Here is a 71,837-nt window from a genome sequence, read left to right as displayed (position 1 = left end):
CCCTTCAACAACCTGCCCTCCCCAGTCCCAGATTTCCATTGGTTAACTAGGAATGTGGGTCACGTGTCCCAGTCTAGCTTCATAATTCTAACCATTTCCCTAAAGCAAACACTTCACAATCATTTATAAGTACTGCAGATATACTTCACACGGACATGCCAACTATCAAAGGGTACAAACCACTCTCTGATGATTATTTTTCATATTTGATGTTTCATTGCCAACTGGTATGGGAAAGACTGAGTTCTACCAAATGATAGGAAAGGCCTAAACAAACTATATATCACTCAGAGAAATCATCTGGAAAACACATTTTTATTACTTTACTGATCCTTTAGACTCAGTAAACTATGAGCTCCTGCAGAGCAAGTACCGAGTCTTAGTGTTAGATGCACAGTAGTGAGCATTGCAGAATCTTAATAACTGACCTGAACAGTATACTGACCTAGAGAAAAGCATGGGGAAGGAAACAGCTCATTGGCTGATGTGATCTGCAGTGACCAACCAGATGGCTCACTCCATGTCGGGGTCTCTCCTCGCACCCCGCCCCCAGAGGTCTGGTACACACTCTATTTTCAATCCTCAGTCCTCCAATGTTTTTCTGCCTGATCTCCTCAGCTCCCATAGGCACTTCCGTGTGGACTGGATATGCGCCCCTTCTTTCATTCAAGTTGAACTGGCCCTGGTCCCAGGCAGCTCAGACAGTTGCAAAATGGATCCCACCCTCATTCCCACACTAGAACTGTTACTCCTAGAGTAACTCTCTCTCTTCTTCTCCCCTTCCCCTCCTCTCTCTCTCCGGAATCGCTACGTTCTGTCTTGCAAACACATACTCTTTCAAATCAGTCATAGACATCTCCTTCAATCCGTCCCTCCCACCTTTTCCATAATACATAATTAGAACTCCTGAGTTCCAGTCACTGGAATGACAATCTGGGGATCATTCTTAATTTCTTTTTCTCTCTCAATCTGTAGAGAATCATTACACCCAGTGTTTGCCACCTGTACCCTCACTCTTCCAGCCTATGTGGTCTTCACCTGTCACATCGTTGGAGCAACGTCTTCCTAATTCCTTTTGTCCTTGCTTCCCTCATGAAAATTCTCAACACAGCACCAGGATGACATTATCATGTCAAATTAGGTCAGAACTCTGTAATCTTTTCTCATCTGACTCAAATGAAAAGATGAGAGAGAGAGAGAGAGAGAGAGAGAGAGAGAGAGAGAGAGAGAGAGAGAGAGAGAGAGAGAGAGAGAGAGAGATCCTCATTAAATTTATCAGGTCTCTTCCATCATCCCTGACCTATCCCTTTCTCCTCTGACATGTTCTCTCTGACCACAATCCCCTCCTTGCTCCGCTCTGAACTCTCCTGACACGCACTGGTCCAGATCTGTTTCTGGTTCCTACAATATTTCTCTCCCATGAAACTTGAGCCTTAAGAGCTGTCTCCAATGTCAGCCCGATGACCTCTTCCCCATTCTCCCTAGTTAATTTCCCCCTTCTTCACTGACTCTTGAAGTCTCTAATTGAAAGTTATTCTGCTCTGTAACACCATAAACTCTTAATTTATATTTATGTTAACAAGTGAAGTACCAGTCTAGCTCAGGAGGCTCATGCCTATAATCCTAGCTACTCAGAAGACTGAAATCTGAGGATCATGGTTCAAAGCCAGCCCTGCCAGGAATGTCCAAAAGACTCTTGGTCTCCAATTAACCACCAGAAAATCAGAAATGGCGCTATGGCTCAAAGCAACAGAGCCCTAGCCTTGAGTAAAAGAGCTCAAAGACAGATCCTAGGCCCTGAGTTCAAACCCCACAACCAGCTTTAAAAATAAAAAAGCTGGAAGTGGAGCTGTGACTCAAGTGGTAGAAGGGTAGCTTTGTGCACAAAAACTGGGATAGCAACAGGTCCTGAGTTCAAGCCCCAGGATATACACACACACACAGACACACACAGACACAGACACACACACACACACACACACACACACACACACACACACACACACACAATAGAGCTACCAAAGAAATGGACTAAGAATAACATTCTCCACTAAAGCCTTTTTATTACAAATGAAATTTATTGTCAAATCTCTTGGATTCATGAAGCTTTGTTTGAAAGACTCCTCCAAAAATGTTCCATAATTAGTTGACTTGATGCTTACAATTGGCATGTAATCCTTTCAGAAGCAAGAGGGTGTTATTAATATATTTTAAATAGTTTGAAAATTGTTCTCCCTGACAACAAGAGGTATTAATGGATGAAAGTTCTAGCATATCTATGGAATTTCTTTTTTGTAGAGTTAAAGTGGAATTTACCCTTTTTACCATGTGACTTCTCAGAACACAGAAAGTAATTCTGATTTAAGAGTTCCAAAAAGAAATCTAACAAGAGAAAATTGTCTATCATACCAAAGCATGGGATGCACCTCTAATCAATGGATATCTCCTTCTTCTGGTTTAATATCATTATTTTATAAAGAAGTTTTACAATTTATCATCTCAATGATATGTCATATTGTAATCGCAGCCATCTTCTAAGATACTTAAAATGTATTCTCAATTACATCACTTCAGCTAGAGAAGGATTTAGTCACCCAGTAGAATAAAATTGGCAATTTTTAAAATTACATTACAGAATTTTTAAGAGAGAATTATTACTTAGACACTGCTTTCCTGAATTATCTCATGTAATTACAGTTCCAAAATGCTTAATATCTCAAATGTGAAGTGTCAGAAAAGCAACCATCGTGAGCTATGTAGCAGTCGAGAAGTGAGAAGTATTAACGCCGAGAAGTGAGAGGTATTCATAACCTGGCTAGTAGTTTCTCATTGTAAAACATAAGGAAACGTTAAATAAAAGGAAATACACTACTATCTTTGGCCACCTTCCAGTGATTTCTTAGCCTGGAGGAAAGCTCTGGAATGACAGTGTAGAACTGAAGTTCAGCAAGGTCTGGAGAGATTTAGGCACAGAAAAGAAAGAAGGTTAAAAAAGAAGAAGAGGACTATAAAATTAGTTCTTAATCCAAAGGGTCAAACTCCCTTGGTTTCCAAGGAGCTCTTCCACTCAGGTTAGCTGCTCAAAAGGAGAGTTGCTGATGGAGATTTTGGAGAAGCAGAAAGGAACTGACTATTTCTCTTTCTTCTAGCGCTGTGCCCTTTTCCCGGACATTATATCACTTTCTTTCAAAGATGCTGAATCTATTGTTTAGTAGAATGTTTTTCATTTAACCATCAAAGTGCCTCCCCCTTCATTTCAGAGTATTATCTAGGGGTATGTACAGGTAGATGAAACAGGAATATAAGGTCCGTGGTCACAGGGAGAAATTAGTTACGGTTAGAAAAATGGGTAGTAGCTATCCAGTGGTTTTGACTTTGTGTGCTTTGAAAATCTCTCCAGAGGGAAAGGAAAGGAAGAAATATGTCCCTCTGGTTCCTATAGAGTTTTCCTCTCTAGTTTATCATAAACCTGAGGGACAGAGGAAGAATAATTCAAGGCCTCTACTGCTCCTAAAGGCATAAATCAGTATACGAGTACTTTCACGAAGCCTTGCACAAATACCAACATTCTAAGTTGGTATTCTTCTACCTCCTCCCCAAACCAACCTTCAGTTTAAGTGACAAAAATACCAGGAATCATAATAAAATCATATCTCTACAACAACCTCTTTTCAGACAGGAAGAGTATAAGTTCCCTTTTTCCCTTGACTACACATTTGTGTATTTGCAATGGAGGACATAATAAAGTCTTGAACTAACTCACCCACCTCCATCTGACAACTAAGGGCCAGATAATAGCTCTCAAACTCCACTTTACTTTTATTAAAGCTCAAATCCCTTCTTTATATTAAAAAAACATAAAAACATGTACGGTGTGTAGGCCTGTAGTACAAGCATGCAGGAGATTGCAGCAGGATGATTGCCGGAATCTGGGAGTTTGAGATCAACCTGGGCAACATATTTTTATAATGATAGAAATACAGAAGCAAAGCAAATTTGTGATTGTTCTAGAACATTCCATTGGCCAAATGAAGTCATGGCCAAGGCCAGCATTGGATAGGGCAGGAAAGTACACTCTAATCACTGGGAGCAGAGAGGGGTGAGTCTGTGTTGAGTGATACTCCGTTCACACCAACAGACACCATAGGTGAGCAGAATTGTGTCAGAATAAAGAGTACCGGGAGAAACAATGCATTGTGAGGAAGATGACCCACAGCATCCGTTTCTCAGTTTAAAATAAGCAGTCAAAATTGATAACATTCAGAAGCAACACATAATAGCAACATCAAGCTATTTTGAAGGAGATTCAACAGCCTCTAACAACTGGAATTTCAAAAGGGTAATGGCCTGGCCTCAAAGCACATGCTAGATTGACAGCCTGCAAGTGTCACCTTCTGAGTCAGCTAAGGGACATGTGTCATTTGACGGTGGGCTTCTATGCTTAATCATATTGAAGCAAGGATCCTTGCTCCTGGAGCAAGCATAGTGAGTCTAGAGAGCCACAGCAGGGGCTCCTTTGTATTTACTGAAAAATATCATCTAGAATTTATACGTCAACAACAATGCAAAATGGTCTTGGTCATCTCACATTGAAAAATGTTGGCTAAAAAAAAGCTCGCAGCTGGGTGCCAGTGGCTCATGCCTGTCATCCTAGCTTCTTAGGGGATTGAGATCTGAGGATCACAGTTCAAAGCCAACCTGGGCACGAAAGTCCGTGAGACTCTTATCTCCAATAAACCACTCAGAAAACCAAAAGTGGAGCTATGGCTCAAAGTGGTAGAGTGCTTGCCTTGAGCTGAAGAGCTGAGGCACAGCGCCCAGGCCCAGAGTTCAAGCTCCACGACTCACCAAAGACAAACAACAACAACAACAACAAAAACTAGCAGCCAAAATTTCCAAAAGCTAAAAAGGAACCCCATCTCCAGACTCAGATGCAGTGGGAAGGCTCTGGCCAATGGTGTCCATTACTTTGTAAATGAATTCCAAGTCCTGTTTCCACATGCAAGACTGGTTACCCTACCACCTGTGAGAAATCAGTTTTCATCATCTAAAAGAGGGTTTTTAAATGACATTTAAAGATGTCATTCAACAGGTCCTCTGTTGTACCTAGGCTGCAAAATGAATTTTCCCTACAAAATCCCTTTCTAGTTCACTTTCTTTCCACAGGACATTCTCAGGAATAATTTAAGACTAGACTCTGAAAATTATTCCAATCTTGACTAACATCCGTTTGAAGCATATTGTCCTTCCAACTTGCAAATCACTTCTGAAAGTCTATTCAAACAAGCAGAGGCCTGTGTTACGCCACATAAAAATTAAACATGAAGAGTTCCCAACGTATCATGTTCACATCTAAACCATTCTCTCTGTGTTTTGGTTGACTTCAAGTGAAATTTAAAATTTTAAGCATTGTCTACTAAAAAGAACATTTTCTTCTTGCATGACACAGACGAATTTTCAAGAAGCTAGAGAATATGAATCATTTCAGCTTCCTCATATAGTGAATTATACCAAAAAGAAAACACAGGTTTGAGACCCAATCCTAGTTTAAATCCTAAATTGTAGGAAAATTTACATCTTTATAAATTATTTTGAGTTGAAAAGAAAATGAAAATGATTTTTTTGCTACTGAAAAGTACGCGCTCTTTTAAAAAAAAATGCCACCCTGGTCAGAAAAGTCTAACAGACTCCATCTCCAAAATAGCCAGCAAAATGTTGGGGTGGGGATATGGTTCAAGTGGTAGAATGATAGCCTAGAAAGAAGGCTCAGCAAACTCAAGATCCTTAGCACTGACAAAATAAATAAATAAAAACAAATAAGTACCTTTAAATCCTATGTGATATACAATGTTACATCTGAAACAGTGTATATATACAGTTGGCCGCATCTATGATGTGAAGATGTAAAAATAAAGTGTGAAGGCTTTCTAAGAAAGTCTTGAAAGATGATTTCCATTGCTATATATAGACACTCATATACATGTTAAATTATTCTGCTCATCTTACATGAGCATTATTTTTATTTTTTACCCGTTCGGATTTTTAGGAAGGCATTATCTTACCACTGACTGACAGATCTTTGACAGTTACACTGTGAGAGCTGACTTTTGCCCTCGAGAACAGTTCTTCCACACATCTGGGCAGATGATAAATATACCCTGGATGGGAAGCAGGGTGACCAGCTGAGATTAATGTGTGACCCTCTGGATTTGGATCCTACTTCTGAATTCCTAGCCTTTTGTAAGTTCTTGGTACAAAGAAGAACCTGTCTTTCGCTGTTAGAGAAGGGAGATGGGGAACCTAAAATGTTAGCTAGCACTTTTCAGAGGCCTCACTTCAACTAGGGGTGGCTCATAAATGGGGCCCAGCAAATCAGATACAGCAGCCACAGGTTTGATTCAGGAAGGAGGAAGTAGAACAGGGTTCCTAGGGCATGCTTCCTGAGTAGCTGGGATGATAGTGGACTCCTTCACTGCATGGGACATCTCATGGGCTGAGATGGGGGTTTCAGAAACCTTTTGCCTGAGCTGACCTCTAACAGCAACCCTCCCAATTACTTAGCCTCCCAAGGAACTAGGATTATAGGCATGAGCCACCTGGCCTAGCTCAAACTGTCAAGACTTAAATGTTAGCTCCTCCACTGAAAATGCCGAATCAATTCTTATAAAATCACTCTACAATTTCACTTTCCCATATTATATTTTATAAATTTTATATATATAATATAAAAGCATACATGTGTGTAGGGATGTGTGTGGCTGTTGAAATGTGTAGCATAAACTATAACACAACTGGCATTTCAGAGCTGTGGGGATTTTTTTTCCCCTGCCCAGTAAGATTATAACTTGAAAACCCTTTTTGAAAGGTAATTTCTTTTTTTGGGGGGGGGGGGTCTGGTCGTGGGGCCTGAACTCTGGGCCTGGGCGCTGTCCCTCAGTTCTTCAGCTCAAGGCTAGCTCCTACCATTGAGCCACAGCGCCACTTCCAGCTTTTTTCTTTTTGCTTATGTGGTGCTGAGGAATCGAACCCAGGGCCTCATGCATGCAAGGCAAGCGCTCTACCACTAAGCCACCTTCCCAGCCTGAAAGGTAATTTCTTAAAAGGCAGTAAGAATAGAAAGGTAGCGATGTGCATGTCAAGATACCACGTGTTGAGTTGGTCTGTGGAAATGAGCCACAGGGAAGTATCACCATCAGCCTTGTCTTTACTCACTGTGATCGGGTAAACGAAAGACACAAGAAGACCCGTGTGTTACAGCACTCCATCTTTGCTGTGGACTGACATCAGGTGAGGATCAGGTGGCTGGCAGGAAACATGGGAGGATCTGCTCCTGTTGGTGGAGCCCACGCAGAAGAAGGACTTCTTGCCCTCGTGACATCTCTCTGTAGAAAACTAGGGTGCCCTGCCAGCCAGATGTGTGTGCAAAGCAGAGACATTTTCCTTCACAAAGCCTGCCAGGCACGCTGTTTGTCATTGGCCTTTGGTAGAGCCTGAAATCTCAGGTCCATTATTTTGTCCTGGACCTGAACTCTTCAATCCCTCTAGCAAAATTTGGGAAGAGGTACTCCAAAATCTGAAAAACCCTGTGGAAAAAAATAAGGTGTGCTACTAATATTCTTTGACTAAATCAGATACATCACCCTCAGTTTTAAAATATATTGACTGATTGCAATGTCTGCAATATTCACTCTCAATGTGTCGGCTTATTCATTCTCAGTCATGAAATTCAACTCGTTATAGGTGTAATTAGTCGTCCCAAATAAGATGTTTCTTTTTTTTTTAATTTAATTTATTTTATTTGTGAACATACTGTACAGAGGAGTTACAATTACATGGGCAGGATAATGCGTACATTTCTTACCAAGCATTGCAGCCTCCTCCTTTGTTTACCCTTCACATCCCTTCCCAGCCTCCCCCCTCCCCCCCAATCCCAATCCTTCTCCTTCCCTCGCCTTCCCCCCACCCCCCCCCCCCCGCACCGACGTTGTAAAGCTCGTTTTGGACATGACAACTTGTACTTCTCATTGTTGCAACAGGTCCACCTGTATCCTTAAACAAATGGTTTTTCCCCATCTCCTCCACAAGTTATACTCACATCAAATATAGTGAAAACAGGGGTTATACTGTGGGGGAGGGACATACAAAGCAACAAAGAGATAATCTTATAAATGCATTAGAAACACATGCATGAAAGAAAAAAAAACATTAAAATACACATCTAAGGGTTCATTTTCCTGACATCACATTATCTGACCTTTTCCGCTTGACTCATACATATACTAGATATTACAAATAAGGGAAACCGTGGGACCTATGTTTCTTTGGGCCTGGCTTACTTCACTTAATATAATTTTTTCCAAGTTTTTCCATTTCCTAACAAATGGTGCAATGTCATTCTTTCCAAATAAGATGTTTCTAATCTACCTTTTGGATCTCAATGCCACCTTTTAAGTTCTCCTTTCAAACTATGTTATACATTTTGACTATAATAGAATATTTTAGCAAGGGCACATGTATCGTAGAAGCAACTTTCTCAAAACAATAGTTAAAAATACAAGTCAGATGCAAATGCTGTGTATTTTTGTAAACAACAGATGATATTCAATCATCTTGCAGATACATTTTTTCCTGAACTCCCCCCTCTCCATGTTCAACAATTACCGGTGCACTGGACACACCAGGCTTAGGAACAAGCAGTATCTGCGGTCCACGTGCCAATTTAGGTCAGGCCAATCATGGTCATGCCTTCTCTTCCATCCAGTTCATTCTGGACCAAGCCTCTCTTTCTTCTGAGTCTGCTGTACATAGCCACCAATTCAAGTTGTTGTTCAGTGACGATCCTATTATTCTTTCTTAGGGAGCCCTGCGACTTGTCGGACTGACCCTAAGCACAGTCTACCACACTTGCTGGTACCCTCCCACTTCGGTTTGTTATGACCCCGTTTCTGCCCCAATGTAATTCTCTTATCCACTTCCCATCCACACCGCCTCGTGGGAAGTTCAGGTTTAGGCTTTGAATGTATGATTTTCTTTTTTATTGAGTGAAGAAAACATGAGAAGTGGCTGGGAAGAAAAGGGCTTTTTATAAAGGATGAAATGTTGGGCATGTTCTAATATGAAAGTGGAAGAAAAAAATTACTGATGCGGAAGACGTGCATATTTTATGATGCTTCTGTAACTTTGGGGCTGATGGACTCTCGGCCTCTGGCTGCGTGCTGACTGTGCGTTCTCTGCCCCCTCGGCCACGCCCCTCTCCCTGTCACTTTGGTTTTTTCCTGTCATGTGATTGTACTGTGTTGGGCTGATCCCCTCAACAGGACCCAGAATACTCTAATCTATACTGTTGCCTGTGCCTTTCCATGGAATCCTATCTTCTTACCACTTTGGCACTCATTATCATGTGTTTTGTGTCTATAATTTTTGTCTTATTTTTCCTCTTTACTCAACTGGAGGATTAAGTTCCTCAAATACCAAAAATAACATCTCATATACTTTATAATGCCCTCCTCACACTGGAAAATGGTACTTGGTATAATAAATGCTTAGTGGTTACTTAGCTGTTTTCACCTAATTTTTTCTTAAATTCCTGAGAATAGTACATTATACAAACATCTAACAAAGAATAAGCCAGGCACCATTAGCACTCGGCTGTAATCCTAGGTACTCAGGATGCTGAGATCTGAGGATCACAGGTCAAAGCCAACAGGGACAGGAAAGTCATGATACTCATATCTCCAATCAACACCAAAAAGTCAGAAATGGAGCTGTGGCTCAAGTGGTAAAGCATTAGCCTTGAGCACAAAAGCTCAGGGACAGTACCAGACCCTGAATTTATGTCCCAGAACTGGCACCAAATAGAGAAAATTTTTTTTAAAAAAAGAGGTTCAAATCCAGTCCATGCAGGAAAGTCTGTGAGACTCTTATCTCAAATGAACCACCAGAAAACTGGAAGTGGTGCTGTGGCTCAAGTGGTAGAACACTCACCTTGAGCTGAAGAGCTCAGGGACAGCGCCCAGGCCCAGAGTTCAAGACCCACAACTGTAAAAAAAAAAAAAAAAAAGAGTGAAAAAAAACCTAATATTGAATTTTAGAAGGTTTAATTTTGTAAAACTAGTTTCTTCAAGATGAAGCAATGGATCTCTCTTAAAAACATCAATTCATGGTTGAATATTTTGTGAAAGTAACAACAACATCTACGTTTGGGCAAATAATTATTGTTTAATTTTTATTGTTATTATAAAGGTAATCTACAGAGGAGTCACAGTTACATAAGTCAGGTCATGGGCGCATTTCTTTTTGGACAATGTCACCCCTTCCCTCTCTCTCTCCCAGTTTTCCCCTCCCATCCCTCCCACAAGTTGTATAGTTCATTTTCAACATTGTATTCAGTGAGTACGTTGCTGTACTTGTTAGTAATTAGTTCTTCCACACAATTAATTATTCTACAATAATGCAAGATAAAAGGGACTTGGGAGGAGTAAAAGTGTTAGATAAATCATTTTTTTTCAGTCATGGGTCTTGAACTTAGGGTCTGGGAACTGTCACTGAAGCTCTTTTGCTAAGGCTAGTACTCTACCACTTTGAGCCACAGCTCCACTTCTGGTTTTTGAGTAATTAATTGGAGATAAGAGTCTCACTGGGACTTTTTTCCCTGGACTGGCTTCAAACCACAATCCTCAGATCTCAGCCTCCTGAGTAGCCTCCTGAGCTGCCAGAACCTGGCTGTAATTATTTTTTAAAGAAATTGGATAAAAGCTGAAGTAATCCTAATGATTTCAGATTCATCTGTTGACTATAGTTCCACATTATTTGTCTCTGCATAGAAATAAACAAAACAAAGAAGATACTTTTTAAGATAATAATTTTTTACTTAAGTAAGAGTGATATGATTAAGATTCAGAATGAAATCCACAATGAGAGTCATAGGAGATCAGGGCACAAAGAATCTTTGTTTATTAGTTTTTGTGCTGGTAGTGGGGCTTGAACTCTGAGCCTCAGAGCTGTTCCTGAGCTTTTTGGCTCAGAGCTGGCACTCTACCACATGAGCCACAGCTCTATTTCTAGATTTTTTGGTATTTAATTGGACATAAAAGTCTGACAGACTTTCCTGCCCGGAATGGCTTTGAACCATGATGCTCAGATCTCAGCTTCCTGAGTAGGATTAAAGTCACGAGTCACTGGCGCCCAGCATAAAGAATCTTTGAAATAAGGAATACTCCTACCTATTGGAAGACTTAAGATATCTGAGACCATGAGGGCTTCGGAGATTTGCTATGCATAGGAAAAGCAATGACAAAACCAGGAATGGAAAAATATCCAAAATGCATCCTCCAGTGTGCTTTCCATTATAATACATAATTGTTGATCCATCTGTCATCAATAATTATATGCACTGACCCATTTGTAAATGCTGCTACTTTGAATTCTCTTAAAAGTGTTTTCTCTTCCAAGAGATGCTTTAAAATATCCATGTATTGTCTTTTCTACACACACACACACACACACACACACACACACACACAGTGAGTGTATCAGTAAGCTGCCTGGTTAGTAGAGAAAACCTAACTGCACAGGTCATACTGCACACTTGGACAAAGGAAAATCCAGAATTGGTATGGTCTGTACCTACCTAAGAGTACTGTCTTCTCTTTAAAAAAACTAATCTACTTAATGCAAACATTTTTTAAAGATATATTTTAAGGAATTCCTGGGTTTATAATTCCATGGTGTTCTGGGCTAAGAAGAGAAGAATTAATGACAGCTTCTTTCATTCATTTAGAATGCATTGAAAGTACAAAATCAACAAATGATTTCAGAAAACACACTAAGAGGCAAAAAAGCACACAGCAGAGTGTTTGCACTGGGTAGGTAATCAATAAACCTATCTTTAATGCATTAATCCATTTTTCTAGATAGTATTGAGAATGTGATCTCTTCTTGTGGGAGGGGAGGGGGAGAGAGGGGAGAGGAGGGAGGGAGATTGACTTTTCCACGGTTAACCAAACTACCTCTAAAAAATGTAAGTGGACCAAAAGTGAAGTAGATCCGGGCTAGATGCAGATGACCTAATGCAGAATCTCTGTGCTCCAGCTATGTGGAGCAGGGAGAAACGCTTCAAGACGAGGTGTGGCTCCTCACTGGGATGGAGCTACTGCTCCCACGATGCATCCTGGGAAGGAAAGAAGGATTCTGCCCCTAGATCCTTGCAAGCCTCAGCTTTGCTGTTACCTTACAGAAAGCTTCAGATGTGATACGCAGGCCAGCATATCCAACTGAAGCACACAGCTTTTTCAAAAAACAATAAAACATTTTCCTTATTACCTCAGGATCAAATTATTATTATTATTATTATTAATAGATGCAACTTGTGGAGGAAAAAACCCACTCCCATTTACTTTTCTGTGTGTGTGTGTGTGTGTGTGTGTGTGTGTGTGTGTGTGTGTTTCCCCCTAAAAGAAGCTTTGATAGTTTTATGCATCCAGCTTATTCCTGAGTGGGTGTGTGAACCTTTTCCCTCTGGATGCTTGGGATATTAATATTATCCCCTGCAACAATCAGCAGACGAAATAAAGCGTTTACGCAAATGCTGCAAATTAGATTGAACTGCACTTCTGATGTAACCCTGTGACACACAGTTTTCTCGCGCATTAAGCCAAATGTACAAGCATTTAATGACTAATCCTTTTAGGTATTTTAATGCCCACATGAAGATTTATTGAGGAGGAAAGGAAAGCATATGTGGTTTTCCGTTAGAGCCTGCCTGCGGGCGGAGGATTGAGCAGATTGGCTTTTTTTAATTAATATTTCAGTTCTTTGTGTTTTGGCGGGCAGGTTACACGTGGCTCTAGTCCTGAACGGACAGCTCCTTTCTCTTTAAGCTGTGCTGCTGGGGGCGAGCTGGCTTGGAGGGCTGGGGGTCCCTGGAGACAGGACAGGGTGGGAAAGTCAGATCAAGTGCACAAGCCCCTCCCCCACTCTCGTACCCCACGCAGCCACCGGCTCACTCCCTCCAGAAACTAACCTCCTGATCTATATTGGTAGAATTAGTCAGACTAGCAGCCTTCTCAGTTTAGCCACAAAAGGGGAGGGGAAAGCTTGTCAGACCCTCCTTCTTCCCCTGGGCTGACTACAAACAACTTTCCAGTTGCTAGAAGGAGAGCTTTGAAGATGAGAAAGGCCAAGTTTGCCAGGATTTTAGGAATCTTCCTGCAGATTGAAGGGTTTTTAACTAACGAATGCTCAGGGATCACAGTTTGTTGTTAATATAATAAAACCTTTGTTGAGTGAGATGGACAGACAGACAGACAGGGACATGGGAGAGAGATAGACAGGGAGAAGGATGGCCAAACATTTCAAAACGACCCATAACCCTTACAAACATCTCTCTTTTGTTGTATTTAATCTAATTAATGGACAACTTTCAAATGGACAACTTTGTTTTAAAGTTCATCTCAATATGAGTAAAACACATAAAATGCATTATCGATCAGCATGCGTCGCCTCTAAGCAGTTGGAAATATCCAAGTGTTGTCATAGAAACACTAAATGCAAACCGCTAAGAGTCCTGTGAGTGGTATCAGCAGCACCTGTGCTCACGTCCCTGGAGCTCGGCTCTCCTGAACAAAATGCCCTGGTCCTATACCAAATCCTCCACACATCTGTGTCAAGCTAGAAAGTCGGCCATGCAACTCCATCTGCTCGGCGGCTGTGACGATGGTAACTCACATTCAGCGCTCCTTCTCTGGGAATAGGGAAGATTCCACTCTCCCATCTTGGCCCCGTGGTTAAATCTGGCCAGGGTGTACCTGGAGGACCCTCTCCTCGCCTCCACTTTCAGATCGAGTGGAGATAAAATCCCACCGTGCTCTGCATCGCCAAACTGAGAGCAGGGGCCTGGTGCTGGAGATAAACAAACCTTTGTTGTATTAAGCCATGGAGATCAGGAGTTGTTTGTTGTCCACTGTGTGATGTTTGGCAATATGACTAATTAAAAACTCCTTCAAAAGAACAAAAAGTAAATTCTGCACAGTCAGAATTGTCAATGATTGGTCGTTTGATAGGGATTACAAACTAACACCCTTTAGTAGAAATGAGATGCCGCTATACGCTAAGTTTTCTAACATTTGCCTCTTGGAGAGGAATGGGGGAAAAGGTAAACTGGTTTCCACAAAAGGTTTTATCAGTATACATCTAAAATGTTATCCTTGCTGGGCTCTGGTGGCTCACACCTGTAATCCTACCTACTCAGGAGGCTGAGATCTGAGAATCAAGGTTTGAAGCCAACCCAGGCAGACAAGTTCCCATGAGACTCATCTCCAATTAACCACTCAAAAATCAGAAGTGGGAGGCTGGGAAGGTAGCTCAGTGGTAGAGTGCTTGCCTTGCATGCATGAGGCCCTGGTTTCGATTCCTCAGTACCATATAAGCAGAAAGAGCCGGAAGTGGCGCTGTGGCTCAAGTGGTAGAGCTCTAGCCTTGAGCTGAAGAGCTGAGGGACAGCGCCCAGGCCCTGAGTTCAGGCCCCAGGACTAGCAAAACAAAACAAAACAAAACTCAGAAGTGGAACTGTGGCTCAAAGTGGTAGAGTGCTAACCCTGAGCTCAGGGACAACACCCAGTTTTTTTTCCATGGCCCAAAGACTACAGGGACGCTATTGCTGTAATTGATGAGAAAGTATTTCCTGATCACTCACTCACATTAGCCAGAAGAGGGATACCACTGGTACTTTGTGGCTTAGAGGGTGTTCATACATTGTCCGTTCAGTGCTCTTTCTGTCTTGATCCTACATGCAGAGGGGCTTCAACAGGAAAACACGGCCACTGATGAGTGAAGGCCAGCTCAGCTTGCAGCCGTGCTGCGTCCTGGCTGAGGGCAGAGGGCTGATTGCTTCCTGTTTCAAAGGCCCTGGTTGTCCTTGCATTCCTCAAAGTGCTTATGTGAGTCTGTGAGAGCTGCTGCTTAAACAAGAAAAATACCCCAGATGGGAAAATGACCAAAATCAGTTTTTCCACAGTCCTGAAGACTGGAAGCCCAAAGTCAAGATGTCCTCCGGTCTGTGTTCTCAAGAAGTTTCTTTTCTTGACAGCCTGGTCCTAACTACCCATGCTGAGACCTCAGCTCACCTTGATTGTCTCCTTCCAGGTCCTCTCTCCAAGCAGGGGGTTAGAGAGATCACATTGACTGGGGACATAACTCCCTCCACAGCAGTTCTCTATGACCCCCTGTGCTACTCAGGGCTCTGTAAGACATCACAGTTATGGACACTCTGAGATCGAGTCTGTGTATTTGCTGGAGAAAATGCTGCGTAGAATCAAGAAGATTTTTCAAGTTTCATTACAGGTAAGCAAGCTGTAAATTTTCTTCAGTTCCTCTTTATGTTATCTTCTTTCACCACAATGTATTGACCTCCTAAAACAGTTCTGAATCGAGGCAGTAAGTGGCTCTGTGTTCTGTGTCAGGGTGAGTTTGAATGAAGAGATAAATAAAGCACATAAAACAACTCCATGCCATACCAAATTTCTTAATGTCCAGACAATGGATTACTTCCTAAGAATATATTTTATGGCACTGTAAAATGGTACTGCACTCCGCCATAACTACTTAAAACATTTGTTCCAATCTAGTCAGAGCAATAACAGCAATAAATCCGACATGTTAGATGGGAGAAACAAGAAAAACTTTTTTCATACTTATGATCTAATAGCATGATAGTTTTATCGATGGAACTATAAGTAGGTTCAATGTACTCTGGGAAAAAATAGTCTTTGAGGTGAACTTTCATTTAATGATTTTGAAGAGGAGTAAAAAATTCTCAGAGTGAACTATTTGAAGTTCCATATATGGCTCATTGGAGGGTGCCATATCATTTTTATATAGAAGATAGAATGTCTGTATAAAGTTGATAAGCAAGAATGTGGTCAAGGAATGTAACTTTATTTGTTGTTGTTTGTTTGTTGTATTTGGGGCTTGAATTTGGGGCCTGGGCACTATCACTGAGCTCTTTTGCTCAAGGTTAGCATTCTACCAATTTGAGGCACAGCACCACTTCTAATTTTCTAGTGATTTATTGGAGATCAAAGTCTCATGGACTTTCTTGCCTGGGCTGGTTTTGAACCACAATCCTCAGATCTCAGCCTCCTGGGTAGCTAGGATTATATGAACCACAAGCGTCTGGCTGAAATGTGACTTCTGAATTTCTAATTTTGCTGCCAACAGTATCATAGTTACACTTGGCCTTGTCACTTAAAAGTACACTTAAAGCTCCAGTGGCTGGGTGTGGTGGCTCACACCCATAATCCTAGCTACTCAGGAGGCTGAGATCTGAGAATCACGGTTCAAAGAGAGCTTAGAAAGGAACATCCATGAGACTCTTTTCTCCAATTAATCACCAAAAAGCCAGACATAGAGCTGTGGCTCAAGTTACAGAACATTAGTCTTGAGCACAAAAGCTCAGCAACAGGACCCAGGCCCTGAGTTCAAGTCCCTGGACTGGTATACACACAGGCAAACACATGACAATATACACTGAAGTGACGTTTATCTATCACTCTGAACTCCATCTCCTCCTTTGCTATTGGAATCTCTATAAGAAATGGAAAGGCTGCTTCCTCTAAGTCATATTTGAAATTGCCAGGCAGGATGCCTTCATGTAGTCTTGTCACCATCTAAATCTTAACATTCAGACAGTAATACATCCTAAAAGACTTAGGCTGTTTCAGGGTAGTTAACTAGGGAAGAAGACCTGTTCTCCCTGGCTGCTAGCCTATGAATATCTGAGGAGTAGATAGTGCTCAGCCATACAAAGAGCCTCATGCTGTATTATTTATCAGAACGTCAGCACTCATTACAGATATTTCTAATATATGGTGCATATTTAATTCATCACAGTCTATACGTGTTTGCAGAGAAAAGTCCTAATGTTAGAATAGTTTCTAATTTCTAATTTCTCGAAAAAGGATAAAGGTGGCATTTTTCATATCTGGAGGAAAAATAACAGTACCAACCTATTCCACCCACTTTGTGAGCTTCTTAAAATGGACTGTGTGATCGAATCTGGGCCAGATTGTTGGGATGCTCCAAAAAGATTCCAAGAATGACTGCAGAGCGAGCACTAATAGCTCGTGTTCATAATCCTCGCTTAGCAGGTGGAGACCTAGGGGACTGAAGTTTGAAGCAAGCCTGGACAGAAAAGTCAATTCTCTAGAAAAATGCCAGACAGGGGGTGTGACTCAGTGGTAGCTGTAAGCAAGAAAGCTGAGCAAGAACATAGGCTCTGGACAGGAGGCATAGATCGAATAGTAAGCACCAGTGTTGTAAGCATGAGTCCCTGAGTTCAAACCCTAGAATCACCACCAAAAAAAGAAAAAAAGGTCCTGAATCGAATCCCTGGTATTGGTACACACACATACATATATAAACACACATAATTCATACATACATACATACATACATACATGCATACATACATACATGCATGCATGCAAATACACACAAACACATATGCACACATACACAAATGTACATATATACACATATACATATACAAACATGTGTACACATACACATATATACAAACAGACACAGAGACACACATACCACACACACACACACACACATACACACGCACACACATACACACACACACACACACACACGACTAAAGTGAGCTGTTTCGCTTTAGGCAGTAATATCCTTAGAAAGAAGGCAAAAAAAAAGGGGGGGGGAACTCTTGGATAGCTCTGAGTCAAAGAGGATCACCTAATGGTAGGATTCCTAGGAAGCTGTTTCTGGGATTGCAGTTTTCATCTTTGGCAGAGAACTGTGACAGGCAGAGCACACTGACAGAAAGGTGACAATATTGTGCTCTTGAAGGGCTTTGTGACACACACACACAAAGGAGCACTTTTTGAATAGAAGCAATCCTCTTCTGAATGCAACCTCTTGGAACCCAGTCTTCTAACAAGGACATGAGGGGCAGTGCCTAGGACTAAGGCAGACCAGAATCCAAGGCTGGAAGGACCAGGACATAATGGACAGAGACGCAAGGCTCTTCACTCTCAGAGGTGATACCAATCCACTGAGGAGACTGCTAGAAGGAAAGTGGGTTGCAGAAAGAAATATAGTGTATGGTGTGTCTGTGTGTATCTGGAGATCAAGCCTAGTGCTTCAATCTGGCCTACATGCCTACCCATCTGGCTCTCAACTCATTTTAAAGCCTGTATAAATTGCAACATTATATATATATATATATGTATATATGTGTGTATATATATGTGTATGTGTGTGTATATATATGTGTATGTGTGTATGTATATATATATTATATACACACACATATATATGTATATATGTATATGTATAGACAAATAGATATACATTGTCCTTCCACTGTCCAGCTTGGCTGTGTGAGAGAGCAGTGATTTATGATGCATCTGGCTTCACAAAGCTGATTAGCAGCAGAGGGTAAATACTTCATCATCTTCCACTTGCTGAAAGGGAAATGAAAGGAGAGAACCCACCCCAGCAACTCTGATGACCATATGGTCTAGAGGTAAAACTGGCTGAAGAGCAAGGGCTGGTAGCTGGCCAGGCCATCAAAAGTAGCAGAGTCAAGGTAGAAAGAAAGAATACTTTAAAATGAATGGTCCTGTCGGGCAAGACATATCATCACGCAGAATCAAGCACCAATTTCCTGAGCGAATCCATGAACATTACTGAGCGTAGCAAACAAAGGACTCAGGTAAATATGGATGGGCCGGGAGTTTCAAAACAAAACTATTCAAGGGTAAGTCAAAGACAAGTGTGAGGTCTAAACAGCATGCACGGAGCGTGGAGATTCGGCAAGATTACATAATGAAGTCAAGAAAGTGTAAAGGCACGCACTAGCACAGCCAAGTTGGAGAATGAAAGGACCATTGCACCAGAGATTAAGATAAATAAAATAATAAGGCATTGTTCCGGTACATAAGGAAGGAAAGGTCAATGGAAAAATAAATGGGCCTCTGAGAGGCCACAAGGATAATTGACAGAAAGGGCAGACAAAGCTTTTTAAGGACAGAAGTGGAGCTGGAAGCCTTGGTTTCCTTAAAGCCCCCAAGCAGAGGGAGGTGCGACCAGGGCTGGTCACCAGCAACTAGGCAGACCCACAGGGGTTGGGGGGAGGAGGGGGCACTGCCCAGGACGCAGGAAGCCAAGCGCTGCCGATAGAAGCTTCCACACCTCCGCCAAACAAACCTTTGGAGATGAGGACGGGCTGTTAAGTCTGAGCAGATTCCTGGAAAACAGCAGGAGGGGACCTTGGGACACATTAATAGAGAGTGGGGGTGAAAGAGAGACTAGGGGTGCAGTGAGGAAGGGAAGGAAGAGGGAGGGAGTGGGGGGAATGAAGGAGGGAGGGGAGAGGCAGGGAAGGGAAAGGAAGAGAGAGGAGAAATAAGGAGGCCAGGAGGTGCGCAGAGCAGGGGGATTTGCTCTGGAGGGAGAAGAGGCCGGGTGGGCCTTGGTGGAGCTCTCCACTTCCCTGGTCCTGAATCAGGGCCCTGGGCCTGGATGATTCTCACCCCAGTTGGTTCTGGGGCTTCTCCCTCGGCACAGTGTGGGATCTGATCGCCTCTGAAGTCTCCTCCCACCAGGTTTCTTTTGGTGACATCTGCCCAAGAGTCTGAAAATTAGTGTGTGTGTGTGTGGGGGGGGGATCTTCCCTAAGCAAGCAAGGTACCTTCTAATAGAGCCTGGCTCCTGTAGCCCATTCAGCAAACCTCCCTCCGACCAGTAGAAGAGGCAACATTTAGGTCAGGTCGGTGCCCAACGCGGGGCCCCTGCCCGCGTTCACGGCTGGAGCCGGCTGGTGCTCCTCCCGGGAAGGGGCTGCCTCCCCGGGGCTGAGCTGGAGGCAGTTCCCAGAAGTCTGGAGTCTGGAGGCTGTGGCCTCCGCTTCCCGTGTGCCCTTTCATGGGTCAGAAACCTGGTCCGTGCAGGGCGCCAGTGGCTCACGCCCTGCCTTCCTAGCTACTCTGGAGGCTGAGACTGGAGGATTGAGGTTCGAAGCCAGCCGGGGCGGGAACGCCCGTGAGCCTCTTTTCTTTAGCCACCCCCAAACCGGAATTGTAGCCGTGGCTCAACGTGGGGGGGGGCGCACGAACCTTGAGCCAAAAGAGCTGGGGGACAACGCCGGGACGGGAGTTCCAGGAAGCCTGGCGGGGTCCCTTAAACCCTTCCAGCTCTGCTTTCCTCAGTTTGCCTACTGCGCTGGGGCCCGGGACCGAGGGCGGGAGGGGGGGGTCCGAGGGCGGGGCGCGGGGGGGTCCGAGGGCGGGGCGCGGGGGGTCCGAGGGCGGGGCGCGGGGGCCCCAAGTTCCTTCTTCCACATCGGTTTGCATTCACGCTCGAGAGAATGAAATCACGCCCGCGTGCAGAGGCCTGGCGCTCGGGCGTGGCGCGCGAGTGTGTGAGGCTCCGCGTCTCCGGCTGTCTCTGTTATTCTTCCACAAAAACCGTGATTTTATATGGGGGGGGCTTCCCGCCCCGTGCGCTCCCCAGCGCCCCAGGCCTGGGCGGCCGCGCGCCCTCGGGGTCTCCGCCCCATCGCCCGCGGGTGGGCGCGGGGGCCGGCGGCGAGGGGGGCTCCCCGCGCCTCCCCAGCTCCCACCTGCGCGAGTGTGCAGCGGGCGCGGGGGCCCAGCCGGCCTGGGCTCGGCCATCGCTGGAGGCCAGCGGCGAGCAGTCGGAGGGGCCCGCCCCACGGTCCACCGAGGTCAGACCCGGGGGGTTCATCGCCCACCGACGCCTTCGCGAGGCTTTTCCAGCGCTGGCGGAGCGTCTGCGCCCTATGATGCTGGAATCCACGTTGCCTGTGGGCTGGAACACGGGTCCCCCGGGGAGACAAACAGACCTCAGTAGAGTCCAGGAGAAGGAGGAGAGTGGGTTGGTGTGTGTGTATGTGTGTGTGTGTGTGTGTGTGTGTGTTGTTTTAGAACAAGAAAGAGAGAAAAAGAGAAAGGAAAGAGAGGAAAGAAAGAAAGAAAGAAAGAAAGAAAGAAAGAAAGAAAGAAAGAAAGAAAGAAAGAAAGAAAAGAAAGAAAGAAAGAAAGAGAAGGAAGGAAGGAAGGAAGGAAGGAAGGAAGGAAGGAAGGGGGAGGGAGGGAGGGAGGGAGGAAGGAAGAGAGGAAGGGAGGAAGGAAGGAAGGAAGGAAGGAAGGAAGGAAGGAAGGAAGGAAGGAAGGAAGGAAGGGGAGTTTTAAAAGAAAATCAATGACAAGCCTTAAACTGAAATGACTGCAGAATCTATCAGAAATGTTAAGTTCCCCCAGACATTCTAAAGCTCTTTCTTTCTACAAACTGGTCAGCCATTAGTTAACACACACACCCAGCCCCCTCCAGCCCCCACCTCGCCCTTCTGTGGCTGAGGGTAGTTTTCATCCTTCAAAGTTGAAGGAGGGAGGAGCTGGAAGAAAAAAAAAGCCCAGGGTCAACAAGAACCAGAAAGAAACAGAAACAAATGATTAAGACAAAGAGTGGGAGAGAGAGAAGGGCTGGGGGCTCCCCACCCACAGTCCCATGCTTTTCCTCCAAAGTCCTGCCCAGGTAACTAGGCCCCCACATAAAACACTGGCTCCCACACAGAACTAATGAAGATAGATCAACCAACCAGCCAACCAACCAGGGGTGCAAACGCTGTTGGACACCCCCAGCAGATTTGTAATTTCTCCATCTGCAGTATCCCCACTCTTGCTCACCCACCAGCTGTGAGAGGGGCAGGTTGGACTATGTTAGAATCCCACAACTGCAGAAGTTCAAGCTCATTAAAAACCCTGAGTGACTGAAACCTAGACACCCCCCAGAGAGAGGCCCTCAAGGCCACTCTTTCCTGATTTGCTTGAGGGGCCGTTGGCCCAGCCTATTTCAGAAGCCTACCCCAGTTAGAGGTGCTCAGAGGACTGGGACTCTCAGAGGGGTGGAAGGGTGCCCCGGGGGCAGGCAGAACCAGAGCAGCCAGGACAGACAGGACACAGATGTCCTTTGGCTTCCCTGGGTTCTCTGAAGGCATCCTTTTCATGATCATCCAAAGTAAAGCCTTGGAGGGCGCAGGCTGAAAGCACCAGGGGAGGACGCACACACACACTTCCAAGCCTTCTGCCGTGAGGAGCCATGAGTCACGCACTGTGTTCATTTGGTCCTCAGTGCCCCAGTGTTGCCCCAAGCCTGCACTGCTTCAAAGCCAGGGTCTTCTTGACCCCAGAAATCGTCTCCTATCATGTAAACTCATGTCCCATTACAGGGCACAGTGGCCACCGGTGTAGAACACACTAAGTGTTGTTCTTTGACACGTTGCACATATGCTTACTTAAGGCATAGGTTCATGGGATTCAACTTCATCTCTACTTTCCTCTAAGGATTAAGGAAAGAAGAAAAGGAGGGATAGGGAAAGGGAGGAAGGGTTAATGCATACATATAAATAAATCTAAGGAAATATTTTTGATAGAAACTACCCAAATAGGGACTTCATCTAGAGCTCTGTTTTATAGTGTATGGAAAACTCTTTACTTTGATCCCTAGCACCCCAAAAATAAAAAAGAGAGGAAGGAAGGAGGAAAGGAAAGTGGGAAGAAAGGAAGGAAGGAAAGAAGGAAGGAGGGAGGGCGGGAAGGAAGGAAGAGAGGGAGGGAAGGAGAGAGGGAAGGAAAGAAGGGGAGGGAAGGAGGAATCTGTTGATTACAGTTGGCTGGTCATTTTTTGCCTGAAACATCAATGGCAGATCTAGTCGGTAGAGAAGCTGGAGATTGGATCAACTGACTGACCCCTGTGGCAGCAACAGAGAAGCAAAGGAGAAGAACCATGTCTTCCTAAACCTCTTTTCCAGCATGAGCCCAAACCAAGACAGCAATGACCTGCATGGAAATCTCTCAGTGAAATCTCACTTAAGGAAACTGGCCTGGAGTGACTTCACCAAGATAATCTCCAGGGGTATAAAGCATGAACCAGGGAAAAAAAAAAAACAAGTTTATGGGCGTCCATGGAGCCCTCTCCAGCTCCCAGATGGGCTTTCTCTGTGTTATTTTGAGTGGATAGGCACTGACCTCTGGCTGGAGCTAGAATGTTCTCCACCAGTGTCCCCTGGAAAACTAGGGAGAGCTAGCCAGTCACTGAGTCTCCAATATGGTTGAGGGGGGGAGCAGTGAATTCAGTTGGGCCACAAGCTAGAGAATGTGTGGTACATTGTTCTCCAGAAAAGGGATAAAACTGAGAAGCCCAGACTTTGGGTGCTTAGTAATGCTGGTGCTTTAGTAACTGCTGGTGACAATTGATTGGCTGGAGGGGGGAAGAGGATGGAGGGGGAAAGGGAGAAAGGACCGTGCACAGCACACACCAGACACCAAACAACACCTCTGCTTCCACGGACTTCTTTACACAACAGGCATGCTGAGCCACGGGAAGAAGGTGGCAAAGCTACTAGCCAGCACAAGTGCTCGTGGCATGGATGATGTCTCTAAGTTCCCTTTCAAGGAGAAAGCTTTTGACTTTGGCTCTGTTGTTTTGCCAAATTGAGGAGGGAGCCACAGGCACGTGACCACTTCCCTACAGTGGACATGCTGTGTGGGGAGTGGACTATCATGGTGAGACGAGCTCTTTCCAAGGGCCTAGCACACAGCACCAGAGACACCCGAACCACGAGGGGGAAACACTTTCCGCTTCCTTGCCCTCGGAGACTTTTCCATTCACTGTGATCTGTGGCTTGTTCCAAGTCCAAAGGGATATCGATAAGCACCATGAATGAAGCCCTGGGTACCCTAAAAGTCACTCGAGAAAATTGGGGTGGGAATAAGGGCTGCCCACAATCCAGTCAAGTCCTGAACGATTCCGACAGGGGACAACTGGAAGCCATTCATTGCACGGGAGGCTCTCAACTCCAAGCTGAGACTCATTAGCACGGAGGGTGGAAGAACCACAGTGCAGGTGCGGCATGTGGCTGGGCTGGGCACAGACACTGGGTTAAACATACTCGGGGAGTCGGCAGCCACCTCCTCCTGAGCCTCGGAGTTGCTCCCAGGGGAGGCTTTACATCTGCTGCTCGCTAGCTCCTCCGACCTCAGCTGGGAGGAGAGGGTCCCAGTTGCCTGCAGTGAAGATCTGACAGTGGGGGGGGGGGGCGGGGGTAGAAGCCTGTTTGGGAAAGTCCCATCCTTTTCTAGAGGAGTTCAGAGTGCTTGGAAAACCAGCATCACCAGTATTTAAAAAAAAAAAAAAAAAAAGCATGTCTGGCCATTTGCAATGCAAGCTTCAGGCGGTACATCTTCTTCCAGGGTAGGCTGAGCTTTCTTAGGGGTGGTAATGTCTGGGCTTAGATCCTGGAGGCACATCTCGACTCCCATAGATGATTCGATTCTTTATTTCCTGTATGGATAATCTTAGGGAGGCCTAGCTCAGCCCCGGCAAACAAAGACTCCAAGGTGAGCACTTTGAGATTGCGCCCCTCAGCGCCAACATCAGGCCCTTACCCTCCTAGGGAAAGATCCGGCCACACGCTCTTTCTGGCCACCCTTACTGGTCTGTCTGTCTCCTGCCTTCACTAGAAACCAGTCTGTCGAATTTGAAAAGGAGTAGGGGACAGAGCACCTTGAATTAGGGAGCAAGTGTTGGCTGCTGGCCTCTGTGTGGTAGCAATGCGCCGCGGATCTCCAGAGCCCCGCATTTCAGGTCTTGGCGCGTGCCTTTGTCCATTTGTGTAAAGCAAAGAGTGCTGAGTGACAGCTTCAGTTAGCCTGCATGAGCAGATTCTAATAACTCCTCTAGACCACTACCTACAAAAAAAAAAAAGCCACAGCTACATGTCTGTCTGTCTGTGGCTTATTATTAAGACACCTCTGCTTAAACACTTAAAAGCTATCCAAATGAAATGCCAATTAAGACTGAATTACCCCCTTCTATCAATGAGAGGACTGTGGGCCAGTCAGCTCTTTCTTAGGAGAGAGTGGGGGGGCTTGGAGAGCAGCTCTTGCAAAGACTCAGTATTTTGAGCTTGAAGCCACACACACACACACACACACACACACACACACACACACACACACACACACACACGCACACACACACACACACACACAGAGACGCTAGATATCTTGGTAGAGGGAGCCCAATTGGGGATGAAGGACAGCTCCAAAATTGTTCAAAAGTTGAAAAAAAATGTTTAACCCAAGAACTGGAGAGGGAGGTGTGGAGCTGTCGCCTTCATTACCTCTCTTAGTAAAATCTAACTTGCAAGGTCATAGTTGAAGGTTATTTTAAGTTCTGCTGTTCACATAACTGGGTCCACTGTTAAATGGGGTACACTCCCTTCCCCAAACAGTCACTGTTTACAAAAGCACAAAAGAGAAGGAAAAAAAAAAGAGAAGGGTTGGGTTGGGTTGGGTTGGGAGGTAAAAGACATTTACCCAAACGTAAGATCTTGTGTCACCTCTTTATTTAACTTGCATCTCCCACTCTAAATTCATGGTCATTTCTATCACTTCTTTTGTGTGATGAAAACTTGAACTGTCCGTCATGGTTATTTAAAAAAAAAAAAAGCTGCTGGAAAAGTGTAAAACCACTGCCTGGTTGTTGCCTTTCAAAAAAGGGAAATGAACCTAAATTTCGATGTAAATATGGAGAGATGCGTATAGCTTCCAGTTGGGCAAAAGGCAGATTCCCCAATCTGGGGAAAACTGATTCCTATGGTTGCTTGTTGTGGGGGGGAAAAAGCAGCTTTAGGTATCTAGAGAATGGAACCAATAGGAGAGAACACTTACTCGTGTAAAAAAGAAGGGGGGGAAGCTTTAATTAATATATAGTTGTATCTCTAATATAGCCCTGGTGTTGCTAGCTCTATCTCTGTCTTCACAGTGAACTGTGTACAAATCCTCTTGGAAGAAATGAGTTCCCACCTCAGTCGGTACAGAAAAGCATGATAAAGGTTGGGGGAAAAATGGATAAAAATGTTGAAAGAACCTCCAGTTCCTTATTAGGCGAAGATACAATATTTATTCCTTGTCTCCTGGGATAAATCTCTTCTAGCTATTGTCCTCCGAGTTCTCAGTGCTGATGCTTAATTTTCAAAACTTCTATATTACCAAGGGACCTACGACATCAGCGAAAGAAATACTCAGCAAGTACAAAATCTGTTCCAGGGAGCTGCTTTTGTGCAGAGGGAAAATTTTGTTCCTACAGGTTTTTAAGTGGGGATGAGATAAGGAGTTATCTGATCTGGGCAAAACCATTACAATTTAGCTCTCTATCTATAGCACATTTTTTTTCTGCCTTAAAACATTTTTCTTTTTTTTTTTTTTTTGGAAAATACAAGAAGTTTGGGATTTTTTTTTTTGTTTCCCTCCCGATTCTTTTTTTGGAGGGGGAAATTGCATCGTTAGCTTTTGGAGGAATCCAACATGTCAGCTACCTTTCCGGGACTAGTCCACGATGCTGAGGTATTATTACTTTTTTTTTGGAGTGCGCGCGCGTGTGTGTGAGTGTCTGTGTGTGTGTCTGTGTGTGTCTGTCTGTGTGTGTGTGTCTGTGTGTGTGGCGGTGGTGGTGGTGGTGGCGGCGGCGGCGGCGGCGGGCGGTGGCAGCGTCTCTAATCTATATTGGACCGTTACGTTTAATTATAATCTGGCTTTCAGGGAGAAGTTAAGGCAGGGAAGGGGAGGAAGTTGTCCTGGCATCTGTCGCCCAGCAAGGGCGACTCTCCGCCAGCCACGTTAGGACACTTCTTTTGCCATCATGAGGAAGAAAATAGAACCGTGGTAATGGGGTTGGGGAGGGGGAGAGGAAGAGATAAAGACAGGAAAGGCAGAGAAAGGGGGCTGCTGCTGCTGGGGGGGGCGGTAGGTGGACAAGGGGGGGTGGGGAAACGCACCCCCTTTTGGAATGGGCTTTTTACACGTGTATAAGGGAAGGCAGGGAAGGACAGGTCGATCTGCCTCTTCCTCCCCCCCAGACGGCAAAGCCAACGATCTGGCGGAGGCCAGGGTTCTGGTTTCGTAAAGACCCTGCACACGCGCGCGCGTGGACGCACTCTGGGCGCCTGGGGCCCTCTCCGCCCGCCTCGGCGTGGTCACGCGTGGGGAGGGGGGTTTCCGTGGTCGGCAGCCCGGCCGGACGCGCGGGGCTGGACCGCGTGGACGACTCCTGGGTTGCTCTGCTTCGCGGTGGCACCCGATGCCCGGCTCCCCGCACGACTGGGGCAGGGAGCTCTGTGTGTGTGTGTGTGTGCGCGCGTGTGCGCGCGCGTGTGCGTGTGTGTGCGCGCGTGTGTGTGATGTCGCCTGCACCTATATAGGGTGAGGGACTTTTTTTTTCTCCCCCGCGCTCGGCTCGCTCCTGCGGGGAGGACCGGGCCGCGCCCCGCTGCGCGCCTGGCGGGGCCTGGCGGAGGCTGGCTGGGACCGCGCTCAGCCCCGGCGGCGGGGCGCGCGCGGGGCAGGGAGGGGGCGGCATACCCAAAGACCAAAAGACCCCCCAAAAAAGAGCCCCGACACAATCCCCAAACACGCGCGCCCCGCTCCGGGAGAGGGGCGCCCCAAAATCCACACTATGACAAACCTCAAGTTTTTCTGCTCTGCCTTTTCCCCCTCTTCCCTGCAGATACGTCACGACGGATCAAACGGCTACCGTCTGATGCAGCTCGGCTGTCTGGAATCCGTCGCCAACTCCACCGTCGCCTACTCCTCCTCCTCTCCGCTCACCTACTCCACCACCGGCACCGAGTTCGCGGCCCCCTACTTCTCCACCAACCACCAGTACACCCCGCTGCACCACCAGTCCTTCCACTACGAGTTCCAGCACAGCCACCCGGCCGTCACCCCCGACGCCTACTCCCTCAACCCGCTGCACCCCTCCCAGCAGTACTACCAGCAGCTCCACCACGGGGAGCCCGCCGACTTCATCAACCTGCACAATGCCCGCGCCCTCAAGTCCTCCTGCCTGGACGAGCAGCCGCGGCGCGAGCTGGGCTGCCTGGACGCGTACCGCCGCCACGACCTGTCCCTCATGAGCCACGGCTCCCAGTATGGAATGCACCCCGACCACCAGAGACTCGTGCCCGGGCCTAGCCTGGGCCTGGCCGCCGCGGGGGCCGACGACCTGCAGGTAAATTGGCAGCCAGGACCTTCCCTGCGCCCGCCCTCCCTCCTCCCTCCCCTCCCCGCCGGCCTCTCTCCCCCCTGGACCGCGCGCTCCCTCTCTCTCCCTCTCTCCCTCTCTCCCTCTCTCCCTCTCTCTCTCTCTCTCTCTCTCTCTCTCTCTCTCTCTCTCTCTCCTCTCTCTCTCTCTCTCTCTCTCTCTCTCTCTCTCTCTCTCTCTCTCTCTCTCTCTCACACACACACACACACACACACACATTGCTTGAGAGAAGTGATCAAAACCACCAAGGGAAGAGTAAATTGCCTATTCTATTCTCTCTCTCTTTGAATCCGGGCATTTCACCTAGGAGGGCCCCTCGCCAGGGCCCCCACCTCTGTCCACCCACCACAGAAGGCCTCTGTGAATCCAGTGTTACCCTCCCCCCCAGTGTGGGGTGGGGGTGTGAGCACTGAGTGAGACCCAGTAAGTCCACGGCCCATCTCACCCTCAGTCTCCAGACTGGTCCCGGGCCTGTGTGTGCCAGACTGACTGGGCATCCGTGGGTCTGTCTGTCTGGGGAATCTTAGTGTGAAGCTGTTCTCAGAAAACAGTTGGAGCCCTGAGGCTGAACAAAAGTTTCACCAAACCCCCAAGACCGCTGTGTGAAAAGTGGGGAACAGCAAACAAGAGCCCCCAAAACTCAACCCCAGTGTAAGAATCGTAACACTGCATATGGCCTGCCAGGAACTGAGTCCAGTCCTCTGTGGCCTGGTGTGTGTCCGCGTGTGTGCTCCTCAGTGCACAGTCCATCTGTGTGTGATTGTGCATAAGATCCAACTCTTTATACAGACGGAAACCAGGAAGTAAAGGAAGTAAGAGAACAGGAACAGAAGGGGAAGGGAGGGAGGACGAAGCAAAGGAAGAAAACAGGAAGGAAGGAAGGAAGGAAGGAAGGAAGGAAGGAAGGAAGGAAGGAAGGAAGGAAGGAAGGAAGGTAGGAGAGGGAAGGAAGGAAGGTACTTTAGAAGCTGACGAGGAATTCAGGAATCTATTTCCTGAACGCATTTTTGTATCTTCTTTGCTACCAAGCAGCTGTAATTCTGCACTCTCATTGTTTTAGGTGCGTATTAAACACATAGGCTCACAACTATCTCGAGTAACAGTCTAGAAGAGTAAAACGGGTGGTTTCTTTTGGCAGAAAGTGCCGGTCTGGCGGAGGAGCCCTCCTTCCTGGCTCCACGCAAAGCTGTCCAGTTTCTCCCCCCGTTCGCGAGGAGGGGGCTGGCCCCGGAGCTCGCCTTGGAGACGGGAGAGACCCCTTGTTGCGCACAGAAAATCTCCCCCCCTTACTTACCTCGGGGCAAGGAATGGTTTTTAAACGACAGCGAAAGCTCTTCCACTCCTCACAGTTCTGAGACTGGGGCACTGGGAGAGACGCTGCCCTCTGTAAAGTTTGACTTTCTACACGTAGAGTCACAAAATAATTGTATTCGCTTAGGACATTTTTCACAAGAATCCTTTCTGTCTGGGGGAGTAGGGGGAATCTGCCATTCACTGCTTAGTTCAACTAAAACCTATTTACTCTTTTTAACAGCCACGTCTGCTGCTGATTTTTTTTTGTATCTGTACAAATTTTTTTTCTGTGCGAGGCACAAAGCCGGGCATTTTTTCAAAAGAGGGGATTAGGACATTTGCAACCACCAGACAAAGAGAATCCTGTGCAAATGCACACCGTAGTTTATCCAATTTTCGACTTAGTGCCATTCAACTGGTCATTTATGCAATGTCATCCGACCAAACAACATGTTTTACTTATGAGGGGGGAAAGTTTGTTAAGCAAAGAGAGCAAGATTTGTTTCTTCCTGAAAAATAAACATCTTAACTCGCGCAGCAAAACAATGGGAAGGAAAGTGTCCATACCCTCCAAGAGCTCCAGAGTCCTTGCCTGTTTACATTTCTGGTGGTTTAAAGTATTTTCTACAGCCTTTCTCTTCCGTATTTACTTATTCTCTCTTTTCCTTTTATTACTCCTACTAAGGCAAAAAGAAAATCACTCCCCCTCAGACCGGGAACACTCCGAGATACTAGATGAAACACAATAGGATGTGTGATGTATAATGTATCTATGTGTGTCGATAGGGACATCACATCGATACATGTGTGCTCCTATCTGGTATCTGTGAATGTTATGAAGGAAGCTGGTCTAGCTGGCAACTTGTTTTCTCCCACTCTCCCAGACTTTCAGTGGCAGAATGGAAAAGGGAAAGTGTCCTGGCTACATTTGAGACGAGAACCCAGGGAGAAAACCCCCAGTCTCTTTTCTTTTATTTCTTCCTTTTTAAAACATTCATCAGCATATGCCTCATTTCAAATGCAACAAATGTAAATATACTTTTCCCTGCACAGAATTTTAAGTGAAAGTCCAATGGTTTGCAGGGCAGTCCAAGTCTGCCTAACAGATGCAAACTCTGTGGAGGCTTCAGTTCCATCTTTGAGTCCCCTAAAAAGATTTGCTATGGCCGACAAAGAAAACTGTCACACCTTTTCCCATCACCGCTTTAATTTATGCTCAGTCCCCAAGTTTTTTTTTTCCATATTGATTTGATAATCACTTTAAGGCAGAACATTTAAAATAAGAAAGAGCTGGTGAGTAGGTTGAAAGGAGGGTCTTACAGGCCAGCCGCAATATGGTGATGTGGGAGGTATCGGGGAGCTGGGGCTGTAAAGGTTGTTTTGTAAAGTGGGTTTTTATTATGCACCGACTCTCTCCGCATTTACTTAACTCTTCACGGGCTGTTGGCTAGGTTAACACCCTTCAAGGCCTCTTTCATGTCCAATACCTCGTTTGTTTGTAAAGGAAAATGAGCCTTTAACACATTTTGATTTAGGAAAGAGAGGGAGAAAGAGGAAAACAAAGACAGAGAGAAATTTTTAATTTTTCTTAACCAAAAATCAGCCAAGTTCTTCCATTCCTCCAGCTCCAATGATCACTCCATCCACTAGAGCCCTGAGGTCTACAGTGGGTGAAGTCTACAGTGGGTGATGCCCTCTCTAAGGCCCACTTTGGATGGTTCTGTAGGATGGTTCTACATTTGGCATGCTATAGAAGCCTTATAATGGGCTCCATCTAAGTCCTCTGTCTGAAATGGCTCCTCAGCCCCCAAGACACCCACAACCCCAGACTTGACACTTGAGGTGTCATTTTCTCCACCCAGAAAGTGCTTGACTGTACGCCATCTGCACCTAGTGTATGGGCCTGGATAAAGACTCAAAGGGCCTCCCGTTCTCTTGTGCCAAGATAAAAGGCTTCCAGGCACTTTGAAGTGTAATATTGCATGGTGATGTCAAATGCATGCCTTAAGATTTATGCGACTTTGAGGTGGTGGTTTTCTTGCAAATCTGTTTTCCTAAAATTGCATTTGCTGGCCAGCTTACCCTTACCTCGATGGTTGCTTTTAAGGGTCTCCTGAGACAGGGCTGGGGAAGGGCTACTTGGAAATGCTTTCCCAGCCTGGTCATACTTAGCCTGATGGAGTGGTTTTGTTTCTTTTTCTTTTGTTAAGGGCTCTGTAGAAGCTCAGTGCGGGCTCCTTCTCAATGGCCAAGGTGGAGTGATAAGGAGAGGTAAGCGGGAACATTTTTGACTACAAACATCCTTGTCTTATCTGTTGTTCTGTTTTGGCGATCTGCCGGTGGTCCTGGTAAACATCGAGTATCTACATCTGTTTATTAAGAAAACCATTGCTTCAGTCAAAATGTCCAGGCCTCTACCGCAGGCCCAGGTGCATGAACAAAAGCTTCCCTTCTTCCGGCAAGACCAGGACTCTGGGCGAACACCGGAAATCTGGTGCTAGGAGTTCTCCCCCTGCCCCTCCATGGACCGTGGCACAAGCAAAGTTAGAAGGGAGGAAATTAAACAAAACAAAACTGAAAAAAAGATGGAATGGAAAAACCTTCACACCCCTCCTCCAATCACCAATACCGCATCTTGGAGCAGAATTTGGGGTCTCTTCTAGGCCCCTAATGTGCCAGCCAACGCCTGAGTGTTTGAGGTGCTGGTGTTTGCTCAAGGCTTTGGGAGATTCTGTGTGAAAGGCTAGATCTGCTGAGGCTGGAGGGGAGGCTAATGAAACACGAATATCACTGCGGCCTTATTTTTCCAAGTGTCCTGTACATGTCTTTCCTTCGGGGAGGGAGGGGGAGGTAGTGTTAAGTGTACTGGAGAAAGCTTTCTTCTTCCCATCTGTTGGGGAACATCTGAATCCATAGCTACCCACAGAACTGGAAGGTTGCAGGGGGGAGGGGAGGCGAGAGAGGACGGAGCTGTTGTTCTCAGTTCAGTTCACTGAAGGGGGTTGCATTTGAGATGTTCCTTTATGACAAAAGGTTTTGAACTATGACTTTCACAGGGCCTCAAGGCAATACAGATTTCGCTAGCTCCCCCTGCTTAACTGTACTCAGAGCCTCTGAAGTTTATTTTCCTAGCAGGCTGGGTAACCCGAGGAGCAGACAAGGAGAGAGGGACCAGCTGTTACCCCAACTTCATACGAATTAATAAGCTATGGCCTGTTCACCAAGACTAATTCCTGCCCCTGCCCCACTGCTGTCTTTAGGAACCAAACCACGAAGGCTGCATCCTTTCTGATGGTACCAAGTAAATACCCCTCCTCTCCTCTCCATTTGTGTCAAAGCTACTTGGATGGTTTGCCCCTCTCTCTCTCTCTCTCTCTCTCTCTCTCTCTCTCTCTCTCTCTCTCTCTCTCTCAGAGAGAAGCAAGCTGGAAGATAGCAATGGATTCTTTTCTGTTTAAACTGAAAATTTCACAACCAGATACCCAATAGGAGCTTTTCAATTCAACAAGAAATAGAACAAAGGGTGCTTTCCTTTTGGAAATAGGCTGTTGTGTTGTTCCTGGAATTTACTTTAAATTTTAAAGAGTTGTTCAGCTCTATAGTTGTACTTTTCAGGGGTTTAAAAATGACTTCATACATATATATATATCTTCACTGATATTGCTCCATGCAGATTTTTTTTTTAATATGAACAATTCTACATTTGCCAGCTAGGCCAGGAGCGAGTTTGCAGCCACATGTAAAGTGTTAGGAAATAGGCCCAAGACGACTGAATGTTAAAATTAAATACGCGCACTGTTGGGCAGGTAAGGAAGTACCCGGGCCGGGTAAAAGCAGAGGTGGGAGTCTTGGCTCCTGGCGCCCGGGCGCCCGCGTGGTGCTGAAGGACAGCTCCTCTCATTCCATCCAGAAGCCGGCTCCCGTGCTCGCCTGCGCTCCTGCAGTTTGGTTTTGTATTTGGTATTTGCTAGAGCCTCGTCCTCTCCAATGCTTGAACCCTGTGTGTGGTAGATGCCAGGGGGTGGGAATTCGAAGCCTAGGGCGGGAACCCGAGGACTCAGTTGTGAAATTAGTTAAATGTACAGGGAGAGACATGCGAACACCCTCACATCTCTTTCCATCCTTCCAAGGGGCAAAGCAATGACAAAGAAATCGGGGTCCCTTAGATGACGCCCTTTATTGTTCTTGTTAAACTTGGCCCCTGTTCCTCCTGTCTATGAAAAGTCTTGTCTTCACGTCCTGTCTTGCTATTTCAAGCCAAGCATTGATTATACGAGAGAGCGCGGCAGTTCTGAAGGTGCAGCAGGTTTGTGTTTCTGTTCTTCGGTTAGCTGGGAAGAAGTCATTCCAGGCTCTGCTGCTAAGGATGGCATTTCCGGAAAGAAAGGCCAAGTCGAGTTCCGGAGCCAAGGATCTGTCTCCTTGCGTCTGCAGTTACCTTGTGTTGAGGATCATGGGCGCAGGCTGCCTAGGAAATGCTGCTCTAATGGGGAACACATTGTGCCCTGGCTTCTCCATTTTTGCCGACACACTTCGAAAGCTACTTCTTTCTTGTGTCCGGATTGTGCACGGGACTAATAATCAATAGCTTGGATCACCTCTGCTCATAAAAATTCAGGAGCCTAAGTCCCGCGCCGGTCTATGCTAGGCTTGCTCACAGAAACCTCTGTCATCCGAAGTGGAGCAGGGGTCTGGCCAGGGCTTTCTCCACACAGAACGGGATTTCTTGCAAAGCATTGCTTTTCTATGAATAATTTTGCTATTTTTGCCCAAACAATTCTTGGACACTTGTACATTGCTAATCAAACCCAGAATTTAGGATGGCAAGAAAAATAGTTTTCGCTTCCCTCAAGACCCTCCCTCCAATATATTTTTTTCTGGAGGAAAAGCACAGAGGCATGTGGTTCTGACTGGAGCTGGGTGTGGCGCGTGTTGTCTTGGTTTGCGGTGGGTGGAAGGGTGAGACTTGAACAGTTATTCTTTAAATTTGGCCACTTGGATGCCTTAAAATCCACCTGCCATTTTTCAGAGTCACTTTATGTCAACTACGTAGTGTTTGTTTGTTTGTTTTGTCTGGAAAGGAGGCCCGATAGTCCAAAGATGCTGAGTGAGAGAAGGCACAGGCGAAGTAATTACCACCTAGATAAAATATTTGTTACCTCCGTGGTGAGGTTGAGCTGCTCCCGTGCTGGCTCGCTTGCTCGCTCGCTCTCAGTTAATGGTGTGCGTGGTTTTGCCCCAGCCCCCGCCACTCCAACCATCAGAACCAATAATCTTTACTCTACCCTGTGCTTGCCTATCGATAGCTTCTTTAGCCTCGGGCGTCGGCTTTGATATGTTAATATTTCTGAGTAGCAAATTCTGCAGAGATCATATTAATGTTGTTCGTACAGAGAGGAGCTTTGCCTTCCTTGAGTATTCAGATACGGGGGTTTCAAAAGGCATCTCTTGAAGAAATGAGGCTTCTATTTACAGGAGTCGTCTATGTTTTTAATCATTAAAAAGAAAAAGAAAGAAAACCCATTCTCCCTCCCACCCCCTGAACCTTCTGGGCCTCCCCGACGGCCCCCTCCCCTTTGAGAGACGCCAGTCCCTTTCATTTCCCGCTCTCCATATTTAATACTAAGAGCAATATTGACAAGGACCACGATGATGAGCTTAATAAGGCAGGGGCTCGGGTGGCGGTGTCAGGGTAGGGGTTCAAGTAGGTAGGAGGCTGTGGTCTTCAGATGGAGCTGGAGTAGAGACCCAGTCATTTCACAGAGCTGGTGGAAAGTGACATTTTGGCCCCGTCTTCTTTTGTGAAATTGGAATGGCACTCTTAAAAAAAAAAAAAAGAAAGAAAAGCAAAGAAGAAGAGTTGGGGGGCTGGATTAAAAAGAAGAGGAATGGGGAAGGGCCCTTGTTTCCCTTTGTGATCGGCCAGCCCAGCAGCCCGGGGCTAATTTCAGAAGCTTAAATACTGCCGTCGCCCCTGGGCCACGCGGGGGCCGAGAGCGACCTGGCCTCCGGCGCGCAGGGCACTTTCGGATCGCCCGTGGCTACACCAAATACAAACTACTTTGAATCAAAACATTTGGGGGGGGGGGATTAATATGAGTTGAACCCTGTGCGTTTTTCAGCGGGCTAGAGTTTGTCAGATCGCTTAAAGGTGACTGGTGCTTGAAGGTGGAGGCGTTTACAAACACTGTCCGATCGGATTTAATTTTTTCCAATGCTTCTCGGGACGCAGCCTGGGCTCCATCACCTCCCCCGCCACTCCCACCTCTGGGGCGTGTGGTAGAGCTGACCCCCTCTTCCTTCTTGCCACTCTCTCCCAGGGTGTCAGCGGCCTGGGCAGGAGACCCAGCCTGCGCTGGCCCCGCTGGGGTCCTGCAAACGCCTTGGGCGGCCACGTGCGGTGCAGGAGCAGACCTGGCTTTCTTCAACAGCTTCTGGAAGGGGTGACATGGGCTGGACAAGGCCTTCTTCTTCCCTCTCCTTTGTCAGCACCTAAGTCATCTCTTTAGCTCTCTCCTTCTTGGGTGAACACAGAGCCAACGGATTGGCCTGAGACTGCAGGGTTGAGATCCAGGCTCTTTCCTCACAGGAAGTCTGAACTGGGCCCGGTGGGATCTGGAGGCATCCTTTGTTGAACGCTGGTGCTGGTCGGAAGGCAGGTGGGTGGGTGGGTGGGTGGGTGTGCTTTCTCACGGCCTCCGCCCCTCCTCCCCCAGGTCCTTACTTTGAAAATTGCCAGAGCCCTGAGCTCAGTCTGCTTCACCATCCCTCCCCACACGCCCTGACCCGTCCAGCCCTAGGGCCCTGCACGGGGCTGAGCCCCTGCCTTTTGTTCTGCTAAGGATCAGCTTGGGCAGGGGCAGGAACTCCCGCTTCCCAGTAACACCTTTAGTAGTCTTGTCTCCTTCCTCCAACTGCAACACACACCAGGCACAGCGGATACCTCATCAAAGGCTCACTTGGTGGCAACGAAGTCCCCTCCTCCTTTCCTGTTTGATTGCAATTAATATTTGCTGCCGTGAGGGGGTGGAGGGGTGGGGATGGCGGGAGGAGGTGGAGGGAGTTCAGGAGGGGGAAAGATCCCAGGGTAAGCGTTCCTGGAAGCCCCGCCCCAGCATTCCTCACCAAAGGGCAGCCTCAGAACAAACAGAGGCCGGAAAACCCTTCTAATCGCTTACACATTTTTAATGTGTCAGGAAAAGGAAAAAAAAAAAGAGCGATCACTGGAGATGAAGAAGGAAAGAGAAAATCCCTGCCGTTGGTATTTCTTTCATTTGCATTGTAAACATCTGTTTGGCTGTGAGGGGAACAGAACACTTATTTTGCTCCTAAGATTTGGTCTAATTGTGTCAATAGCAACAGGGGAGACAAGTGAAAGGGATGGAGGTGTGACTTCAACGCCGGGGCCTGGAAGTACCCCGCATCTGCAGGGGGGCTTGGGGGTCCCCTCCCTGCTTACACACTCTAGGTGTGGGGAAGGGGAAGGGGGGGGTGAGAAGCTGCCCAGGCCCAGCCTGTGGCTCACAGCAGCCTTGGGGAAGGGGTGTGTGACAGCGTGCGCGTCCTGTGACCTGGTAGCCGCTCCAGACGAGGCCTGTGCGGAGACTCTTGTTGGGCATGTGGAAGCATCCAGTTTCCCTGCACAGCACCCCTCCATGGGGGGGGGAGACCAACAGAGGCCTAAAGAACTACAACCCAACCCAAGGAAGTGTGGTGTGCTGCTCTATCAAGCTCTTCCTTATAGCCCAGTACATCCCTCCACCTCTCCCCACACCCCACTGCCCACAGACACAGGGGCAGAGGCCTGGGCTCGCTGTAAGAGGGATGCAGCCTCCATCTACTTCATGTTGTGCAAACAAGGTCCAAGGGCTAGAGGATCTGGTACTCTGTGTGTGTGTGTGTGTGTGTGTGTGTGTGTGTGTGTGTGTGTGTGTGTGTGTGTGTTTATTGTATATTCTGTTCCTGGTTTCTTCAGCCCAGCGTATTTAGCTAGCTTCTTACTTGGCTTTGGCAAGCTCCTTCATTTTTTTATTTTTTTGTCTAAAAACCATATCCTAGACAATTGGCTTAGAGTCAATATTTCCACAGTGTTGCTGTGTCTACTGGATAGAGTTTGCATGTGACAGGAAATGGAAAAGTGGTGTCTCACATTTTCAGATGTTAAAAAAATACATCTTGACAGAGCTGGGTGCCAGTGGCTCAGGCCTATAATTCCAGCTACAGAGGAGGCTGAGTGACAAGAATCAGAGTTCAAAGTCAGCCCAGGCAGGAAAGTCCATGAGACTCTTAGTTCCAATTGACTTCCAAAAAGCTCCGAGTGGGGCTGGGAAGGTGGCTCAGTGGTAGAGTGCTTGCCTTACATGCAGGAGACCCTGGGTTCGATTCCTGAGCACCACATAAGCAGAAAAAGCCGAAAGTGGCGATGTGGCTCAAGTGGTAGAGTGCTAGCCTTGAGCTGAAGAGCTGAGGGACAGGGCCCAGGCCCAGAGTTCAGGCCCCACCTGACCAAATAAAAAAAGCTCCAGGTGAAGCAGTGGCTAAAATGGCAGAGCACCAAGCTTGAGCAAAATGCGTTAAAGGACAGCATCCAAGCCCTGAGGTCAAGGCCCATTACTAGAAAACAGGGATGGGGGAAAACTGACTTTGGAAAATTGTTTCTGTGCACTATGAATGGAAAAACAAAAGAGCTGATTTTAAGACAAGATTCTGTATGAACACCATGATTCTAGCACCAAAGATGTCCCTGAGTGGGCTGAAACCGCTGTGCATCACACACCTGTAGTGCATCACACACCTGTAGTGAGGGCCAAGGTGCATAAATGTGCACCACCCCACAGGCACCCTGAAGTTGGGCATTCCTGCTTTGCACTGCTGGGTGAGGTCCATGCATACATGGCCATCCATCCTTGAGAGCTCATTATGTCCATCTATCAACCAGTTCCCTTTAGACAACTCCTGCCCCTTACTATCTCCATGACAAAATGCAAAACTCTATTATTTTTCCCCTACCTTTCCTAAAATTTGAAACCCCCAAGAAGAAAGATATCAGATTCCCCAAGTTGCTGTAAACTCTACAAGTTGCCAAATCTTTAGCCAGAACGAAAAAGCTCCCCAAGGCTGCAGCCATGCCAAGTATCAAAGCAAAAGAAATTCCCTTTAAAGATGCTGCGACATAAAAAAATAAAAGACTCCAGAGTGGATGGCTAATACTGAATACAAAATAAATCCTTCAGGCAATTTGTGTGTGCATAACACATACTCTTAATATGCAGCCTGTGTAACTTACCTACCACATGCCCGTGTGTGCGCGCGCGCTGAAGTCCCAACCTGGGTATAAGAAGAGAGACTCAGTCCGGGGAGTTAACAGATGGTAAGGTAGTAGATTCTGTCCCTCTCAGGAACTAAGCTTCCAGCATGGACTTTACTTCAACAGAAGCAAATGGAGGAGAATTTGATTTAACTTCTTTTTTTTTTAAGATGACTATCCACATTTCCTAATTAATTAGTTTTATTTTTATTTTGTATGGTTGTGATAAAGGGGATGTGCAGAGGGTTTACAGTTACTTAAGTCAGGTAATAAGTACGTTTCTTTCTGGACAATGTCAGTCCTCCCCTCTCTCTCTTCCAGTTCCTGCCCCCTGGTCTCTACCCCTTAATTAAATGTTTTAATCCACTGGAGATTAGGACAGACCTAAAACTGTGCCCTTTGTATTGAGAGCAGGCAGGAAAACCATCCATACCTAGGCTCAATCATAGTCAAACTCGTCCCAGTTCAGTGAGATTCCTTTTTCTCTGTTATGGGCTGGCTAGTGTACAGAGAAATGGAAGTATACAGATATAAAATTGTTTAGGACTCGTAGTAAGTATGGGAAGGGGCTCCTGTTAGGAGAGGGCTGTGTACATGTTGGATTTGGCCAGTGATTTCCGTTCTTGTTGTTTGATATTTTTTTCTTCAGTCTGACCTAAATCCTAATGCGATCTTGGTCAAGATTCTTGGAGTATTACATTAAAGCTTAGATCCCCTGATCCCTAACTTGCTTTCCAGTTTGCCTGAAATTTTGAAAAGTGGCTTTAGTTTTTCTTTTTCTTTTTCATGCGCTTTATACCCATGAGAGCAAGATGAAAATATTAGTGAAGGTGAATGGTAGCCACTGGTCTGGGAATCTCAAAAAAAAAAAAAAAAAAAAAAGGAATAGTAATTGTATGGCCGTCATTATCTTCACCATCGTTGTGGTTTAAACTTCTCTAGGAACGCAAAGAGGAGGCGTGCCAGTGAGTTTATGCTTGGAGCATATGTTGTTTGTGGTGGTGTTGGGCTTTAGTTTAAAAAACTGAGATATAAGCTGGGTGCCAGTGGCTCACACCTGTAATCCTAGCTACTCACGACACCGAGATCTGAACATTGCGGTTCAAAGTCAGCCTGGGCAGAAGTCTGTGAGACTGCTAGAAAACTGGAAGTGGCGCTGCGGTTCAAAGTGGTAGAGCCCTAGCCTTGAACAAAAGGAGCTCAAGGACAGTGCCTAGGCCCTGAGTTCAAGACCCATGACTGACCAACACAAAAACAAACACAAAAAACTGAGATATAACTTTCTCAACTTAAAACTTAGGGCAGATTTGTAGGAATCGGGCACAGGGGTTTTATCTAAGTGTACAAGAATTGACTTCCAGCCCTGGAGTCTGTCTTGACATTCCGGCTGTCTAGCCTCTGTCTAGTTTTGGCAAGGCGGGCAGGGTTTCTGACAACCCAGCACTCTAAGGGAGACAGCCACCGTTCTTGGCACTGGGGGGAACCCTAGGGACTGCAGAAGAGCTAAGGGGACCTCCAACAGCACAATGATGGCAGCATTAGAAAAGTAGGGTGAGATTAGCTTGCTCTCTCCTTGCCCCCCAAGCCAGGGTCTTTTTCCTTTTGAGGTGCCTAGAACGTAGTTGAATCTGACTGCTAGAGCCAATGATGTAACAGTTCCTCTGTGCTGCTTAGTTAAAAGAAAATGCAAAAAGGTTGCCTCTTAGCTGGGCGTGGAGGCAAGGGATGAGTCTGGTCCAGTGTTTCTTGAACTTGAATGGTGTATATCCCACCTTCCGATCTTGTAACCATGTAGATTCTGACTCCTAAAGTCTGAGATTGGATGCGGGATGCCCTGCTTCACCGCCTCCTTGCTCAGAATGCCAATGGCCAATGGTATGTTTCTGGCAAAGGCATGCAAACCACGGATGCTTGCCCATTTTCTTTTCTCTCCACCCACTTTTTCCCCCTTTAACCTGCCCATAACTCAAGTAAGAAGCTGCTATCTCAGAAAAATTCAAGCTTTGAGCTTGAATTTGCCAGTAAGCTTTTAAAATTCTGCCCTCAAATGACTCCAGGTGTGAAGAAGGCATCTTATACCCACAATTCATGTAGCCAAGATCATACATTTTTTATTGGTTCAGTGTTTTTGCAAGTGAGCAGCAGGAAATGTGTATTTGGTGATCATCAATGAACTCTCAAATCTACTTCAGACAGATTGGGGAGTGATCTGTTTCCTTTTTTCTTCCTTCCTTCCTTCCTTCCTTCCTTCCTTCCTTGTTCCTTTTTTCTTTCTTTCCTTTCTTTTCTTTGTGCTGGTACTGGGGCTTGAACTCACTCAGGACTTTGCACTTTGATCTGGATTTTTTACTCAAGGCTGGTGTTCTACCACTTGGATTACAGCTCCACTTTTTGGCCTTTTTCTGGTCATTGGAGATGAGTCCTATGGACTTTTCCACCCGGGCTGGCTTTGAACCATGATCTTCAGATCTCAACCTCTTGAGTAGCTAGGATGACAGACATGAGCCACCAATCAACACCCAGCTGATCTATGTTTTCTTGAAGAAACGTGAAGCTGTCTTTCCTTGAAGGATCTGTGAATAAATATTACCTACTTTGGGGAGAGGGTTATCTTTTGGAGTTGGTGTTTTAATCAACTGAAGTATTTCTTGATGTCATAGTGCCAAATCCAACTCTAGTGAGCTAGCCTATGTTCCGTAAGATGGTGATTTCTTTCCCCTCACATTTCAGCTGTGCACTCACAGCCATTTTCTTCTGTGTGATCCGGGGTAGACAGACTCTTGATGGGTGTTCAGAAGGCGTCTTCAGAGCAGTGATCAGAGACTGTGAGGACAATGTGTTGTGCACCAGTCACCTTCTAGTCCCCTGTCTCCTGTGGCCTTGTGATCCTCCCTGCCACTCACTCCCACTAATGTGTTCTTCTTCTTTCCTTCCAAGGTGGCACTTGTGTGGTCAATCCCACGGACTTGTTTTGCTCGGTTCCTGGCCGTTTGTCCCTGCTCAGTTCGACGTCCAAATACAAGGTGACCATCGCGGAGGTGAAGAGACGCCTCTCTCCCCCAGAGTGCCTCAACGCTTCGCTCCTGGGAGGCATTTTGCGAAGGTGAGACGAAGCCATGGCCTACTGTCTGTGTCTCCCCCCACACCCGCTCCCTCGTCCGGCCTGGCCTGCCCGCGTGGCCAAGGGTTCTCGTGACTTACCTTACTGCGGGAACTTCACGTCGTCCTTTCTTTTGAATTTGTTTCTGGACAGAGCAAAATCCAAGAACGGAGGCCGCTGCCTGAGGGAGAAGCTGGATCGCCTGGGCTTGAACCTGCCGGCTGGAAGACGGAAAGCTGCCAACGTCACCCTGCTCACCTCCTTGGTGGAAGGTAGGCTTGCGGTACTGCAGAGCCCGTGGGGGGGGGGGCCGCTGGCGGTGGGGGGGGGTGCTGATGGTTCTCTCCTTCTGCTGAGACCTTTAAGTGAGATAATGAACAGTGATGGTAAATCCCATGGTTGACGTGAGTGCAGATGACTGGGTAGAGCTTCATTTTAAGACTTAGAGAGCTCTTGGTGATCACAGAGAAGACGAGGAAAGCATCCCCTAACTTACAGCAACACAATCGGACTGAACTATTGCCATTCTTAATTGTGATTTTAGCGTTTACACAGGCCTGACTTAACTCATTATAATTCAGCACAACATGACCCACATGATAAATAATCTTTATGAGGAGTTCATAGGAATCTAGGTGAGATACTGGACCTGGAATAGCATTTTGTTAATCCTGGTAGACGTTCTAAAAGCATAGTGAGGGGCTGGGAAGGTGACTCAGTGGTAGAGTGCTTGCCTTGCATGCATGAGGCCCTGGATTCGATTCCTCAGCACCACATAAGCAGAAAAAGCCAGAAGTGGCACTGTGGCTCAAGTGGTAGAACACTTGCCTTGAGCTGAAGAGCTGAGGGACAGTGCCCAGGCCCAGAGTTCAGGCCCCACAACCAGAAATAAATAAATAAATAAATAGATAAATAGATAAATAAATAAATGCATAGTGAAGTTCACTATGAGAGGATAAGCTTTATGAAAGCATCATCTGAGTCAGAGAGAGGCTAAGGATCCCTAGGAGAAGAGAGGAAAGAGGTAGAAGTAAATTCCTAGAAGTTTTTTTTTTTTCTGAATTACATTTTCTCCTTTGTGTGTTCTATAATGACTAAATTTTACCCATTCCCAAGCCATCTTCTTCTAAAGAGAAGCATTTTTAGACATTTTAAAAGAAAAATCTATAGGGTAGAACTTTCCAACATCAAAGCAATATTCTTCTATCATCCAAAATGCTATTCATGTTTAATATATAAATCACAAGGACCTTTTATGCCGAGCTCCATCTAGACATACCGATGACACACCTTGCATCAGCTAATTGTCTATGTGTCATGTAGGAATGAATTGGTAAAACAACAAACAAGCAAAACAGTCATCTTGACATTTTCCCATATTACCCCTACATAGCATTGCCTGATGCCCATGAAGAATGACCATGTTCTTAGACAGAGCAGGTGGCAATCACGAGGCTGAGACAGAAACACGGGATGTCAGAGGGATGGAGATGGAATCAGAACAGCAGCACCATTGTGAATTTTCACATAAGGGATTAAAGGTCTCTGCAACAACTCCAAAACCTGGCAAAACTCTAACGTATGAAACACTCGTCGCAAGCAGGGTGAGAACGAGTATGTCCTAGATCGGGTACTGTGTTTGCTGGTGAGGAGTGCTGAGCTTAGTAGAAGAGTTGACTCCTCATTCACTCCTGTGGGCTGGAGGAAGGCTAAAATAAGTACTGAAAAAAAAAAAACCCTCAACTAATGGGTTGATTCTGAATTCCTACTTCTTTGAAATAAAATTATGTTTTTCTTTATAAAAATTAAAACTAACACTTGTTAAGCTATACTAGTGGGCATTCATGAATCTTGTGCATGGCAGGATTCTGAAGCCTGGCTGTACAGAGGAGCCAGCGGAGAGGGGTTACTAAGATGCCCCCAGGCTCCAGTTCCATGCCCGTTGAAGTTCAGTCTGGAGGTGTGACTCACATGCTTGTTCCGTGGCTTCCTTCCCACTACCCAGGATAGATTGGGAGGTGGGGGCTCTCATGGGGCTTGAACTCTTGAAACTAGGCACTGTCCCTCAGCTCTGCAGCTCAAGGCTAGCACTCAACTACTTGAGCCATGGTGCCACTTCTGGTTTTCTGGTGGTTAACTGGAAATAAGAGTCTCATGGACTTTCCTGCCTGGAACAGCGACCCTTAGATCTCAGCCACCAGGTGTGAACCACCAGCTCCCAGATACCTAGGGTAGATTAACTGTGACTTCTCATGGAATTTCTAAGTGGTGTGAAAATTTAAAACCTCAAGGATTCCCTGTGCGCCCAAGTCTGCGAAGGTGCTGTCCAGGGCACGGCAAAGAGCCAAGGGCATTCATGGCTCCTCTCATCACAGTGAGCAGTAGGGATGGAGCACTGAGATGTCCGAGGCAGACAATCAATCTCCTTCCCGCCCTCTTCACCCCTCTCCTTCCCTCCCCTCTGCTGCCCCCCTCGCCTCCCCTCTCCTCTCCAACTCTTTTTATCTCCTCTCCTCTTTTCCTCTCCTCTCTCCACTCCTTCCCATTCTTTCTCAATTCCCCCCCTCTCCTGTATTATTTCCAAATACCGTGTATGATTCCCAATCCTTTTCAGTTTAAATGTTTTTTAAAACAAATTCTGACTCTTTTACAGCTCCAAAAGTATAAATTCCCCTAAGTAGAGATCTTCAAATTGCTTGATTTTAGGCATTTTTTCCCTACTTTATCCTTCCGTGTAGGACTATGCTATTTCCTGCGAATGCCTGCTAATTAAAAGTCTTTATTTTTGTATGTATTATCTAACTCAGTTTTGTATGTGAAGTGGCACAACAGCTAATACTGATACTGATGTTGAATAATTTGTATATATTCAAAATAATAAATGCATATGTCTATCTATCACCAGTTGTGCCACTTATAAGATCTATTAGCCCTTGCTTTAGTACTTTCTCCTCTTCATACAAGAATAATATTACCTTCTAAATAGCATCAGATTTCAGATTTTTAACCCGGATTAGCTTCATTCTTCCTGATTTATGGGCCAAGAGCATATATCTGTATATTAGGAATAGGTCACAAGGTTAAAGGATGTTTGCATCTGCAATTTTCATACATTATTGGCAGATTATTCTCAATCGTTGTCACAATTTTATAATCTTCTCAGCAATAGGCTTAAGAAGCCATGACAAGATAGCATTGTCCTCTAGTCTGAGTAGGTAGCAATATATTTCTTTTCTATTTTTGCTAAGATGATGAGATGTAAAACAAATTTCTTCTTATAAAGGATGAATGTATTCTGAGATTCTTCTGTGATTTGTGCCTGTGTTTACTTTGTGTTTGTGGGGTAATATTTCAGTTTCTGTTCATTCATATGGGTTCACTCTGCATGAAGATGACAGGCTGTTTTCTCTGAGTATTCATCCTCCTCACTCTGGGCTTTTATTTGTCCTCTGTTTGCTCTTACGGGAATTTGTTGTTTGTGCGGCCTTTACCAGGCAGGCAGAACTGTTTTAAAAAGTTGGCGTCATTGTTATTTCGCAGATAACTTTGCAGCTTTCGGTTTTTATTATAATACCATAAAAGGCTTGTGTACTTTCAAGATTATAAAAAGCCAGTCCATGCTGTCTTTCAGTTACCTTGTGAGTATTATTTTTTTAATGCTCACTTCTCTGCTCCATCTGGAATTTGTTTTGTTGTTGGCTGTATGGTATGGATCCAATTTTGCTTTTACCCATATGGCCACCCACTTGTCCCAGCACCTTGTACTGATAATGCATCGTCTCTCTAAGAGGTTGGAAAGCAAGCTCCAGTGTACTTGGCATCCTCCAATAGAATCGTAGATTTTTCAATGGTGAATGTCTTTGTTTCCCTGATAATCCCCCTCCTCCTCCTTCTCCCCCTCCTCCTCTTCCTCCTTCTCTTCCTCCTCCCATGTTTCCTTATGTCACTGTCTCAAAAAGAATGCACATGGCGTGCAAGGACCTAGCTAGACAGATGCTCCCAACCTGTAGTGAATGTCTTCCTTCTGGACCAATCACAGAATCCTTAGATACAGTCATTTACTCTTCACCATGAATTTCAACCATGGTTGAGAACATTAATTCTGGAGTTTTCAAAAACTGGTCATCCCTAATGCCAGAGATTAACTGATATGGGAGGGATCTAGACTTCTTCAATTAAGCAAAGTCTCCAGTTATAGGTTAGCAAGGGGTTAGTAACTTTACCTTCAAGTGTGGTCTAGTTAATCAAAGGCTACACCAACAGAGTAACACATTCATGTTTGTGCGTGGTTTTAATATGTGCTTTTCTAGGGAGTTTCTTTTGCACTTGTTTTTGCATTATAAATCTTGGGAGAACTCCTCAGCAGACTATTTTAATCAACCAATAAAGAATAATAAATAATAGATCATGTATTTTCCTTTAAAGTAAGCTTATATGAACTGAGACGCTATGTCAGTGGCAGTGTGTGGAATGAGAACAAAGCTATGACTTGAGAACACAGAATGCTGAGTTTGAACAAAACCATGATTAGCTGAGGGAGACGCCCTGCCCTGCTCCCAGCAGTGTGAGATGTCATGTCACGCTGCCTTCCTGTCCCAATTGCTCTAAAACTAAGGTATATTAACTCTGTTCTTCAGCTCTAAGTTTTAGTGCAGTTTTATATTACAACACAATATACTTAACACAAGCTCCAAGTTTGAAACTACAGTCAAAATTTGCAAATAGATTCTTCTTGGAAAAAAAAAGTTCTATAGGTTTGAATCTACTACACACAGAGATAAGACTGAAACTGTAGCTATATGAGTGGAACTTAAGACATATAAACCATTTTTTAAAATTTAATGACATGAAAGTGCTTGCTTGGGCAGCTGATCTCCTCATAGTGGAGAACACAGAGAAGATTTGCATGGTTCCTACACAAAGATGACGCACAAATTTGTGAAGTGTTCTGTAATTTTACGTTGTAGTAAAAATAGAATGACCTTTGACCTTAGAATACTAAGTTCATCCCAAATTAGTCTTGCTGGTAATATTTTTAAAGTGATCATTGGTTAAACAAATCTATCGAATGAATCACAGTACAGAAGTACTACTTTGTTCCAATTAGGGTTCAGAATTTACTTTTAGTTACATAAAGAACATTTTCCCCAAAATACAATAAAAATGTGTTTTCTTTTAAAAAGGAAAAATTGAAAATCAGGTACTTTGTCTTCTAATTTAAAGCACACTTGGAGCTATCTGTTCCTTGCAAGACCAGGACCTCCACAGAACACGCCGCCCTACTTATCTGCAGAAACTACTCTGCCATTCACTTTTTTTTTTTTTTTTTTTTTTTTTTTTTTTATTGTAGAGATACTATACAGAGGGTTATGCCATTCACTTTTCATGCAGGGTAGCGTTGATGGGGCACTTACATTTTTCCTCATCACTTTTTTTTTACTAGATTTTTCTTTTTACTTTTTGCTTTCCAGTATGGAAAATAATTCCTAGAAATCCAGAGAGCATTGTTTTAATGTTCTCCCCATGTTCTATAACTTATGTCGGCTTATATCCATGGAGTCGTTGAGTACATCAGCACCTGCTGTTACTGTCATGGTTGGAAAAGCGAATATCTTCCACTGGCTCTACTTTTTGGAAGGGGTGTGGAACAATGACTTGACACGTGGAACAGAGAGCCTTGCACTTTGGATATTAAGCCCATCTGCCGGGGTACGCATGGACCCTGCTGATGTGCCAGGCATTCCTGTCCCTCCTGGCAGGCTCTGCTCCACCCCAGGCTCCTGTGTCTGGGCTTCGCTGTGCACCATAGTTCACAGGTCATAGATGCTCACAGGCCATAGTTCATAGGTCTTTACTGTCGCACATCAATCAAACCTCTTAGAGGCTTATTCATATGCTTGTATGATCCTAAAATTGTGATTTTTTTCCCCCTCTAAACCTGTTAACTCTTAGTTATCTGCCGTGGAGAATTTAACATGATGGGTTTTATCTGTGTGTGTGTGTATGTACGTTTTTCTTTATTCTGGGTTGTTATACAGAGGGTTATGTAAGTCAGGTAAAGAGTACATTTCTTCTTGGACAGTGTCACCCCTTCCCAAGATCTCTCCCAGGTTTTCCCTTCATCCACACGTTGCACAGTTCATTTCAACACAGTGTCTAGTGAATACCACTGCTGCATTTGTCCACCTTTTGCGCCTCCATTTCCGTGCCCCCTTTACCCTCCCAAGACAGGCAAACAAACAAGACAAAAAGAAAAGAAAACTAACAATGGAGGGAAAAAACACTCTTGTTTCACTTCCTGGAATTCATCTCGATAAATATTTCATATGATCAGAGGCGCCTAGGCTTTGAGCCTTTGTGTTGCATGTGCGTGTTAATAGCATATGTATTTTAATTTACGGATTCATTTCCTGGTTCATTCTTAGATCTTCATGCACAAAGCTCTTGTGGCAGGAGATAGACCCTTACACTGGATCTCTGAGTCTGCACTTGCCACTTCTTTAATGTAGTATTGAGGACTCTGACTTTATATTTTTCTTGTCTTTTTAACAGCACATGTATTTTAATTCATGCATCCATTTTCTGGTTCGTCTTTGGATCTTCACCCACCAGGCTTCTGTAGCAGGAGATACACACTTTAACTGGATAGCAGTGTCTTCACTCGCCACTTTTTTTGTTTTTGATGCAGCATCGCTCTGCATCCTGTAACAATGTTTCATGGCATGCGGGCGCGGGGTGGAAGCAGTAAACAGAAAGAAGGGAAGGAAGGATCTGGCTGTCAGTGTAGATGTAAATAGCAGCTGTTCCACTCAAACTGTTTCTGTAACCGCCACACGGTGAGACAGAGATTCTACATAAAGCGGAGCAGATTATGGAGAATCGGGTTTTAGCAGGAACTTCAAGAGGCATGCTGCTGTCCAAATGCTATTTAATTATCTGTGCTAGCAGTGCATTGTGCAGCTATCCCAGATATACAACCTGATGTGCTGGAATTACACATAGTGTTGCTGAGTTACTTACAAAACAGCACAGCCTGGGAACAGCCAGGAGTTTATCCTCTGGAAGGGCGTGGGAACACTATTTGGTGAGTCACACTTTGGTGTTTTGAGATTTCTCAATAGTTTCCCTTGTTCATATTTCTAGCAAAAAAATAAAAGAAAAGATGATTCTACATAGCAATGCATTGTCATATTTGTCCACCAAATAGATGTATGTTTTCTCTACTATTTTCTTACATTAATGAAGTACTGGGCAAAATCACCTTTAAAATGTTGCTTATTCGTTTAAGCCTTAGCCTTAGTGATTCTCCACTAACCCAGCAGTACTCACACTAATCTCATTTCAAAGCCAGACCTGACAGAAAAGTCATGTCCAGTTACCCTACAAAATTCTGGAAGTCCAGCTGTGGCTCAAGTGGTAATGTACTAGCCTTGAGTGAAAAAGCCAATCAAGAGAAGACATCCTGAGTTCAAATCCTAGTGCCAGCACACACACACACAAAAATTTAGAATAAAATAATAAAAAATAAAATGGGATAAAGCAAACTGAAAAAAAGAAGTAATGATGTTTTATACCTCACTAGTATGAAAATTTCAATTACAGATTTGCTATTGTTTATTTTAAAGGTTCTTTAGAAGAGAAAAAACCCACTCAAAACCTTCTCTGTACTAAAAATTTAGGAGTAATTACATTAGCCTCATTGACATCATCTAACAGGACCTATCACCATGTAGGAATGAGAAAAATGGTTCCAGCCTGAATGGGTCATACAGAAACAAGAGGCAATTTCAGCATCACGTGGTAATAAGTAACTTAAACATATTTGTATATAGGCAAGAATCATTTGGTTCATAGCTGTATACACTGAAAACACAAGTCAGAATGTTAGCTGATGGCTGCCTATTTGCCTAGCAGGTCATCACATGTGTGAAAGTTCTCTTTGGTCAAATAAACCAAAGGCCAGACCCCATCAATTCTTGTTTAGCTATCAGGCCTACTTCCCACAAGCAGGGATGGGGTGTAGCCCAGTGGCAGAGTGCTGGCTTAGTGTATGCGAGTCTGTGTTTGAGCCCCAATGCCCTCTCAGCCTCTCCCTTCTTGTACTTGATAAAAGCTGATGGGTAGAGTGTAGACAGATGGTCAGATAAATGAAGAATCAGGCTTAGAGTACTATGAAAGATGGGTGTACTGCAGAATTCTTGCAGCTTTGCTGCGTACTTGGAATTTTTATATTTATATGTCCAGAAAAAGAAACCTTAGAAAGTGAATTTACTATTTCTTGTTGAACTACTTACTTGTAAGAAGATAGTAGTAATTTCTCCCTGGGTTCTAGTCTCTCTGCTCTGTTTTAACTTAAAATGCTTTCCTGTGTTGTATAATCATTTATTTCCTTAGTAAATAGGAGTTTCCCAATCGGAAAGACTATGATGTCTTTTATTTTTCTAGGAAAAAAGTAAGAGTGTCGTTGCTAAAAGTAGTTTTGTTTCACCTTGCCTATGTTGTATATTAGCTTTCATCTTTCAGCACTTTCTTCTCTTATTTATCCTCATTCCTTGTATGGACTCTCCGACTCTGCCTATCCCAAAATCCGTTATCCCCACCACTTCTTGGCCAAGCACCAAACAAGATTCCTGGGATTTTTGTCATCAAGCCTGAGATCTTTTGATCTCTTCATGACCAAGTTTAATTCGTTATGTCTCTGTTCGATCATCTCCCCTGATCACTGCCTTAACTCATTCCTCCTCCTCATACCTTTTTTTTTTACCTCTTTCTTTTTACATATCATAAGGTCACCATTATAGCAACCATCCACAATCAAAGATGATGTTTATGTAAATGCAGAGAAAACTATACAATGCTACTATAATATATTGGCGTCTTGTTGGTGTCATTGAAACTACTATTGCTATGACAACAATCTTTCCTATCCCTTTTTCTCTCTCTCTTTCCCTTTTCATCTGCTGACTGTTGTACCTTGAACAAAGGCGGTAAAGTAGAAGTTTCATACGTGTGTGTGTGTGTGTGTGTGTGTGTGTGTGTGTGTGTTCACATGTATATGTGAATGTTTAAGTTGTTAGTGATCAAACCTAAAGCCTGGCATGTACTAAGCAATCCCTGCATCACAGAACAATACCTCCAGTATAATGATAGCTGGATTTTTAAATAAGTCTACATTATCAGGTTAGGTTTGCTTTGACTAAGCTTTTATAGTAAAAACTATAGTACAAACTATAGTAAAAAAATTATAGTAAAAACTAACTATGGTTTTCTAGGCAAACATTCATTATTAAATCTTATTTTTCCAGGTAAGATATTTCCACCACACTTCTTAAAATTTTACCAAAAGGAGCTGGGAAGGTGGTTCAGTGGTAGAGAGCTTGCTTTGCATGCTTGAGGCACTGAGTTTGATTCCTCAGCACTACATAAGCAGAAAAAGCCGAAAATGGCTCTGTGGCTCAAGTGGTAGAGCGCTAGCCTTGAGCTGAATTGCTGAGGGACAGCGCCCAGGCCCAGAGTTCAAGCCCCACGACTGACCAAAAAAATTTTTACTGAAGTATGCACAATTTTGTAACCCTGTAACCCTGTAACACTGTACTTCATGCTATCATATATTGTAGCTAGTTCTCTAATCATGTACTGTACTATCTTTTGCAATGTATTGTTATGAACATGGTATTATTTATTTATTTTTGTTCCAATGTACTATCTTGAAAAGTTATTTGGACTCTCTGATGGACATTTGTTTTGGTAGGTGTCCTGGGCATTACGAGGAAGTTCAGGGAGACTGATAAAAAGGCACAGGAGTTGGGAAACAAAATACATTTGTGGAAGTTTATCCTTGGGAATTAATTCTACCATGTCTTAGATGTCAGTGTGGTTAATGGGTCAGACTGTGCGCAGAGACAGAGCTCCTGGGCTGTGTTTCTGTCTTTGCCTCCTGATTGACCACATTACATGGTTTAGAAAGTTCCTTCTCCGTTCCTCAGCTCTTCCTCATCCTTCCTCCCTGGATATCTATGTTTAGCATAAATAGAAGAAAAAAAAGAATACCGTATTGAACCAGAAGCAGGCCTAAGCCTAGGGGACCAGGTGAGTTATTGGTGTTACAAGGCTGGGTGTTGGTGAAGAAACTGACTTGTGTTCTCTGCCACCAGGGGAAGCGTTGCACCTTGCGCGGGATTTTGGCTACACGTGTGAAACGGAGTTTCCAGCCAAAGCAGTAGGAGAGCATCTCGCCCGACAACACATGGAACAGAAGGAGCAGACAGCACGGAAAAAGATGATCCTAGCCACCAAGTAAGCTGCCCAGGCCTCTCTCCTCCCTCTCCTGGCTTCTTTGAGTGAGGGACACAGTATAGAAAGCCCTCGCTTTCTATCATGTGTGGGTTCACACTCCAGCAGTGAAACCGTGCAACAAACGCTACCGCCCATCTGCCCCAAGCCATGGTTACAAACCACTCCAAAGGTGTTGAAGTAACGAAGGTTGCAGGAAGTCGCCCTTGTTCCCTTCAATAAATGATGATTAAGGTCTCAGAACACTATGCCTGAAGAATGGGGTTGAAAGATGGAGACAGAGAAAGAAAGACTTCTAGGACCAAGAACCAGCAGCAGCTCAGTGCCCCATCTTTTCTTGTGAATAATTAAGCCAAAACACCCTGTACTGACTCCCCCAAAGCAATACTGTTTCCAAGTAAAGGCATTACCGAGGCCCTAGTGGCCCGCACCTGTCATCCTAGCTACTCAAGAAGAGAGATCTAAGGATCCCAATTCAACTCCAGCCAAGGCAGCAAAGTCCATGAGACTCTTACCTTCAACAAGCAGAAATGGAGCTGTGGTTTAAATGGTAGAGTGCTAGCTTTGAGTGAAAAAGCTAAAGGCCCTGGGTTCAAGCCCCAGGACTGGTACCAAAAAGCTAAATAATAAAACAAATAAAGTTATAGGGTACATGCTGTCGGGGATCTCAGAAGAAGGAGGATCATGGTCTGAGACCAGCTCCAGGGCCCCCTCAAAAAAAATGAGATTTTACCTGAAAAATAAACTGAAGGGAGGGAGGAGCCTGCCGTAAGTGCACCACACTACCCTTTGACGCTACAAGGTTCTGAGTTCAAACTCAGACAAAGAAAAGCCCAAACCAAAAGGATATAATACATAAGAAACTAAGCCCAACTAAAATGCAAGTTAAAATAACTAAACTAAGGTTGGCAAATCTACCGACACCATAGGAAATGAGACATCAGAGGACTTTCAAATTCTACAACTCTAGAAAGTTCTTTGATCATTTATGGGGAAATTTCAACTTACGGTGTGAAAACCCCAACAGACCTGAAATACCATTGTAATTCATTCAAGGTTTTGGAGAAAAATACTTCTTTCGTCTTCAGTGTATGGAACCCAGATGCTGCAGCTAATCATCTTAGATAATTTTCTGGCTCTATAATCAGATTTTAGGAGAGATCGTTCCAGGTGGTTAGTTCAAGATGGATGCAACAGCATTTATAACTAACTTGGGAAAGACGTTTAAAGAGAAACTTTTGTAGAATATAGTGTTACAGACATTATTTCTTAGAAACAGCCACAATAATAATTATCTCCCACTGTACCGAGCGCTGCCTAAAATTTAAGCCGAGTCAGAATGCATAATTCTCAAAGTAAATAGTCCCACTTCCTCTAGTTCTTAATGTAACTCAGAAAATGTACAAACTTGGGGGTTGATGTGGGGGATGAGTCAGCTAATGAGCACACCCACAATTCTCAAGACTTTACACAGTGCTCACACACCCTTCTGGTTCATACTGTGGGGTGTAGGAATATGTTTATGCTTTGCTTTCTGGAGAGTTCTGGAGAATTCTCTCATCCTGTTTAAATGAATAAAACTAAAGTAGAGGCAAAGAGAGGGGGAAAAAGGCTAAGTGGAACAAGGAAAGCAAAGAATGCAGACTAACACACACACAACACACACACCATAAACACATACACACACCATAAACACACACACACATTGCATATACACACACACACACCATAAACACACACACCATACACACATACACACATCATACATACATACACACACACCATACACACACACCATAAACACACACACACACATACACACACTGCATACACACACACACACAAATTTTAAGACATAAAATTTGGTGATAAACCCTGTCCTTGTTCAATATATATAATAATATCTAGACCTTTGGTCTTTGTTTCCATTTTGTTTGTACTCTTCCTGGCTTTCCTTGTCTCCCCTTTCCCCCTTCCCACCCCATAGGGGGTTTGGACTCAGGGCCTAGACACTGTCTCTGAGCTTTTATATTTACTCTAGTCTAACATTCTACCACTTGAGCCACAGATCCACTTCTGGTGGTTAATTGAAGATAAGAGTCTGTCCCATGAACTTTGCTGACTTTGAACTGTAATCCTCAGACCTCAGCCTCCTGGGTAGCTGGGATTACAGAGCCTGGCTCAAATAGCTACTTGACTCAAAAGGTCTTCCTTGATTACGTTGCCATTTCTCCAAAAAGAGCTGAAAACACAGAGTTGCCAAGTATAACTGATTTCTTCACCTCAGAGGAAAGGTCAAACCTATCACAGGTCCTGAGAACTATCATTCCAGAGGTCAGATGGTGTCTCCAGGTGTTCTGGGGGCCTGTCAGCTGGCTGGCGGCTGGAGTGGCTGCTGGTGACCCAGTGGGTCTGCTGTCTCCCATCACATAGTACCCAAGAGGAAACACTTTCAATTATTGTCCTTCTGAAGACGATCTGGGTGTGGTTTCCTCATGCATATTCTAAGAGTTACATTCGCTGCTCCAAAGAGACCCCTCCCCCCGACTCCACTTCCCCAGGAAGTTGTGTAATCTCACCTCAACCTCCACAGCCTTCCACACAAAGGTTCCTGTCCCCGGGAGACCCCCGTCATTCTGTGCAAGAGTGCGGGTGTCTTTCAGTGCATTCAAACTGTTAATGAGATGTTCTTCCCACAGAATAAGAGAAATCCTTCCAGATTAATACTTCCAGATTTGTTGAAGTTGTCATGAGACATTCATTTGAAAGTAGTGAATTCAACCAGATAATACTCTCTCTCTCTCTCTCTCTCTCTCTATATATATATATATATATATAGAGAGAGAGAGAGAGAGAGAGAGAGAGGATTATGTATATAAAATATATATTGAAATACATATTCAAAATATATAATATTAAAACCAAATTTGTTGAACCCAAGATCCATCTGCTGGTGGTCTTGGATCAAGTGGCCTATTGGTTTCTTTTTCACCTGGACAAGGGACAGACTTTGTTCTGTTTAAGTTTGTTGTATTCAGTTTACACTTGTATAAAAGGCCCATTAAGGGTCTTTGGTCTCATAATTCTTCTTCATTTCATACCAAATATCTTGGTGTAAGATGAGAAACTGAGATGCCTTTTGGAATTCTATAGACATACCAGACAAAATACTTTCTACTTGGCTAATAGAAAACATATGACAACGTCTTCACATAGAAAACATATGATAACGTCTTCAAAATAAATTTAGAATTATGTTTTACATTTCTGTGTTTGTTTTATGTTAAGATAAGGCAGAAAAGTGAACATTTAAACTTTCTCCTAACTGTCAGTAGGAGAAAGACAGAAATTTAAATCCAGAAATCAACTTTAAAAAAGAAAAAGCCATGCTCAAGAACAATGACGTAAATGATAAAGTTAGAATGTATGATTCAGCGAAGATTAGTTAGTGTTATATAATTCATAGTATGACATTTTGTTTTGAGATGTAAGAATATCTCACACTATAGCTCCAGAAACCAAACTTTAAGAATCGAGCTAGTCATAAAAATAATAACTGGAACTGTAATAATGAGTCAATGACAATAACTGCTTATGAAGAAACTAAGGGCTGTTCAGTTCTAGAAACTATGTTATGTCAGTGAGGTAGGCAGTAGAATGAAATATCCAAGATATAAATTCTAATGTGTGGTATTGTTGGATTATGTAGCACAAGTTGACTTTCCCCTACTTTGCCTTTTTCTTACTTATCAATTTTATTATAACTTGATATAGGAAAAAGGTGGATTTGTCAGCCTACATGCTATTTTATTCAGTTACCTAGTATCATACACCCCCAGAACGAAAACAGTGCTTTGCTCTTTAAATTCTGAAAACTTATTTCAATCTGGGAGAAAGTTTTACAACTAGTCTTCAGACAATTCGAGGCTGTGTGTGTGTGTGTGTGTGTGTGTGTGTGTGTGTGTGTGTGTGTGTGTGTGTGTGTGTGTGTGTGTGTGTGTAGAGAAAGAGAGAACATGGCAATAATGTTGAGCTATTAGTCAGAAAAAAAATGATTTCATGAAGCTCTATTTAAATTTTTAGAAACCAAAATAGCAATGTATCTCTCTTAAATAACAAATAATAGCCTAGAAGATACTACTGTCTCCAGGAAACAGCAAAAAAATACCTAGGTAAAGTTGCACTCAATTATTTAAACGTAATTAATGTGCCTTGACTGTATCTCTTGTATATAGTTACTCTTTAAGTCTATGCCTGTGCTTTCCAGTGCAAATATCAAAGTTTGAAGTCTTAGACGAAGGTCTTTGGTTCATTTTATCTGATTTTTTTTTGTATAGAGTGAGAGAAAAGTCTTGCATCTGATTCCTTCCTGTCCATGTGAGGGCTGGTTTTGAGTCATTCATGACATCTATGATAGTCCTTGAGTTCACTTTTTAAGGGCAGCATTACTCACTGGATTAATTGGATTTGGGGTTTTTGTTGTTGTCATTTGTTCGTATTTGAACTCAGGGCTTGGGTGCTATTCCTGGGCTTTTGTGCTTAAGGCTAGCGCTCTATCACTTGAGCCACAGCTCCACTTCTGGCTTCTTTGGTAGATAACTAGGGATGAGAGTCTCACGGACTTTCCTGCAATGCTCAGATCTCAGCCTCCTGAATAGTTTAGGATTACAGGAATGAGGCACTGGTACCATCTTGTATTACGTATTATGTTGTTTGCTTTCCCCATATATTGTTTCTTTAGAATTTCATCATTCAGATTATTGTTATTCAACATACATAGCCAAGCTCTTGACTAATGAGCAGAATTCAGAATCATGTAAGGCAAGAAAAACAGCAGAAAAAAATGTCCTACAGAGCACTTTTTTTTTGGAAGCTACCAGCTTGAATGAAATATAATATTACAGTTTGTGTGAGACCAATAACTAATCTTTGGGTAAGAGATCACTTGCTTAAAACATTAAACATGAAATTAGTCCATGAGAGTCTGTAAAATAATACAATATTTGGGGGGAAAATTTTTTTCTAACGTCAACTTACATTGTAGGTCTGAATGATCTAAGCCTGTAACTTCAGTGAAATTCATTTACAGATCTGATAGTCCTAAAGTCACATTTTAATTTTTCTAAAGAGCACTTATGAATTATAATCCTTTGTCACTGATTTTTTAAACCCAAGATTAACCTATGAATATTCACTTGAAAAGATGAACTTTGACCTTCTCAGTGCCTAAGGATTGTTATTTGACACAAATGTCTTTATGGTCCTTAATCTCAGATTCACCACAGTGAACCTGAACTCTATACTGTAGGTGGAACTTCAGAGATTTCTCTCAAAGACATAAAAATCACTAGTAAAATATCATGCCATGACTCAATAGCTATGTACATATGATCATGCGAAATAATGTTCATCAAAATAAACTCCAAGAAATGGAACCAAGGGACATTTTTTTCCTTATTTTGTTTTTTGTTATTGCTGCGTTTTCATATCTTTGGTCTTATATGTAAGTTTCTCTCTTTTGAGGAGGGGGAGGGGGTTAAAGGGTGAACGAATGCAGTGGTGATACTCACTAGTCACTACGTGGAAAATGAATCATACGGGGGTTGGCAGAGGAAAACTTGGAGAAAGCGAGGGAGGAGGTGACACTGTCCAAAAAGAAATGTACTCACGGCCTGACTTACGTACCTGTGACCCCTCTGTATATCACCTTTGCAATAGCAATTGACAAACAGAAAAAGGGAACAAATCCAGTTTCAAGAGTTCCAATTATTTCCTATGTTTCCTTTTAGACAAATTTGTAAAGAATTCCAAGACCTCCTGAGTCAAGACCGGTCACCACTAGGATCTTCCAGACCTACTCCCATTCTCGACCTCGACATCCAGAGACATTTAACCCATTTCAGGTAAGGCCTGTTTCCCCTCTGCTTGGGTTCTCTCATCAGCGGGTGGAGACGCCCTTTCTTATCTGTCCATTGTACGGTCATCACAGTTCCATTTGGAGAACCACATGGAAACTAAAATGGCAGTGTCTTACCTATTAGGACTTTGGCCTGTAGGAGAGATAATTGCTCATCGCTCAAGATCAAGGTGTCATCCGATTCAGGGCCTGATGCGGGGCTGGTCCTTGGCCTCTGAGGTATTTTGCAGGAGTATGTTGATCATTTCTACCCAATTAGAAACTGCACCCAGTTCTTAAGTGAGCCAACACCACAGCCTGGAATGCATTATTGAAAGCATACATTTCATTTTCCGAGATATTTTAGAAATGAATAGAATATTTTATGGTTAATTTATTCCCTAGGTACAATGAAAAAAATAAATAATAGCTCTTCAAGTGCCTTCCCATTTTCAGGCTCTAGAATTCTAGTTCCGATGTGCTCAGCCTCATTAGTATAAAATATTTCTTCTTTTAGTGAGCATTTGGTTAAAATAAAACAATGCTAAGGAAAGATTATTATAGCTTAAGCTAAAAAAGGCTTCCAATGCCTTCTCAAGATTATAAGATTAGTCTGTTACTTTGTTGGCTGAAATAATGAATGTTTAAATGAGCTGAAATTTAGCCTGCCAAAGCAGAGAATTTTAAATATAATATTTTCTCTTCCAATATGTCAGATGTCTCCTCAACATGTATTAAACACATCTCGAGAGACTGAGCTTAGGATTTATCTTCCACAAATGTAGCAAATGTGGAATCTATTTCACAGAGCCTTTTCCTGCTACTCAACAGGCTCATACCTGTCATCCTAGCTACTCAGGAGGCTGAGATTTGAGGATCATGGTTCAAAGCCAACGTAGGCAAGAAAGTCCATGGGACTCTTATCCCTAATTAACTACCAAAAACTATGGAAGTGGGGCTGTAGCTCAAGTGGTAGAGCTCTAGCCTTGAGCAATAAAGCTCAGGGACAGTGTCTAGTCCATAAGTTCAAGCCCTAGGATAAACACCAAAAAAAGTAGTAGGAGGAGACACAATGCCTAGAAAAATTAAGGCAAAAACATATTTGGAGTCAAGAGAATCATTTTTCTCTTTGAACCCTTATTCGTATGAAATGAGTTGCTTAGGGGTAACTGATATGCTCTCAGAACATTTATTCCCTCCCATTAAATGATAAAGCCCCTCTCTATACGACAGTGGTAGTAAACTAGAATGAGTTAAAGAATGCAAGCAAACACTCCATAAATGGCATAGTAGTACAAACAGCTTCACATTATCACATTGCATGAGTGTTTTCCATGGTTTTGCTTCTGTAAGCACTAAACGAATCTAATTTTTACAGAAGTTAAATTCAGAACTTACTAATATTTACTCAAGACCAAAGACGTTGGTGGAGTTACAAACTTTGGCTAAGGAAAAGTTCAGGGAATGGGACTCCATGCTCTGTGTACTAGGTTGTTTTCAGCCATACAGGCTGAAGCCTTCATTGACCAGTGAGCCTTGCATTTCTAGCCTGAAGCAAAGTAGAATTTCGATGGGTAAATGGAACATCGGCTAGTGTGAGAAGGAAAGGGGCAAAGCATTTGCTCTCTCAGCCCAGACACAATCTGCTTATTGGTGGGTATTTCACTCAATTGCCAAACTTTATGCCATAGACGTTTTTAGAATAAACTTTCCCTTCTAAACATGAAGTGGGCATTTTTTACACTGGCTTTACAAAGCCTGTATTTACCTCCCCAAAGAGAGCATGGTAACAGGCTGGGTGCTGGTAGCTCATAGCTAATTGTAGCACCCAGGAGGTTAAGATCTGAGGACCATGGTTCAAAGCCAGCTCAGACAAGAAAGTTCATGAGACTCTTAGCTCCAATTAAACACCAAAACACCAGAAGTGGTGCTGTGGCTCAAAGTAAGAGAATGTTAGCCTTGAGCAAAAGAGCTCAGGGACAGTGCCCAGGCCCCGAGACTGATGGAAGGAAGGAAGGAAGGAAGGAAGGAAGGAAGGAAGGAAGGAAGGAAGGAAGGAAGGAAGGAAGGAAGGAAAAAAGGAAGGACAGAAGGAAGGAAGGAGGGAGGGAGGGAGGGAGGGAGGGAGGGACAGAAGGAAGGAGGAAGGAAAGAAGGAAGGATGGAAGGACAGAAGGAAGGAAGGGAGGAAGGAAAGAAGGAAGAGAGGGAGGAAGGGAGGGAGAAGGGAGGGAGGAAGGGAGGGGGAAATGGTCACAATCGTGTTTCTTCAAGCAGAGCAAAATATAGGGTTAATGGCTACTCTCACCCACAGTAAAAATGAAAGATTGTATTTGAAATATAAAACACTAAATAGATAACTAGATTCTCAATTTATCTTATATATGGTGCACTTACTAAGGGCAAACTATGGTAGTGATTTTATTTTCACAATAAGAACAGTGCATTCATATAGGTATTTACATATCAAGTATTCTGAATATCATAAAACTATGATTCCCTATGCACTATGCTTTTTCAAACATTTGTCAACATTTTTCTTTATTTTGTAGATTATTTACTTAGATGAAATCTACTAATGGGTAGTAGGAGGATTATAATTACAGAAACTCATTTAGCAAAAATTGGCTTTTCTAGCAGATTTCTTAAATTACATACATTTTTAAAAAACATAATATTTTCTTTAAGAAATTGTGATTTTAAAATACACACACAACATAAAATGCATGATTGGAACCACTTCTAAGTATACAATTTAGTAGAGTAAAACATGTAAAATATATGATCCTAACCATTTTAGATGCCCAATTTAGCAAAGTTAAACATATTTACATTAAATGATGTAAAAATGTACGACTATAACCATTTCTAAGTATACAATTTAGTAGCGTTAATCATACTTGTATTATTATACAGCTAAGCTCCACACTTTTTTAGTTTGCAAAGCTGGCACCTTATACCTTTTAAAACAATTAACTCCACAATTCTTCCCCTCAGCTCCTTCCATGCACATGGGTTTGGCTACGCGATTCCTCGTCTAAGGGAGTTCATAAGTATTTGTCTCTTGTTGACGAAGTGTTCATTTAAGCATATTTCCCAAAGTTCATCACTGTCTATTGATGGGCCTGCCCAGCGTATGGGCTTGGGGGAATACTGCTTCTGTGAACACAGTTTTGCGAGTTTCTCTGAAAAATCCCTTCCATTGTTTTGCATACTCAGGGTAAGATTGTTTAATCACTGGCTAATCCAAAAAAATGAACAACCATGCATCTGAGTTTAATAATGGTGCCATTTGATATTCTCCATGGCACACAAAGGTTTCCATCCCTTCACATCCTTTCTTCACTTAAAAAAAAAAAAACAATAACCATCCTAATTGATAATATTTCATGAAAGTCTTTATTTGCATTTGCCCAGTGAGGAGCGGTTTTGAATATCTTTACATAAGCATTTTAGCCATTCCTTTGCAATCTTTGGGGTCTCTGTCCATTTACAAATACAGTTATTTAGTTTTATGTTGCTGGGTTGCGAGAGTTATTTGTGTATTCTGGATGCTATTCTTTTTATCAGATATACAGTTCGCAAATATTTTCTTTTATCCCATATGTTGTTTTTTGTAATTCTGTTGAATGTGTCTTTGATGCCCAATGATAAATTTTGGCGTGGTCTACTTTGTACATTTTTTTACTTTTATTGCCTGAGCTTTTTTTTTTTTTAATCCTGCCCAGGAAATCCTAATCTAGTCTAAGGTGTTGAAGCTCTCCTTAGCTTTTCTTCTAAGATTTCACAGTTTCAAAATTTACATTTAAGGCTTTGATCCATTTTGAGTTAAGTTTTATAGAAGACATAAAAGCAAAGGTCTAACTTCATTCTTTCACAAGTCTTAAATAATATCCTCTTAAGCACTGTCTGCGTAGTTGAGATTTCTAATAAAAATCCAGATCGAAGGCTCATGATACAGCTTCAATTGAATTGAAGTGTTTGCAGTTTTTGCTGTTCATTTATCAAATGATGAAACAATAAAATAAGATCACAAAGTGTTAATGTTAGCATTGACTAGCCGTGAAACTCACTCTTCATTATACAAATGTAGCCCTTGAACTTGCTCTCAGATCAGAATCAGCCTCAGAGCTCTTCCAAAAATTCTCGAGAACTGTACAAGGTATGTAAAAGATGTGATTTATTATATTCGAAACCATGAAACCGGTTCTGTTAGATAGGCAGTTTTACAAACTATGGTCCTAGGAAATTTCTAAGCCAATAATTCCTCCATCTTTGGAAAAAATGAATTCTTTTCCTTTTTCTTTTTCTTTTTCACTTGTGATGCCTTGGAATCAGACCTAGGGCCCTCTACACGCTAGTCAGTACAGCAGGAAGCAGCATGCCCAGCTCTCTAATTCGTTTGTTTAAATTGCTATTTTCAAATGGTTGTACAAGAATATTTTCAACTAACATGTCCGTTTATGCATAAAATGTGTTTGAGTCATTTTGAAGAGGTAGTAAGACTTGTGCAAAGCTTTGTCTCACACACTAACGTGTTGAAGAGACACTTCAGATAAGATTCTGCCAATATTCTGGGTACATCTCTTTCTTGCTGACAGTGGTAACTGTAATTCTGACAGAACCAGAAGCTTGAGGAAAAGGTGGTTTGAAAGGAAACATGGAAACGTATCTCACATGACTTGGAAAGCAGAGGACTGCCAGTCTGATTTCCCTCCCCTCCCCCACCACCTGCTTTTCTTAAGAGCTGGCTAGGAATGAAATGAAGAGGAAACGTGATGGTATGGGCGTGAAGGAGTGTGGAATTAGCAGCATCACCTGATGCGCCCACCATCTCTTAGGAAATCATCCCTTGGGACGTTGTCCATTGGATCCTGGAGAGAGCTGCGGCCTGCTCTGGGCAGAGCTTCGGCCTGCTCTGGGCAGGTGGGGTGTGCTGGGATAGAGAGCAGAACCCACGTCCAGGGCTCGTGGCAGGTGACAGACCGGCTTGCGTGAAGAAGCCACAAGCATGGGCGTGACTGTCCTCACCAGGTCACAGCCTGGAAGACGGCTGGCCTTCAATCCACCTGACCAGAGTCCGGCTGACTCATGATTTAGAGTTTCCGGAGGGCCAGCACCAGTGTGGGTTGTCGTGCAGAATACAGAACGCCCCAGACACCCACCACTAGGAGGGCAGGGTTGATGGAGACTTACCAGTGGCCCCAGACACGCAGGGCCCAGGACTGGGGGGGCAGCGGAGGGAGACCCCAGGGGCACAGTAGCTTCCCCAAGAGAGCAGGCCCCGCTCAGAGAGAAAAAGCACAGAGCTAGTTTTCTGCAGTTCCCAAGTCCCTTGTTGAGATCCAAGGACAGCTTAGCAAGGTATCGCTGTCCTTTTTGATTCGTATGTTCTCATCATTTCACTGAATCTGAAGCCAAGCAAAAGCCTCTACGACAATGTCAACAAAGAGGAGTTAGACGAGTTAATGCTCAGTTCAGAAAGGGTAGCCTATCAGAATAATCTGCACCTGCCCTCCGCACCTCTGGGAAACTGACATATTGTTTCTTGTCTTTTAATGCATTAAAGGTAGGGAGCAACAGGATGACTGAGAGATTCTCCCATGGTTTAGAGACTTCTTTAATTGGAAATAATGACATAGAAAGACACAAAGGCACAGGGCTACATGCCTGTAATCTCAGCTATTTGGGAGAGGGAGGTAAGAGAACCCCAAATTCAAAGCCTGTCTCAAAAATAAAACAGGAACAAAAGGACTGGTCGTGTCTACCACATGGTAGACGGCTTGTCTAGTAAACAGGAGATCCTGGACTCTGTCTCTAGTAATGTGTGTGTGTGTGTGTGTGTGTGTGTGTGAGAGAGAGAGAGAGAGAGAGAGAGAGAGAGAGAGAGAGAGACAGATAGACAGACAGACAGACAGAGACAGAGACAGAGACAGAGAAACAGAGACGGAGAGACAGAGAGAGAACACATGGAAATTTTTCTACAGTAGAGGTTTAAGCACAGTGACTGATTATTTGTAGCAATCAAGTTAATCTTTCACCAGTGCCGGGGGACCATGCCTGTAATCCTAGTTACTCGGGAGGCTGAGATCTGAAGATCATAGTTCAAAGCTATCCCAAACAGGGAAGACCCTGAAACCCTTATCTCTAATTATCTACCGGAAAAGCCAAAAGTGGAGCTGCAGCTCAAAGAGGTAGAGTGCTAGGTTGAGCGCCGAGGCCCTGAGTTCAAGCCCCACGACAGACAAAAAGAAAGAAAATCTCTCCTGTCTCTCTGCACAGGCTGTAGCACACCTTGCATACATCTGATAGATCTATGTCAATAAATATAGATTATGATACTACATCAATCACCTCTTAGATAGTTTCTCTACTGCCTCATTCTTAAGGCCATGATGTGTCGGTGCTCATCGGGCTTTGGCCTGGTGAAGAGAGATGATCAATGCACTTAGTCCTCGCATTTAAGCCAAGAGATAACTGATGCTGTAGAGCGGAACTCCCCAGGATTGCTCCATGTCTTCAAAGTAGGAAATACACAGGCACTGTGTGCCGGCGATTACATTCTCTTTGTTGGTTCTCAGTGTGGAAGTCCTCCTGCATAGCTGTCTCTCCTTGGCCTTCAGCTCTTCTCTCCCATATCTCTGTCAAGTGATCCTGATGCAGGCTTGACGTCTTCCGGGGACAGTCTGCTCCTCGGTCTCTGCCAGCCGTCAGGCGCACCTTCCTCTCCTCGGGAACACTCTGCGTCTCTCTCTGCTGCGCTCTCCAAGTGCCCAGGAGTTCTGCTTCCCTCCCAGCTCTCAGGGCAGCTCTCCTGTTCCTGAGTTTTCTCCTCCTGGTCTATTTCCTTTGGTTTCAGTCAAGTCTGGCCCACACTGAAGAGAGGACCCTGGCCTTGGCTTTGGTGTGGGGAGCTAGCCTTCTCTGAGGAGCGGGAGGCTCGCGCGCTTCACGCCTGGTCCAGCTCGTGCTTTGAATCTGTGAAATGTTGATATTCTCTGTTTTGTTGATCTTGTCAGAGCATTCTTGCTCTGGGGTTGGAGCTCAGGGGGGCGCGTCCGCTCAGCCGGCGCTCTGTCACTGAGCCATGCCTCCAGCCCTATTGTTGCTTTTGCTGGTTGTTTTTAGCATCAGCTCTTACTTTCCACCCAGACACGCGGCGGAACTGTGATCTTTAGACTTCCCGTGGGTTGCTGGAATCGCCGCTGCGGGCTCCACAGAGGGGACGTTTTGAGGACTTCTCTGCGCAGGTTGGACTGGAGGCGCGGTCCTCTGGATCTCGGGCTCCTACGTAGTTGAGTAGTTGAGGGTGACAGGCATGCGCCACTGTGCCCAGTTAGGGTCAGAAGGGGTCTCACAAACTTTTCTCCCCAGGCTGGCCTCAGATCCTCCTTCTTCCACCTCCCAGGTAGCTGGGATTAGAGGTGTGAGCCGCTGACGCGCAGCGTAAGTGGTAGTGAACCTAACTAGCTCTGATCTGATCAGAAAAGAACAGAAAGTATTAACGCATGGTAACCTTTCAGAAATAGTTATTCTAATAATCTAATTGTTAAATTATTAATAATAATTTAATTCAAAATAAGATTCCGTCAGGGTGATCTTCTAGTTCAAGGGGAGTTCTAATTCTACGTTGTTGAAGAATGTTGGAGTGGACACAGTGGCTCACACCTATAATCCTAGCTCCTCAGGGAGCCAAGATCTGAGAATCACAGCTCCAACCCAGCCTGGGCAGGAAAGCCTACAACCCTGTTATGTCCAATTAATCACCAGAAAAGCCAGAAGTGGAGCCATGTCTCAAATGGTAGAGCACCACTCTTGACCACAAAAGCTCATGAACAGCCATGATATTTTTTTTAAAGCCATGATACTGAAAAAAAAAAAAAGGCCACAGGAAATGGAGGTGTGGCACAAGTAATAGCACCACAAGCATTACACAAAAAATCCAACTGAGAACGTGAGGTTGAGTGATAAAAGAAAGTTCAGGCTCCCAAGTAACCTTCTTTGTGAGTTGAAATTGAAGTTTAAAACTTTAAGTTCAAAGTAAGTGGCATAAGTAGTTAAAGAAAAACATACCTCAGATTGGTCAGGTCTTACACAAAGGCCAGTGTGCCTGCATACAGGTGTGCTTGCGCGCACACACACACACACACACACACACACACACACACACACACACACAGCTGTCTTCCAACGGAGGGGCCTTTCAATGGCTGAACTGAAAATCCTTGCGGTGATTCAGTCCTCAGGGAGTAGAGGAAATTCAGTTTCATCTCCAGCCAGCCGAGCCAGGAGATCGCTTGTGCTGCCGCAAGAAGGATGAGGGAAGTTAATTAGGAGATGTCATGAAAAGAGGAGTTTTATCACCAGGAATAAACTTAGGGAGATGACTGCTAAGTGTAAGTTATATTTTCCCTCCATCAGGTGGCATCCACCCAGCGGACAGCTACTGCTCACAGACGCTTAGCCCAGCCTTTCTGTGCCTCCGATTAGTAATAGGAAGGGGAAGCCGATGTGCTGGCCTCCATCAGAGGTCCAAGGGGGAATGAGTGGGAACGCAGTCCACAGGGGACGGAAGTCGTGAGTTCGAAGGCTGCCATCTTGGATGCAAACCTCTCGTGTTGAATTTTGATATTTTTTCAAATTTAACTTACTAATTTAGTCCTTTGTCCTGGGAGTTGCTCTAGGATAGTGTCTCTCTTGTGATACACTGTGACACTGACTTGTTTGTGTAATCCAAGTGGACATAGTTTCCTTAGTGTCTCCTAAATTTTATAAAAATTGGTCTTTTTCCCAGCAATCAAGGTCTCTACCACATTCAGATCTTTCCAAAGTTGGCTTCTATTAAAAGTTATTTTTTTAATACTGACCTCATTCTCTGGTTTACATTCTCCACAACAACGTACCTCCGCGCACATTTATTGTCTCTTTTACTTTTTAAGACAGCTTCCTGAACATATTTCAGCATGGTTTTAATGCGCCTATCCCTCATGCTTAGTGGTTTTACCATCTTTCCTTTACCCTAGTGGCCATTTTTACGTTATCTTTGGGACAGTATCTACTTGTATCTTTTGCCTCTTGTAAAACCAGAATGGTTGTTTGTTGCTACTGAGATATATTATGTTTGGATACTAATTCCATATTGGATACACAGTTTGCTAATATTTTCCACCATTATATTAACATACAGTATAAATATTATAGTGAGGAAGGTTGTCTTCTCAATTTGCTGAGTATTTCCACTGCTGTGTTGAATGTTTTCAATTCACAGTAATACTTCTTCTCATTTTGTATTTGTTTTTGTGCATGTATGTCAGTCCTGGAGCTTGAACTCCAGGCCTGGGCACTGTCCCTGAGCTTTTTCACTCAAGGCTAGCATCTTACTACTTAAGCCACAGCTCTACTTCTGCCTTTTCTGATGATTAATTGGAGATAAAGAATCTCACAAACTTTCTTGTGTGGGCTGGCTTTGAACCGCCATCCTCAGATTTCAGCCTTTGGAGTAGCTTGGATTACAGGCGTGAACCACTGGCACTCGGCTCTATTTAATATGTTGTTGTTGCTTATTTTGTTGTGACAATTCCCGTACCCATAAGACCTTTCAGTAGTGCTCACCCCATACCCTCCATTCCTCTCCCCTCTGTAAGAATCCCTGCCTATCCCTCTTTTGCTCATAACCCCCCCTTTTACTCGTACAAAGCATGACTTCTTCATGCGTGATATATGCCTCTAGCAGCAGGAGACATCGTTGAAGGTAGGGTGATCCCCACACATAGTGTGTGGCCTGTTCTAGTAGCTTCTAATGAGACAGGGCCAAGTCCTGTGTTCAATACACACACTTGGCAAAAATGTGTCCACATCTGTGCTGCCCATCTCTCATGGTGAAGGGAAAACACCTGAACCACGTTCTATCCACCACAGTGCTCAGAAACATAGGAGAGCCTTATAAAGGCTAGGAAGAATGTACTAGATAAAATGGGGGTATTTTAGCAGGACGCCGGTGGCTCACGCCTGTCATCCTAGCTACTCAGGAGGCTGAGATCTGAGGATGACAGTTCAAAGCCAGCCTGGGCAGAAGAGTCTGTGAGACTCTTATCTCCAAGTAAACCCCAGAAAACTGGAAGTGGCGCTGTGGCTCAAGTGGTAGAGCATTTGCCTTGATCTGAAGAGCTGAGGGACAGCACCCAGACCCAGAGTTCAAGCCCCACAAGGAACAACAACAAAAATAATAGTAATAAATAAAAAAGAATACATAAAATGGGGGTATTTTTCACCCATTTCTCTCGCGTGTGTTTGTGGTTTTCTGTACCTGGAGTTTGATCACTCATGGCTTTGTTTGTGGTTTTCCGTACCTGCAGTTTGATCACTCATGGCTTTGGGACTCCTGCAATCTGTGCCGCCCTGAGCACGTTCCAGACCGTCCTCAGCGAAATGCTAAACTACTTGGAAAAACACACGACTCACAAAAATGGAAGCGCAGCGGATTCCGGCCAAGGACATGGTACCTCGGAGAAGGGTCCCCTGCGGAAGAGCTCAGAGGCCGCCATGAAAGAGGGCAAAACAGAAAAGACAGACTAGCTACATCAAACACAATCGATTCCAGACGGTCTTGCTGCTGATATTTTTTCTAGTCTATCTATCACTGAGGGCGACGGCTTTGCAGTGGACACAATCTCTCCCCTCCCTCGGCCCCTCCATACAAAAAAATAAAACAAAAAACAAAAAAAACCCACATGGAAATGAAAAAGGAAACAAAAAAAGGACAAATCCTCCCCTCGCCCCCCAAAAAATGAAAAAAAAAAGGAAAACAGCAGTGTTATTATGTGATGAAATTGTCACTTTTACTTTTAGGTCATGATCAACCGCTCTTGTGCACGTAGTCGATTGTTCTGAACTGTCCACACCACGGGTTTTCCGGGCCTGGCCTCGGGTGGGTGAGGCAGTTCACGTCTCCCCCAGGCCGCATTGCAGTTAGGAATCAAGACAGCAGGGCGCCCAACCGGACTTGGCCAGCCGGGCTTCCGGCTTCCAGTCTTCAGTCTGGACTTCACTTCCTGTAACTGACCAGTGCCTCTTTGCTCTCAATAGACAGATCTGGAAATGAATCCATTAATAAATGTTTGGGGAAACTGAGAAGGGCAATCCTGACATATTTTTTTTTAATCCTGTGAACTGATAGAGGTTCTCGATGATGGCTATCCCTAAACAACTTAACTCCTGGTGCCTGGGATGGTAAGGTTAACCCCCCCTTCCCCCCCACCCCGCCCCACCCTTGTCCAAGTCCCTTCTCTCCTGGTTCACTTAAGCCCCTGACAGCTAAGGAGATTATTTAGAAGGCATGCCCTTAGAAGGAAGGACAGAAGAGTCTTCTGTCGAGTCTACACCACCAACCTAACAGTTGGTGTAGCCCTTCTGTGGGGGTCAGGGTAGATGGCTACTGAAGGGGGTTCTCTTGACAGAGTTGGGATCCTGGTGAATGCAGTGATATTGTTTGGTCCAGAAAAGAATGGACGTGGGAGCCATGACTATGGTTTTGCCTCTGAAGCACTGATTGCCAGTGACTGTGGCTGGAACGGGAGCCAGCTCTGTTCTATTGCTGGGCTGCTCCTACCTGCTCCAGAACTGTGTCCCACACACAAAAGTGTTCAATAAACACACACACACACACAAACAGATGGATCAGAGAAGGCTTTCACTTTTACGATGCTTTTTCTTATAACTTCAGTGACCCTGAGTTAAGACGCAGAAAACAAAAGATTCCTAGCTGCAAAGACCAGGGCGAATGGAATGAAGTTTGGGTTTATGTAATACTGTATGTATCCAGAAACCACATTGTACTAACCTGACGATTTTCAGGCTTCTAAGTAGACAATTAAACACATAAGTCATCATGTTAAAAAATGAATTTTAATCATGTGTGGGCTCCCCGCACTTAGATGAGCATGAAGGTATTTTCCTCTCATTAGCATATTTCAATTCCTTTAAAAACCTTGTCATATTTAACTTCATCGAGGAGTAGTACATTTAAACGGGAGGAATTAGCTCAAAAACGTCTACGTCAATTTCATACAAAAATATTTTTTAACCTGGCAATTCTCATAATCATCTGACTTTTACCTTGAATTTTGTAAAGAGAAGTATCGCATTCAATGACAACCTAAGTTTTTTCTCTCTTGGGGAAGAAATTCCTTGGTGAAGAGTTTCAGTGGGTTGTTTGTTTCAGATTGTTACGCAATGGAAGAGCTTGAAATAAAGCAAAGTAAAAGTCATGAGTGATGCTTTCACGGGGCCAACTCCCTTTTGAAAATTTTACCATTGTTCATGGCTTTGCATTTTAAAAAAATTCAATAGAATAAAGCCAACATTGTCCTGCAGCTCCAAGTCTTCGCAAAATAAACAATTCCATCCTACATCCAATTTCCCATGATGTAAAATATACACATGAAATGAAAGTGATGAACAATTCAGCTTAATAAGTAGTAGGAAAGTGGTATGCAGATTACGCGGACTCTTCTTTCCTCAATTAGTCTGCACACCAACTTCCTTTCATTCCATTTGTCATGAACAGTTACATATGTATTTAACATGAAATTGAGATGCACATCTGCTCGGTACCTAATGTAGTTACTTGCCATGTCAAATGTTCACCAGTATTCAAATGAAAAAAAAATTAGATCTGGCTTATATTACTGGCTTTCTTCCTCACCTTTAGTTGTGACTAGTTTGGGTTCTAAACCCCTCCGCGGGGTGCTGTTACTTGTTAGCCTTGAAACAGAAGTATGACTATCCAGTACATATTGTTCACCAAGATGGTGGGTGCTTTAAAAGCCTTCGACAGCACCTCTCTCCTAACTTACCAGCCACAAGAGCATAAACGAGTGGATGGACTGGTCCTGTTTAGAATCACCATTTATTATATTCGAATAGACATTGTTAATACCAACTTTTGGCTTGTATATAATAGGTTCTCAATACTTTTTAAATAAATGAATTAATGCATGTGTGCTTGTTCTTTGTCCAAAATGGGCCCAAGGACGCAGCCGTTCCAACCTTTCCTTTCTGTACTCGTGCGTGGATAATTCTATCTGCATAAGGAAATAATGGGATATCACAATATCCCATTCAATGGAAAGAGACATATTTAATGTAGCCCAATAAAGAAAACTAGTAGATGGAAGAATGTCAACAAGGAAGTTAGAGCAATTCTCCTTCCTGTGGTTTAGAATGAAGGAAGAGAACGAACAGAATCTTCTCTCTGATTCCGTTCAGTGCTGTAATAATAAAAGAATGAAAAAGTTTTTCCCGATGGATGACTACTTGGACGAAACATGTGCAATCTTGGTGTGTTTACCAAGACAGATGATGATGTGACAAACTCCAGTGAAGGAGCAAGTTGGATTTCCATAAAAACAAAATGGATGTTTCCAGAATCGGCTTAAAGGTCACTCTCACTAATTTCTTCGCGTTACCATTTGACTCAAACTTGGTGGCTCCAGGGAGGGAAAAAAAGTGCAAACTCTGACTTTCTCCACACTTTTGCCACTTGCCAGTGCTCACTCCCCCCGCCTCCTCTCTCAGATGTGCTCGAGGAAGGCGGTGTCCTTCTGTCCTGGTTGCTTTCCACTCCTTCCCATTAAGCTCTCTTCAGCGAGCAGGAAAGAGCGTGGCCGGGCATGTGGGTCTGAGAGGGACAGCCAAGAGCTGGACCTCTGCTGCCTGGTGCTGTCCCCGTGTGTGTGACCATAGGTTACCCCTAGAAATAACAAAGAAAATAATATAGAATCCATTTTTCTTATAAC

At 44.2% G+C, this 71,837-nt stretch overlaps 1 protein-coding gene and 1 non-coding gene across 3 annotated transcripts; both read left to right on the top strand.

The window, feature by feature from the left end:
* Window positions 1–26,417: 26,417 nt before the first annotated feature.
* On the top strand, window positions 26,418–68,616 carry Tfap2d (transcription factor AP-2 delta). Of its 2 annotated transcripts, XM_070023332.1 has the most exons (8): window positions 26,418–26,456; window positions 27,616–28,119; window positions 31,656–31,716; window positions 41,690–41,855; window positions 42,006–42,124; window positions 52,007–52,148; window positions 57,935–58,048; window positions 68,397–68,616. In XM_070023332.1, exons 1-8 carry the CDS (start codon window positions 26,418–26,420, stop codon window positions 68,614–68,616), a joined length of 1,365 nt encoding a protein of 454 aa, XP_069879433.1. The 2 variants fall into 2 exon arrangements, with proteins under 2 accessions (XP_069879433.1, XP_069879432.1); XM_070023331.1 differs by lacking the exon at window positions 26,418–26,456 and having other exon boundaries at window positions 27,565–28,119.
* On the top strand, window positions 46,709–46,810 carry LOC138828528 (U6 spliceosomal RNA). Its single transcript, XR_011372279.1, has one exon. It is a non-coding gene; the product is annotated as a U6 spliceosomal RNA (small nuclear RNA).
* Window positions 68,617–71,837: the final 3,221 nt, after the last annotated feature.

The sequence above is a fragment of the Dipodomys merriami genome, unplaced genomic scaffold, assembly GCF_024711535.1.
Source record: "Dipodomys merriami isolate MVZ:Mamm:240054 unplaced genomic scaffold, mDipMer1.0.p SCAF_16, whole genome shotgun sequence".
NCBI classification, from domain to species: domain Eukaryota; kingdom Metazoa; phylum Chordata; class Mammalia; order Rodentia; family Heteromyidae; genus Dipodomys; species Dipodomys merriami.
Note: the sequence above shows the minus strand (reverse complement) of the source record. Positions and strands in the feature narration are given on the sequence as shown.

Bases quoted from the DNA above. Each gene is read 5' to 3' on its own strand.
- Tfap2d (XM_070023331.1), top strand. From the start codon at position 27,565: ATGACAAACCTCAAGTTTTTCTGCTCTGCCTTTTCCCCCTCTTCCCTG. The intron at 31,717-41,689 runs GTAAGCGGGAAC...TTTCCTTCCAAG, and splicing joins AGGTGGAGTGATAAGGAGAG to GTGGCACTTGTGTGGTCAAT. The intron at 42,125-52,006 runs GTAGGCTTGCGG...CTCTGCCACCAG, and splicing joins GCTCACCTCCTTGGTGGAAG to GGGAAGCGTTGCACCTTGCG.